This window comes from Cryptomeria japonica, chromosome 3 (genome assembly GCF_030272615.1).
Source record: "Cryptomeria japonica chromosome 3, Sugi_1.0, whole genome shotgun sequence".
NCBI classification, from domain to species: Eukaryota; Viridiplantae; Streptophyta; class Pinopsida; order Cupressales; family Cupressaceae; genus Cryptomeria; species Cryptomeria japonica.
Window position 1 is genome coordinate 197,220,816 of NC_081407.1, and position 72,089 is coordinate 197,292,904.

The following is a 72,089-nucleotide window of genomic DNA, read 5'->3' on the forward strand; positions in this document are numbered from 1 at the left end:
TGCGGCTCCATTGTTGTTCTTTCCTCTTCAATGGGTTTGTGGATCTCACCTACAAGTGCTCACACAATTGAAAGCAAAAAGCTCAAGAGTACTAGAAACGTAAGTTCGGTAGTTTGATAGAAATTCGGATTCAAGGATCAAGATTAAGGATCAAGGGATTTGATTGAAGAAAATCATCCAATTTATAGAGAAATTGGAGAAAAGGACAAATTAGCATGAAATAGATTCGAATAGAAATTCAAATCAAGAATAGCAAAGTTATGACATATTGCTATGCAAAGAGGCTTATGACAATTTTATGACAGATTTTATGACAAATTTCTATGTCAAGACAAGTTCTATGACAAATTTCTATGTCATTAGGAAGTTCTATGACAAATTTCTATGTCAAGAGTATGACGCATGAAGCACCAAAATAGGGAGAACTAGAGACAATTTAATTAGGTGGAATTGCAATTAGGAAATTAGAAAATAGGTGGAAATTAGGAATTAGGAAATAATGAAAATAGGAAATTAGAAATTTAGAAAATTAGAAAATTAGGTAAATTAATTAATAATTTGTCATTTATTAATTAATTCACAAAAAGAGGAATAATTAGCCAATTAAATGAATATTTAATTGTAATGAGAAGACTTAGGATAAATAAATAAATTATTTAACCTAAAGGAAGAAATGACAAATTAGGTTAAATGAATAAATCATAATACCTTAGAAGAAATGCAAGGATGACAATTAGGTCTTGACAAAGGATAGTTAATATCGATTCGATTATGATTTGATTTGATAAATGAACAGTGTTGATAAATGATTTGATTGAGATTGGTTGACAAAAATCAATGAAAAATTGACCAAATTGACATGATTGAAAAGGACAAGGATCAATGACGAATCGATCGCAATATGACAAGATTGACAAAAGGACAAAGATCGACCAAAATCATGATTGAAGATTGTTGTCGACAAAACCAAATTCGAAGGCGAGATGAATGAAGAATACAGAAGAATGACTCGATGCTCGCAAATGATAAAGATCAAGTGCGAATCATAGGAGAAATGTTAATGCGATGCAAAAACCTAAAATGAGGCAATGCGCAAATGTTAAAGTATGACTCCGCAAGCGTTGACCATTTTTAGGTGTCTACACTATGTTTATCCCTTGAATTACCCTTCTACAATGGTCCTTTTGAATTTGAAAGACCAAGTAAGACTCCCTTTGAACACTTTCCCTAAATCAATCTCTGAGTCGAGAGTAGCTCCAATCAGATTTGTGGATGGGGGGGGTTTCTCCATTAAGGGTTTTAATAATTCTAGCACTAATCACCTAGCCATGTCTCTGTGTCATCAATCCCCAATCAAGACCCTATGTTCCTCGCCCCAACCACTTCCCTCTGTTATCCCCCCAAGAGGTGACCCTTCTCTTGGGGTTAGTAACTTGGAAGAGGGGGAAATCTGTGAAGGGCTCCCCCAGAAAGAATAGCCCGGTATGACAAATATGTCACCATTGGGCTCTCTTACCCCACTTAGAGAGAATGAACTCCTCAAAAACTTCCCCTTTGCGGAATCTCATCACCCTATCACTATCAAAAGAAAAGGATAATTCTCCCCAAGATCTAGAAAAGGCTTCTCGGCATTATCAACAATTCTCCCTAGTCTCAAATCTTAAGACTCCTCTTGGGGAGGAGGCTTACCTTGCTTCGCCACAGGCTGACCCTGTTACAACTGTAGTTTCTGAGAGTGACCAAGTGTCTAAGGAAGTGGACATCATTGCCAATTATATAGGGGAAGAAGTAGCAAATGATCTCATGGATCAATTGGTTGATGAAATCTGTGATGATGAGGAATTGGAAAGACAAAGGGATTTCCTTGTTAATAATCTAGTAAATATTACTAGAGTTAACTTAGAAACAGATGAACTCTTCATAGCCTCAGAGAACTTGGAAAATCAGCAACCTAACACTCTTGGCATTCTCTGCTCTGTTAAAAGCAAAGACTCTCTGGATTGTGCTAAATTCAGTAAAAGAAGGGGCAGAAGATCCCTTGCTGAATTAAGACTGAAGGATGGAGAGGCTAGAGGTCAATCCAAAATATCTACTCTTTTTAATGTAGGGGAGGGGAAGTTCCTTCCTACAAAGCCATGAAAATCATAACGTGGAATGTTCGGGGATTGAATGCCCCTAACAAACAACGCATCTTAAAGCGTTGTATCTCTGATTCTAAACCTGACTTAATGAATTCAAGAAACAAAAATGAACGCATCTGAGATTTCTCTCTTTGAGCAAAAACTAGGGGTTAGACAACTAAATCATTCCCTGGCCACAGGTGCTTCAGGGAGCTTAGCTATCATTTGGGATTCTAGAACCCTTTAATTCACACCATTAGAGATTCAGCAGAATTGGATAGGAGGAGAGGTTGTAAGCTATAAAAATAACCTTAGATTCAAACTAATTAATGTTTATGGCCCCATCCAGAACAAGGATAAGGTGAAGGTGTGGATGGAACTTGAGACCTTTCTTAAAAGATTTCCGAATGACCTCAGTATCATTGGTGGAGATTTTAATGCCATCACTAAAGCTTTAGATAAGAGAGGAGGAAGTAGCAAGCTTCCCCCTTCAGCTGTAGATTTCAATCTCTGGATCAATAGGAATTCCCTGTTGGAAATTCAGATAGCAGTGAATGCCTTTACCTGGAACAATAGAAGACCTGGTTTTTGTAATATAGCAGAGAAACTTGATAGGTTCTTTATCTATGGTGGGCTCTCAAAGCTAAATTACTCCTTGAAGGCAGAGCCTCTCCCTTTATCTGGATCGGACCATTTCCCACTCCAATTAAACTTATTATCCGACAATGCCCCTAAAAAAATGCCCCTTCAGATTTGAGAATATGTGGTTTAGAGATGAAAACTTTCTAAACTTACTTGAGGAATGGTGGAGTAGCTCTATTTTCTTAGGTTCGAAGATGTTTATTGTAGCTAGTAAGTTAAAACTTATAAAAAGGAAGCTCTTAGGGTGGAATAGGACCAATTTTGGTAACATCTTTGACAAAAAAACCCTAATAGAGAATGATCTCAATATGGTTAACACTGAGGTACTTGAGAAGGGGATGGATGAGCATCTTTTCTTTAAGGAGAAGGCCCTACTCTCAGAGTATGAAAAGATACTATCCTACGAAGAGATTTTCTGGAAACAAAAATCCAAGGAGACTTGGTTGAATGATGGGGACCAGAATACCAAGTTCTTCCACAATAGCACCAAGCAAAGGAGAGGGGTCAACCGAATTTCTAAGATTATGAACAGCCAAGGTTCCATTTTGTCTGAACCAGATAAGGTTGCATCTGAAGCAGTTAAGTTCTATGAGAATATCTTAAACAATCTTGAAGGCTCTGACCTTAAGGGCCAACTCGATATCATTAGGAATATCCCGAAACTTATTACCAATGACCACAACCAAATCCTTTTAAAGAAATTCTCAGTGGAGGAGGTTAAATCTGCCCTCTTCAAGATGAATCCAGATAAAGCTCAAGGCCCAGATGGCTTCCCCATTAGCTTTTTTAAAAAATGTTGGGGTTTTATGGGAACATAAATCACTGAGGCCTTAGAGGGGGTAAGGAATTCGGGAAAGATTCTTAAAGAAGTCAACAATACCTTCCTTGCCCTCATCCCAAAAAAAGAAAACCCGGAGAGCTTCAATGACTTCAGACCAATTTCTCTCTACAACACTTTGTATAAACTTTTAACTAAAACCTTAGCAGCTAGACTCCAAAATCTCCTTCCCTTAATTATCAACGAGGAACAAACTGGCTTCGTAATGGATAGATCAATCTATGATGGGGTGATTATCGCCCAGGAAGCTATTCATTCGGTTCAGCTTAACAAATCACCAAGCATGCTAATCAAATTGGACATAAGTAAAGCTTATGATAAAGTTGATTGGTGCTTCCTCTGCAAATGATTGGAGGCCTTTGGCTTTTCCAAAACTTGGATCAACCTTATCTTCGAATGCATATCCACCCCTAGATTCTCGGTTCTAGTTAATGGCCCTCCCTGGAAGGCTTCTTTAGTAGCTCGAGAGGGCTTAGGCAGGGTGACCCTATGTCTCCCTTCCTTTTTATTATTATGGTTGAAGCCCTAGGAAGAGCTATTTCGGTGGCCAAAGAGAAGGGGAAGATCCAAGGTATTCCCATCACTAGTGGCCTCCCTCCCTTTACCCACCAGCAATTCGTTGACGACACAATGCTTTTTGGGCAAGGTGAGACGGGGGAGGCTCGTGCCTTTAAAAACATTCTCAATTCCTACATGATGGCCTCAGGTCAAGAGGTTAATCTAGCTAAATCTGTTGTCTTTTTGTTCAACATAGACCCCCTTTTAGAAAAGGAAATCTGTGAAGTCCTGGAAATTAGTATAGGATCCCTTCCTTGCAAATATCTAGGCATTCCCCTTGACAAAGGTAGGAGACCCTCTAATTTATGGGACAACTTAGTGGATAAGATCAAATCTAGAATCAACACTTGGAAAGGGAAATGGCTCTCCTCGGCTGGCAAGGCCACCCTGGTTAAATCGGTCTTATCAGCTATGCCCATTTTCCAGCTTTCCCTTCAATGACTGTCCTCTTCCAAACTTGCTGAGATCAATAAGCATCTTAGAACTTTCTTTTGGCAAGGAACTGATAGCAACCACAAAATCTCACTCATTTCCTGGGACAAGATATGTTCACCCAAAAAGGACGGTGGCATTGGCATCAAAAACCATCAAGACCAAGGTAGAGCATTGGGAGCAAAGCTGGTTTGGAGATTATTCAGATTTCCACACCTCAAATGGGCAAGATTACTTAACCTCAAGTACCTTAATGGAGATGATCCATCCCAAATCTTCAGGGAGCCCAACCCTCCCAGAGGTTCTTGCCTTTGGAATTTTATGCTTGATTGTAGGAAGATCATCTCGGATAGGTTAACCTAGAACCCGGGGTGTGGGGACAAAGCCCTCTTCTGGTCAGATTCTTGGGGAGGATATAAAGCCATTGAAAAAATCCATGACTTTGGGATTACCCGGCCCTTCTTGAAGTAAAAAGAGGTCCCCTATTAAATAGTTATCTCTCCCCTTCAAAGGAAGGGGTTGGATGGCAGTGGATTGAAAGGGACGATGAAGCCATCTCAGAGGAAGACAAGCATAAACTCTTGTCAATTCTCAATTCTAGGAACTTTGTCCTAAGTTATGATGAGGACAAGCTTGTTTGGGAAGGCTCCTTAAAAGGAGAATACAATTCCAAGGATGGATATTCTCACATATCCAAAGCAGTTTTAAGACCTAAGGTAGAACTTCCGTTGAATCTTTGCTATGATAGAAATTGTCTGCCCAAGGCAGGCATTTTTTCCTGGCTTGCAATCCAAAGCAAACTCCTCACTGCAGATAAATTTAAGTGTATGGGCTATGAGGGTCCTAGTAGATGTCCCCTTTGCAAAACAGAGGAGGAGGACACCAATCATATACTCCTTAACTGTCCTTTTGCTCATCAATGTTGGATTTGGTTCACCAATAAACTTGAATGGTCTGCAGCCTTCCCCAACACCATCTTAGGGATGCTCATGGCTTGGCCTCTCCTTAGGCGTGGGTGTCTCTTTGAAGGTTTAAGAATGAAAAACTAGATGTCCTAAGAATCATCAATAAGATAGAGTTAGCTGTCACCGAGCTTGTGAATAATAGACTCACCTCAGGTTCACTTAAAAATGCTTCTATATCTTATTGGGATGAAAGGATTAAAAAACAATGGAAGGGCTTGTCCTTTCCCCCCTTTGTAGGTGAAGGCCCTCCGGCCAGCCTCCGATCTAGAGCAACATGCAGATGGCAGCCCCCTAGTGAAGGGTCGCTGAAGTTAAACTTTGATGGAGCTACTCGGGGCAACCAAGGACAAGCGGGGATAGGATGCGTTGTTCATAATTGGGAAGGCAAGGAAGTAGCATCCCTTGCCTCTCCAGCTGACATCAATACAAACAACTGGGCAGAATTGTTGGCCCTGGTGGAAGGCTTGCTCTTATGCAGGAAACTTGAAGCTAAATGTTTAGATATTGAGGGAGATTTGGCTATAGTTGTCAATGCTCTAAGAAAAGGTAGCATGCCCAATTGGAAACTTAATACCTTGCTACCAAAGGCTATGGACCTATGCAAAGGTTTTGATAGGTTTACAGTTAATCACATCTATAGGGAAGGTAATAAAAGGGCAGATGAGCTTGCCAACATGGGGGCTGATGGCATCAAGCTCCTATCTTTGCCAACTTAAGACAAGATCTATCTTCATTCCCTCTCATCTCGCGTGTCTGGACCTTAGTCACCTCGGTTTAGCTTCATACTCAAACCATCCCTTGAACCTTGCAGTTCAGAGAATCATTAATCTTACAGACATATCTAGGCAAACCTAGAGAGTTTTCATTTCCATATTTAGATCTATGAAGAGATTCTGGGCGACCTCAAAACTTTCTCTAATATATATATGTGGATGTATGAATATATATAGTATATATATACATGTTTAGATATATGTGTATGTGGGTATATATACATAGATACAAATACATTCACACACTCATACATTAATACACACACACACACACACACACACACACACACACACACACACACACACACATATATATATATATGTATGTATGTATCTACAGACATTCACACATATATTTCTTCAGTTATATATATATATATATATATATATATATATATATATATATATATATATATATCCTTGAGAAAGATATATCTATATATATATATATATATCCTTGAGAAAGATATATCTATATATATATATATATATATATATATAAATACATTTTCATGTATAAGTTTTATATATATATTCATATTTATTAAGATATAAACTTATATATATATATATATATATAAACATATATTTCAAGCTTATTTATGACCAAGATAGGTTCGGATCCCAGCAAGTCTATCTTTAGATTTAGAGTCAGCCCTGATTGCTCAAATCCTCCAAACCACTTATCCAAGACCCTCAGAGCCACTGTTTAAATATTCAATTATTTAATTAATCCTCTAGGAATTTCTCCTTTAACCTTACTCAGATAGGCTCTAAATCATATGGATACTTTTGTGATGTAATTGGTATCATTTTCCCTTCTTTCTGGGCTATACCTAAATTTAGCTATTGTCGCGATGTCACGCCTAGATTAGCTTGAGGATTAGAAGAAGACTAAGTCACACATTAAATAAGTATAGGTTTATAAACATGATTTCATATCTCATCTAAGTATATGTGGCATGGATATAAAGCTAACATTATTAATGTAAGGATAGCCTTCCTCTAAGATTTAAGCCTTTCTAGGCATCTGTAGCTATATTTTCCATTATTCGAACCCCTTTAGCTGGAGAGCTTCAGTGGCCGTATGAATCATTATTGTTGGATATCACACATCAGCTTCCTTTCTTGATCAATGCCTTTTGACAGCTAATTGCAAAAGGTGAGTTTATGTCTCTGCATTGATGGGACAGTTGAGGTACCCTAGGCTTGATGGCTGCAAGGTTAATATTAATGATCTTGCGCCTTGAAATTCACACTCCATGTTTGATATTTACTATTTAGTAATTGCTCATGATTTAGCTTGAAGAGTGCGAGTCCTATTTTGGAATACTAAGTTTCTTTCTGCTAAGCAACAATGGGTATGACGCTTAGACTTATGGGGCTGAAACGTCAGATGGCCTTTGTTGGTGAGATTAAGGACGAGAGGCTAAGAGGTATTCTTGTTCAACAGAACCCTTTGATTTCTGGAGTGGTAATAAAATTTCTTGGGAGGGATTTCATTATGAACGAGGACCGAACAAGAGCCAACTCAAATATTGCCATAATGTTTCTAGCCTTGGCAATGTATTTTGAGAGGGACAGGGATACGGTGGCGAAATTATGTAAAAAGGTTTTCATTAAAGACATTCTTGGTGAATTGGAACGGGTTATGGTTAATATAGATGAAGAACTCACTGCTCCCAAGCCACGGGACTATGATGTCCTAATCAGGAAAAATAACCCGGTTCCTCACTTCCCTATTCTAGTTATTGAAGACCCTATGGCTTTCGAAGCTCTGCGTTCTATCAGAAGTAGGAATTTCCTATTTCTCTCGTGGATTCTCCAAGTAAAGAAACCCCCACGAGAGAAGTGGTTGCAGAATTATCTGGAGGTAGAAAATATCACGGTCGTCCCTGACCACATGCCTCTCCCTCACTCCCCTGTTGCCCCCTCAGCAGAAGCACCAGAGGGCTCTGGGCTTCGCCCTCCCCACATGCCGAGCAAGAAAGGATAAAGGCCCTAGAATGGCATTCTTCAAGGATGAGGTCTCGTTATCTGATATAATCCTTTTTGTTTTTAGAAGTTAAAGAATACTTAGAGACATTACGCTTAACAACCTTTCTATCCATCTTTTGAAAAGGAATGTTGTATAGATTATCTTTCAAACTTTTCCATTTAGACTTGAGATGGTTTTTTACTTGGCTGTTTTTTGATTTACGAAGACAAGGAGCAATTTAGCTAGGAGAAATATAAAGTAGGTGTTTATATAAAGGCAAAATATGGATTTCAATCTCTGTTTTTAATGAAAGAAATCTACTTTCCTGAGTCTTTCTTATGTTTCTAGGTTAAAAAGTGGGAAGTGTCAATCATGCTTTGAGGCTGCGTTTATAAGGGTTTTTGTGCTTTGATACGGGTACTGGTAGTCTTAGTTCCCAGGAGTCATCCTAAGGCCCTCATTAGCACAAATCTCTTTCTACAGATATATACACATACATATCTTCATACCTATTTATATATATAAACAGATATAGATAGATATTCATATTTATACCCATATATACACAAACATATTTTCATATATATATATATATATATATTTATATTTATAAACTCATATTTAAACTCACTCATAGTCATAAATCCATATATTGGCATATTCATATATATATATATATATATATATATACTCTCGATTATCTTTTAAGATTATTCTTAAACATCAACCTATATAGCTATATTTACATTTAGTGAGGTAATTTGCTGATTCTTGCCTTCTCTTAGTATGCAGCCTTCGCATTCTTACATTCTCATCTTCAGTCTTAATTGGGTATCATTTTGGATAATAGATCAGGGTCACTGTGGCAGGCGATAATTTCTCCTCTAAAATGTCTGAGTATACTGGTTTTTAAGTTGTTTACCATCTCTAGTAAAATAGGATCTTACCTATAGTTAACATTGAATGAAGCACTATAGTAGTAAGCATTGATTCTTTAAGAGAAATGTATACATAGTCATAATGTAGCATTTTGCTCTGCATATCCAGTAAATTGCATATTTTCTTCAGACATTAGCAAAGCACTTGATCGTATGTATTTTCTGGTATTTACCACTCTGATGATATTTATTTTAGAATGCATTTCTATGTGAGTATTCTAGCACCACTAGCCTGTCATATCTTAAGATTATGGTTTAAGGGTAGCTAATTTGGGGTTTGGATAGAAATTTATATCCTGTAGGGTATAGTCACACTTCGTCATCCTCTTAACTAGAAATAATGGGCATAGGGGAGGGAGATTGACTAAATCCCACTTACCTACTATTGTTATTGTAGCCTGGATCTCATCCTTCTCAAGGAGCACATCCAGGAGCATTAACAAGAGTGGTAAGTTGGAGATCCCCTATCTGATAAAGTCTTGGCTAATCACTTAGTTTCGAGTTTTTCTCTCTTATGCATATTCTATGAGGATAAGTTTCACAGAATAATCTACTAAAGAATCTCTCTAGATGGACGTTAAAATTTCATTTATGATAAAGGATTGATCGATACTAACATATCTGCCTAGTGTTTTAATTACTAACCATGCAGGCCAAACAAGTATTTTTGAGCTATTTAATGATAGTATTTACACTCAAAGAATATCTTCAGAGCCATGCAGGAGGAGTTGAAGGGACAAATGATTTTTGAAATTCAAAACCTGAAACTTGTATATGAGGGCTTGTAAAGGGGGGGTAAAATAGAAACACCCCTCCTAATCACCCTGGCCCAGGGTGATGTTGTATCAAAATTTGGAACTTATTGTATCAAGTTATTACTCGCTGGACCATGGTCCCGGGCAAGGCTGGAGGTTTTCTCGCCTCCACTCTTTCCTACCGGTGCCTGCACGAGTGGAGCAATGTAAATTTTAAATTATTAATAAAAAAATTTGGCCTCGACCTCTTACCGATTAAAAAAAAAATAAAAAAAAAATCATAAATATGAGCATTAAATTAATAAATCATATTTATTAATTTATCATATTTATCTTCTTCCAAAATAAAGATACTTAATAAATTTTATTTATTGATTCATCTTTATCTGCTTTTTGTGAGGAATAAATCTTATTTATTAATTATCTCTAATTATCCTCTCATGTGAGGATATTTCCTACTTTAAAAAAAATAAAATTATTCTTCTAATTTATCCTCTTATATGGAGATATTTAATAATTTTTAATTATTAAATCTTTTCATAAAATCCTTCTAATTTTTGAATTTGTAAACTAATACCTTTCCTTTATTTTCAAAAATAAATCTTTTTGGCAATATCTCATTAATTTTAATTTTAAATTAAACAATGAGGTATGCATCTTAAAAAATCTGCTTTTTTTTAAGGAGATAATTAATAGATCCTATTTATTAATTTTTTTCTAAGAGGATATTTTATTTATTTTTAATTCTTGTATTTACCTTTTCAAATCGGGATATTTAATAATTTTTAATTATTAAAATCTTCTTGATATTTTCAACTTGCTAATTTGGTATTTATGAGAAGATAATTAAAGATTTTATTATTTTTTCTCATAATATCTTCCCATTTGCTTTCTTCTATCTTCATCCTTCCCCGATTGGCACCTTTGATGTGCACTCAATCAAGTTCGTCCATCCAACCAAAAATATTTTCAATCTTTGCCATCCAATCAGTCTCAATTTTTTTATAAATTGAGCCCTTTTCTCATTGATTTTCAACAACCACACTTGGAGTATCCTCACGCTGTCAATTTCAATTTGCTTTTGATATTATCTTTCCATCAATTTATTTCAATACACTTGCTTTGTAGGTGAGAGCCACATATATTTGAAGGAGAAATAAGAACAATGGAAGGGAATGAAAGAAGCACTTGCATTGGTTTGCATTTCTTTTAAGTGTTTTGTTTCCATACTTCTATTGAATGTGTTAGGATTACATTTCATAGCATTTTAGCTTTTGTGGTTGGCTAATTTGTGTTATGATTTCCGTATTGCCTAATTCCTACATCACAGATACCTATTTGAATTAGCTTGGCTTCCTCTTCGATTAGAAGTTCTGAAAATGCATCAAAAGTGAGCTAAACATATGCAGTTCCCATAGAAACCCTATTGGTATGAAATCCAGAAACAAACACAAAATACTCAAGACCAAGCTTGGATAACACATTGAGAATCAAATGTAAATCCTCGTTAGTAATCTTGCAATCCTTTAGTTGTGTTCTTAGTTGCTTAATCTTGGAGATATAGTCTTGGATGTTGTTGAAAAATTTTGAATCAAAATTCATCAGATCATTATCAATCTAATAATCCCTAATCTTGTCATTTTTACCATACAATTTTTCAAGAGTCTCCCAAGCCTACTTAGGAGTCTTGCTTGATTCAAGATGAAATTATAAATCAAAAGTGACTAGTGAAAAAATGTAACCAAGACCTCTCTCACGATTGATTTCCCATCCTTGAAGATTATTAGCATCAGTAGGTATAGGAATAGATTCTTTTACATAGCTAGTGAAACCTTTGTCACTTAGATAATTCCATACTAATTTTTTCCTTGATTCATAATTAAATGGAGTTAGGAGTTCAATTTGAGTTTTCCCCATTGTACTAACACACAACAAAAGAAATCAAAACAACACAAGATCAGCCCCCCAAGTTCACTCAATCAATGATCCCCCCTAAACAAAATATAATGTTGGCACTTTATATACTAGTGCGTTTGCAATGCTGGAGTATTTTCCAGAGTTTTACAATGTCCCAAATTGGACCCAAATACTAAAAGTACAAATTAATCTCATAATGAGAACCTTAAAATTGCACCAATGTGTAGTGCTAAGAAAAATATCAACTTTCAAAAAAAGAAGCACCTCAATTTGAGGTTATATGTAAAATTTATAGTTGTTCGAAGTTACAAAATTGAGGATTGTGCTTTAGATTTGCTGAGAAAACTTAATTTCCAGAAAATCTAGATCACTTGAGTAATTTTTTTTTTCTCCACTGCGAAACCTACAAAATTCTACCCCAAATCCAAAAAACTCACTCACAAAATGGAGCCTAAATAACTGAGTTAGAAGCCTCCAAATTTTTGCTTCAAAAGTAAAAACTCCATTGGAGAGGGGAGTAAATTTTGGAATAAACAAGCTCCACCAAATTTAATTGTTGTAAGATAGTTGAAAAACTTTGTAAAAAAAAGGAATGCCACCAAGTTTTTCTGCTCGCTAGGTAATCTAAAAATCCTCCAAATTTAGTCAATCACCAACTAAAAAATTGGACTTCTCCAGGGTAAAAAAAACAAAATTAAGAGTTTAGCAATGGTAAAGTGGTAGGTTGTAGGTACGAAGGTCGAGGTTGATGATCCTACATGCATAGTGGCCAAGGTGAGTGAGCAGGTGAGGTCCAAGATTTTCAAGGTGTTAAATTTTGTTTTGAAAATTTGAATTTTTTATCAAAAAAATTGGGGTCATGTGGGGGGCAAAGCCACACACCACCTCGCTCCCAAAGTAAAGGGGCCTACACTCTCAATGGAGGCATAGGTACCTACACACCTCCTAGTACGCATGAACCAAGGCCTGCGTAGAGATACATGTACGAACCTGCATAGATCTTTTGGGAACAATTTTAATTTTTTTCTGTTTTTTTTTTCATTTTTCAAAATTTCAGTAATTTTTTTCACAAGTCTACTAAAAAGTAAACTTCTTACAATAAAATCTTTTATAAATAGATTATAATAAAAAATGCCCTTATTTTGTTTTTAAACAAAGATATATATATATTATTTGAAGGCTATTTTAATTTTATAATCGTCCCTGTAATGGTAAAAATTTAGGTTTTCCACCACAAGAAGTGAGAAGACCACAAATTTTTCTTAAGGACCACTACATTAAAGAGGGGTGAACCTAATAATTCTAACCTCAAATAAAAAATGATGGGGCTAAGAAATTCTAACAGATTCACTGGGATTGGAAATTGAATACCCTATTTTAAGTTGAATTGTGAAAATGCTGAAATTATAGTAAATGTGTTAGAATTGAAGTAAAAGTGTATAAACAATGAGCTACCGTCGTCAGATCAAGCCACAAACCTAGATCTGAGCAATGCAAGAATGTTTGGATATATTCCTAGAAGGAGCTCCTAAAATATTGAAACCGGAATGCCCATCGCTCTGGTCCTCCCCACTTTTCATCGTGCAAATGGGAACTTGTTCATCTTTGTAAATAAAGCCAATTCTGAAGATCCCAACTCTACACTCGTTCTTGCACACATTAGAGAAGGGAAATAGGTTGGGAATAGGGGTTTTCCTAAGTCAAACCTCATTTTAGGAATTAAATTTGAATGAAATTGTAGTGTCGTAAATTGTATACCCTTAATTAGGTGGTACAATTCCATGCTTAGGTTAGCACCCACCTTAGTGTGTTGCATCTTGCAATTTAATTTCCCTTTAAGCATTTACTTAAATCTAAAGTCCTCTTTCATCCATCTACACATCATAAAATTGGGCCCTTAATCCTAAGTGTGCCCCTTTTTATTTTATTCTTTCAATTAATTAATTCATCAAAAACCCTAATTATGTCCTATTTCGACCTTCAAGGCCTGATTTCACATATCTAAACACCTTGAATCAACGTATCCACCTGGGGTTGAGTTTATAATCATGATACATTGCGTCCCTAAAAATTTGGAAAAAAATTGATCGGATCATGGTGATTCACCATGGTCCCAACTTTTTCTTCCCGAATTTTGGGATCATGTTTTGGTGGTATTATAATGTTTAAATTTGACTTGGTGAGAAATTATATCATTTCTAGGTCGACCTATGATAAAAAACAATGTTAGGCTTTCATACATATAGCCTTTCCTTTCCTCATTTGAAGGATCCATCTACAAGCAATTGAGCGAGCCTCTTATGAAGTGAAAGTACAGGTTATGTGGAGTCTTCAATCAACAAATCAAAAATTCATCAAGTCTTCATCAACCATTTTCATCATCAATTGATGCTTTGGAGACATTGAAGAGTTAGAAGGAGATCACCGACTATTGATTGGCTTGTACCTCTCCCTTAGGGTTTGGTATGATTTCATGTTATTTTCATATCTCTATGTGAATTTCACAACACTTGTTCTCAGATTTACATCCATGCTTGAGATCCATTATTGCATTAGTGATTTGAATAATTTACATTCACTTAGGGTATTATGCTCATAACGTAGGATAGAACTCTAATTCTTGCATTTTAGCTCATTTACGATCTTGTAAGCACATAAGATTCTAGCACACACATTTCAATACATTATTGGCTATTTGTGGAGGTGGAAATCACCAAAACAAGGGGTTTGATTAAGGAAAAACCCTATATAGCTACCCATACACCATTTTCCAGCTTGCAGACACATTTGCAAGATTCTGACAAAGCAACGAACTTTCGGGAAGATAGAATTCACAGGTGCAGACCCAAAGCTAGAAATAGACCTCAGTTTATTGAGACCAAGGAACCCAACCCCCCGGTCCTTTGAGTTTACAGGTTTCTTTCGGCAATTTTGCACATCGAGATCTCAATTTGTAGTTTCCAAAAGTACAGTGCAGTTTAGTAACATGGACCAAGGCACTCAACGCATTGGTCTGACTCATTCTGACTCAATTTCTAATATTAGGTGCACATCTAAATTTCATTTTCAGTTTGGTAGTTTACACCTCAATTTCAGTTCTGTATTTAGCTGTTATTTCAGTTTATATCATCACTTTCATTCATCTCCCTAGCTTAGTTCATCATTATTTCACATTTAGCTCACTTCCCTTTCATAGCAGCAAAGGAATAGAAACCTTAAGAGTATTCCTTGAATCTCTTTCACAAGAGTTAGTCAAAGTGAATCACTTCCTTAGGCTCTTTCGTATTCCAATGTATGGAGGAAAGTGGGGTTAGGTCCTAAACTACCCGATCCCATTTTTCACCATCACAAAAATATTGCAAATATTGAAATAAATAATGGAAAGATACACCTTAGACCTGCAATTGCTGATAATGATGCTTTGCTTCTTGAATGTAATTACATATGTTGTAAGAAATGACATGAGCATGACAAAACCCTAATCACACACACATGCTTGCATATGAATGATTTAATTTTGCTCCACAATGGGTGAATGGAGAATATGCAGCCTTGAAGATCTTTGAAAATGCTTGATAATGAATGCACAAATGCTTGATTGCTAGCTTGAATGGATGGATGAAAATAGGTTGATCAAGTATCTTTATATAGGGGTATCTAGGTCAATTATAGATTAAGCTGAACTCCAACGGTCATGTTGAGACACCAATTTTATTTCCCACTGGAGAGATAGGGCCCAAAATATATTTCAAAATAGATCTTGACCAAGGGGGACCAGGGCGTTGAGCGCCCTAGTCCTCCTCAATTAGGGACCTCAATAAGCCTTAGGGAGAAGGATATCCCTCCAAGAAATAAGCTGATAGGTGCACATGACATCAGAAGTGGAGTTAAGACACTAAATAAACCTAGATAGGAGATGAGGGGGAGACATGCTAAAGTAGGGGTGACAACATGAGGTGTAAATTGGCCCAGTGAGAATTTACAATGCTACATTTAGCCCCCACTTTAACAGGAGTATGAGCCTATGCAAATACTCATGGTAAAGTAGATGAAAGAGACGAGCAATGAGGAGCACAATCACAAGGAGTATAAGACATCACTAAACAAAGCCCCCAATATTAGGATCTTAACTCACTCAAATGCATTCAAGGGCGCACAAGACAACAACAAAAAGGAAAACAAAGGCAAAAAGACAAAGAAAGACAAAAGACACAAAAGCTAAAGACCAAAAACAAGACCTCAAGTCAACTAGCCAAAGAGACCTCAAGATCAAAATGTCTCAACCACTAATATCATTCTTGAGAAATGCCATCTCAAGAACACAAGTGATCACATAAAAGAGCAAGAGCACACACCATCCATGAACTACAAATAAGAGAATCTATGAGCTCATGAGAAGAAAGAGAGAAACATGGATACACATTCTAGATGTGTTTTTCTAGGTGATCCATGAGAAGAAGAGAGAGGACATGGATATACACTCTAGATGTGTTTCTCTAGGTGATCCATGTTAGGGAGGACAGTAAGAATAGTCTAGTCATGTTTTTCTAGTTCTACTGATCCTCGTACGTGTGTGCAAGTGATGCATGGTTTCAAGTATATAGCACCTTGTATAAGAGTTTATTTTCTCTAGTTTTGAGCATGCTTCAACCTGTTTAAGACATGTAACAAAAATGCAAATTCCAAGGGGCGAGTCTAGTTTCAGAAACATCTTGTATAAGAGTTTGTTTTCTCTAGTTTCGAGAATGTGTAACCCCATTTAAGATAAATATATGCCTGGTTTTGAGGACATCCCATGTAAGAGTTTGTTTGCTTTGGTTTCGAGAATGTGCACCATGTCTAAGACATATACCAATGCTGTGTCTGGTTTCGGGCATGAAGCATCTCATGTAAGACTTTGTTTTGTCTAGTTTCAAGTTTGAACACCTCGTTTAATTCATGCAAAAATATGATACAATATGGTACAAAGAGGGTGATATGTATGCCCCCCCTTAAGATGTCAGCATAGCCCTATGTTGATGTCTTAAGAAAGCTAGAAACAAGGATACCCAACCTTCAACACCAAGGAGATACCCTTTAGGAAAAAATGTTCATAAACCCAAGCTAAAGAGCAAATAGTCTTATAAGAAGGGATAAGATAGTTTAAAAAGAGATATCTTGCAACAAGTGTAGAGACGATCCTTGGAGGAGAAGAGATCTTTGTTCAAAATACATATACCTCCAAGAGGAGTTTCTTGAACAAACATAGTATCTTCTACCAAAAGAAGAGAAGGAGAACAAGAATGCATGCCTTCCCCTTATTGCAAGGTGAAAGGGATTCTTGATGAAGGATGACAGACTTTTGACCCAATGTGAGGGGTAAGTTTATATATATATATACACACACACACATATTGCCAAGTGAAAAAGAGGTTGTAGCCAAGGACATACACCTCTTGCATAAGAGAGAATCATTGAGCAAACAACAAATTCACACAAGGAATGGCATTGAATCATAAACAAACACCACTCACCAAAGGAAAAGTGAATCCTTAGAAAGGGTAGGAGAGAGAAATCATTTCCCTCCAAGTGTAGGGACAATGAGAAGGATTACACAACTTCCCAAGATAGATTATTCATAAGAGACATACCGTTTCAAACAAAGAATAGGTCCTAACCAAGGAACACACATGTACTCGCATGGAGGATAATTTCATGCAAGAAAGGACATCAAGTTATAAAAAAATGTAACACAAAAGAAGAGGCAATCTTTAACAAGGAGAGAGAGAAGGAAAATGCCATCCTTTCCCTCCAAGCAAGAGGACAAGGAAAAATTATGATGAAGGATCACACATTCCCTAAGGAGAGATTGTTCATAAGAGAAGTATTCTTTCAAGCAAGGAATAAGTCCTAATCAAGGAACACACATGTAATCACATGAAGGATAATTCCATGCAAGAAAGGGCATCAAGTTATGAAAGATGCAATCCATAAAGGAAATAGTGAAACCTTAGAAAGAGGAAAGAGAGGTAATATTCTTGCCCCCCAAACATAGAGACAAGAATAAATAGACTATTATGTTGTTCACTAATTACTTTGGTTATAACTTAAGTAATGCATTAAAGTTATGAAAAGTCAGGTTTGAAACACAATTGAATAAAGGAGGGAAATTTGAATGCACAAATAAACAATGCAAAATTTTGTAAAAATGTTTTATTAACACATTAATTAAGCAATGTAATATGTGAATTTGAAAGATAAATGACTCTAAATCATAGCATAACATGTCATAAAGATTAGATCTGAAAATAGATTTGAAAAATTATGCCATCCACAAATCAAATTAACCAAAATAAATTTGGGTTTTCGTGAATTAAACCTTTAAATTTATTCAATTTTATTAAAATAAAGATCTATGATGCAAAATTGAAAACTAGAATAATCACAAATCAGATCTGAAATAATTAATCCAAATTAGATAATGCACAAGCTCAATTTTAGAATTAAAAACTAGGGTTTGCCTGAATTTAACCTCCAATTTTATGTAATTCAATTGGAAACTAAACTTGTGAATGTAAATTTGAATTTTAAATTTCATAAACACTTAGATATGAGAATATAAACTGGAATTAAGGGTGTAAGGAGTTGGGTTCACCAAAATGTAATGGTGAAAAATTAGGGTTTCTACCACAAGGAGGGAGAAGACCTCCAATTTTTTTATTAGGGACCACTACATTAAAGGGGGGTCAACCTAATAGATCTAGCCTCAAATAAAAAATGATAGGGTTGAGAAATTCTATTAGATTCACTGGGGTTGGAGATTGATTCCCTCTTTTAAATTGGATTGTGAAAATGATGAAGTTAGGGTAAATGTGTTGGAATTGAAGTAAAAATGCATAAACAAGGAGCTACGGTTGTCAGATCGAGCCATGAACCTAGATCTGAGCAATGTAAGAATGTTTGGATATGTTCCTAGAAGGAGCTCCTGAAATTTCGAGACCAGAATGCCCATCGCTCTAGTCCTCTACACTTTTCGCCGTGCAAAGGGGAACCTATTTTTCTCTGTAAATAATGCCAATTTTGAAGATCGTAGCTCCACACCTATTCTTGTGCACACTGGAGAAGGGTAATGGGTTGGGAATAGGGGTTTTCCTAAGTCAAACACCTGTTTAGGAATTAACCTTGAATGAAATATTCCAAATATTGAAATAAATAATGGAAAGATATACCTTAGATCCAGAATTGTCGATAATGATGCTTTGCTTCTTGAATGTACTCACATATCTTTTATGAAATGGCATGAACATGACAAAACCCTAATCACACACACATTATTGCATATGAATGATATAATTTAGCTCCACAATGGTTGAATGAAGAATATGCAGCCTTGAAGATCTCTGGAAATGCTTGATGATGAATGCATGTACGCTTGATTGATAGCTTGAATGGATGGATGAAATTAGGTTGATCAAATGTCTTTATAGAGGGGTATCTAGGTCAATTATCAATTAGGCCGACCTCTAATGGTCATGTTGAGCCACCAATTTCATTTCCCACCAGAGAGGTAGGGCCCAACTTATATTTCAAAATATTGCTTGACAAAGGGGGATCGGGGCATTAGTGCTCTGGTCCTAGGAGTAGGGTGCTATAACCCTAGGCCTCCTCAATCATGGACCTCAATAAGCCGTACGGAGAAGGATATCCCTCCAGGAAATAAGTTGGCAGGTGCACATGGCATAAGAAGTGGAGTTAAGGCATTGAACGAACCCAAATAGGAGATGAGGGGGAGACACACTAAAGTAGGGGTGCCAACATGAGGCGTAAATTAGGTTCGTGACAATTTACAATGCTACAATACCATACTATGCGGGTGGGGCCATACAATCCTACCTGTAAAAAAATTTGCCTCGAATTTGACTTTGACAAAAATACTAAGTATTTTATATCAAAACTCGTTTGTTTAGCCTTTTAGACTCGATGGTGATGTCCTTTATAGCTGTAAAGGCACCCAACAAAAGCTCAATGTTGAATTTATCCCAAATCTGAGAAGGGGCTTGAAGACTTGGGAGCTCTGCTTCCATGTGAGAGTCATTGATGGACTTGATCGCCCAAGATCACCTACAAAACCAAAATCAACCTTCTACACGAGAGCAATAGAGTGGATAAAATGTTGGAATACGGTGTAATAATAGAATATAATGATACTATCACACTCCAAATGATACAATACGGATCAACACTCCCTTGTACTACCTGAGTTAATATGAATTCATCTAAATTAACTCATAAGGGAGAGGTGAGTGCTGGTTATATAGAAAAATATGAACATATAATTCCAAGAGGAGTAATAACTCCCAAATAACCAAATTAGGTGAGAGTTGTGCTTACTTGGAAAATGCCAAAAATGTGGCATAACCTACTTAGCAGGAGACAAATCAAAGGATATGAGAGGTGGCATAAGAGGCCAAAAGAGTGTGTGAGGCTCAACCACCCATACTTAGCTGCTTGTTTAAGTCCATACAATACATTTTTCAATCTGCAAACCATGTCTGGATCTTCAAACAATTTGAATCCATTTGGTTGTTCAATGTATACTTCTTCTTCCATTTCTCCATTAAAAAATTCTGACTTAACATCCATCTGATATACTCTAAAGCTCTCGTAGGCAGAAAAAGCAAGAAACATTCTAATAGTTTCCATCCTAGCAAATGGGGCAAAAGTTTCTTCAAAATCAATACCTTCTACTTGAGAATAACCTTTACGTACCAATCTTGCTTTGTTCCTTGTGACTTGTCCTTGTTCATTCAGTTTGTTCTGGACCACCCAATTAGTTCATGTCACATTTCTATTCACCATTCTATGTACTAGCTCCCAAGTCTGATTCTTCTTTATCTGATTCAATTTTTCTTTCATTGCTTTTGCCCAATTTTCTTCTTTGCACAATTCTTGATATGATATAGGTTCAATAAGTGAAAGAAACCAACAATTAATTTGCTCATTTACCTCTATAAAACTTCTTATCTGGACTCCTTTGTTCTTGTCTCTGATTATCTAATCTTTTGAGTGATTCCTCTACACATATTTTGGTGTCTTGATTGCTTACTTCAGTTCTTCTTTATCTTCTTTTTCCGTTCCATTTAATTTTTCTTCATTGTTTCCTTCCAGAACTATCTTTTCTTCTACAACAATAGGAATAATCTCAAACTCGGTCTCTTGAATAAGGTTTAGGGGTAGTCTAATTCCATACCTCACATACTTTCACATTTGTACTCTCCACTATCTTGTTTAATCTCCCATTGTAACACCAGTATGCTTTTCTATTCATAATATATCCCAAGAATATTCCTTCATCTGCTCCGCTATCAAAATTTCTAAGGTCATTCTCATCTCTTCTATTATAGCACTTACTCCCAATGATTCTAAAACATTTCATAGTAGGTGGTCTTCCATACCACAACTCATAAGGTGTCTTAGTATGATTTATTCTTATCTGAACCCTGTTAAGAATGTAAACAATAGTATGCACATCTTATTTCTAGTACACATTAGCCAAGTTAGCATATTTCATCATATTTCTAGTCATATCAATAACAATTCTATTCTTCCTTTCTACCACACCCTTCTGCTGATGAGTTCTTGGAGCATAAAGATATCTTTTAATACCATGTTTCTCACAAAAAATTTGAATTCATTTTAAGTAAATTCTCTACCTCTATCAGATCTCAAGCACTTGATTCTAACAACAACTTGACATTCTACCACTGAATTGAAAACTTTAAATCTTTCAAAAGCTTTAGATTTTTCTCAAAAAAATGTAATTTATGTCATTCTAGAATAATTATCAATGGGTAACATAAAATACCTTTCACCATTAAGTCCACTCGTCCTTGTAGGGCCACATTTTTTTTATGAAGTATCTCCAATGGATATGACGTAGAATACTCCTTGTTCTTGAAACTTCTCTTTGTCTGCTTCCTTAACTGACATTCCCTGCACACTGTGTCAATATGCTTAATAATCTTTGGTAAATTTCTTACTGCTTTAAAGTCATTGATCTTTATCATGTTATCAAAGTTAACATGTCCCATCTCCTTATCCCATAACCAACATTCATTGATCTGACTCAGGTAACATCTGTTTTCACTTTTTTCTTTTATATAATAAACATTTCCACTTGTCCTAATTCCTTCTGCTACCAACTTTTTGGTTTTACCTTTTCTGATTACATCCAGTATTGGTGAACATAAATTCATAGCCTCTATTGCACATCTGACTAATACTCAACAAACTATGTCTCAAACCTTCTAAAAAATAAACATGATCAATTTTATTCTTACCATCAATCGAGATGTTCCCTAATTCCACAAATCGGTGCAACTTTCTCTCCTGCAAATTTCACCGATCCACCATCATACTTCTTTAAATTCATAAACTTGTCTTTGTCTCCAGTCATATGATTTGAGCATCCGGGATCAATGGTCCATGATCTTGGTTCAACTTTAGCATGCAATACATTTTTCTCTTCCAATCTTCCAAACCTATCCTATTCTTCTATTTTATAACCAAAAATAAAGATTCTTCATTCAAGTCCTCAACATCTTTTTCTTTAGATGAATGTGCCTCCATAGAGAAAAAAATCTTTTTCCCTTTATCTCTATCATTTGTTCTTTTTTGAAAATCATGTCTTCTATATCTACTTTTCTTTTCATCATCATCAAATTTTTTATATTCTTATTTATATATAAATATAGAAGCATAATGACCAATTCTTCCATAGTTAAAACATTTCAAGGGAAGCTTACCTTTGTACTTTCCAATTCTTCTCTTCAGTCTTCTTACAATGTTTGCTTCAATCTCAGCGAGATTATCACTTGCTTTCGGTTCATCTCCTGATATCCTTGAAATGTTAAATGTAGCTTCTCTTTGATAGGATTTTATATCTTCCATTTTTCCAATTTCATAGGCAAACAATGTTCTGATAAGCTAATCAATTGTGTAGTTATTCAGATCATGATATTCTTCAATAACACACTTCTCCAATTTGTAGGGTTTGGTATATGTAAACAAGATCTTTCTGATGACATCACTTTCTTCTAGCATTCCAACAACTCAGATAGCTTACAGGGTATCATTTACTCTATGTATGTAGCTCTCAATATTTTCATCATCAACCATTATGAAACCTTTAAACTTTTGCTTTAGGTTCAAAACTCTTGCTTGTTAGGTCTTCAGATCACCTTCATATACACAACACAACTTGTTCCAAATTCACTTTGCTTCTTTCATTCCTTTAACTTTGCCAAATACTTCATCACTAAGATAGATGATAAGTATTGTTCTAGCTTTTTCATTTGTCTCTTGAGTCTTAATTTCATTCGGAGTTGATGGTCCATTCGAAAGGTGTTGATAACCTATCTGAATAATCTCCCAAATTCTATTCTATAATGCTTCCAAGTAAGATTTTATTCTTTCCTTCCACTAAGTAAAGTTTGTTCCATCAAACATCAATGCTTTAACATGAAGGTCTTGCACCATCTCTAGGTCTACCTCAAGTAGTTAAGCTTTCGAAAGAGGAACCTTGCTCTGATCACAGGGGGCTTCATTGACTAGGCAATATTATATTGCGTTCATTCATATTGGGGGGTTTCATATCTCACAAAATGAGCTCAATATATTGTCTATTTGGTGAAAATAGGGGGGTTTTTAATTCGGGCCATGAAAAAATGCAATATTTGGTGAAAATAGGAAGGTTTTTAATTTGGGTTGTGTATTGGGAGGGGGTGACAAAAAGGGATTTTAGGGCAATATTTTTGAAAATAGGGGGATTCTTTAGTATGCCATGAACACAAATGATATAAACCAGGTTCACTAAGTGAATCCCCCGTGGATCTGATACAAATTGTTGAACACTCGACAGGATTGAGGGGGGGGGAGGTGAATCAGTCCAAAACTTCAAAATAGATTATTAATAAACACCATTAACTTACTTAGGAATAACACATTAATCATTAGCACATATACCATTAACCATCAACACATGAAGACCATATTTATGTGGAAAACCCAAACAGGGAAAAACCACATTGAGAATCTAACTCACAATATGAATAACAATGTTTACAACATTTTAGGCTTATTTCCAAGGAGCACCAACACCTGAAGGACTTGTAGAACTAAGGCGCACAATCTTAGGGAAGATACAAAGAGGACTTGTTCAATTGAATATCACTTCTTTAGCTCAAGATACAAACTACTACCAAAGAACTCATAGTCAGTTAGCAATGAATTAAATAGCTGGATTGAAATTGAGAAGGATTATCTTGAACATGAAATTATCCTTGAACAAATGGATCAAGTGACCAAAATCATGGTAAACGTCTCTAATAATATTCATTGTCACAACACACTATCTTGTAGAATATATCACCTTCAAAGCTCTTCTCAAACTAACTTTCACATCACCACAAACTCAAATCTGTTTGCAAATCAGTCACATACACTTCTCACACAATTCACTTTCACCTACACTACAATTCATCCATCCACACATCTTAAATATGAGATACAACATTGAAATCCTAATTAATGGTTGGCCGAAATAATATAAGCAATATTACACAAAGTAAGGCACCTAGACCTAAAATACTTAGATCGGTCCACTCTTGGAGAAAGAGGGAACCAAACCATATTGCAAAACATCATTCCATGGTTGATTCAATAATCCGCACATGCTAACACATACTTCAAAGGCGTTGCCAAATGTAACATGTAGACATTATCAACAAGTCGGCCACATAGCCACTTCCAATACAAAATACTCAATGTATGTCTGCACACGCCATGGTGAGACCCAAATCAACATCCCAAAACATCTTCCAACACATATCCAAACCAAAATAATATGATCCACTAAACCGCAACATAATTAGCAACATGTCCGTGTTGCAAGGTGTGCACCCTTGGTCTCCTTGTGTTGTGCAGTGCAGCGCTAGAGTTTGTGACATGGCTTAACCGCCTTCTGTGGATTCTATAAGTCTAGTAGTTGTATTAGGCATTAATAGGTCGATCTTTTGGTGCAACAACAACCACACTTGTAACAAGTGGTATCAGAGCTTGGTCACAGGTTCAAACCCCTCACTTGTACTAGGGGGGATTGTTGAAAGGTCTGCACCCTTGGTCTCCTTGTGCAGTGAAGTGCAGTGCTCAGGTTTGTGACATGGATTAACCACCTCCTATGGATTCTATAAGTCTGGTGGTTGTATCGAGCATTAATAGGTCGATATTTTGGTGCAATGGAAACCACACTTGTAACAGTCTGAATGGAACTAAAAGCTTTCTAAACCATCCTGAATACAGGATGACACAACCAATTCATCAAGAACATTAATTGCAACAACCAATAGCATATCCAGACCAACATCCATCTGGATAACTAAGTTTGAAATCAATGACAGCCATACAAGCTCAGATAACAACAATCTCCAACACAAGTTTGGTAGGAAATCAAACCAAAAGTGTATAAATAATTTTCTATAATGGAGCTACATAAAATTCCAACGCTTTTTATATCAAAATGAAGGGTTTAATTAGAGTTTAGAATGCTCAATGAACAAACCCAAAACTAGAGTTTCTTGGCATGATTGAGGGTTGAAATTTAATAAAAACTAAATATAAATTCTCTAAAACTTATCTATTACTGAAGGTAACTTTATCTAATCTTCATGCAAGAGGCGGAATATTAGTTTGGGGCTTTTAATCTTCAAAAAACATGCCCTATTTTAGCATGACTGACTAGGAGTGTGAGGCTACTCTCTTCTGATGTGATTTCCAACCACAAGTCATAGGTTTTATTGCTTATTCTTTGGGCATGGATGATTGAAGTCAGCTCATTTTTGTTGTGGCATGACGATCAAAGAAAAATTGACCTTTTTCATGCTCTTATTGTCATGAGGAACTTAAGTTCAATTGTTGTTTGCCAAAAACATGTTTTTAGACATCAAGTTGTGTTCACTGCTTGTTGGAATTGAAGTTTTCAATCTTCTATTCCTTTATTGGTTTATAATAGTTACAAAATACTTAGGAGAGATGAGAAACATGTTTCTTATAGGTGAGTGACTGCCTTAAGAAATACTTGATTAAAAGAATTCACCACTCCATTCAACTCCTCTATGTGAGGTGTCTTGGTAAATTTCAGTTTGAGTGCCAATTTCTTGCCACATATTTTTTAATTTTCTTTTCTTCTCCTTGAACTAAGGGATCTTTGCTCTCATGATCTAAATTTATTTTTCATTTCCTTATTTGATCAATTGTCTTTGTATTATAGTACTTATGAAGTTTACCTTTGAACTCCTGCACTATATCCTCAACATCAATTATCGTGATCCATTCATTTAGGACTATACAAGGGAGATACTCTATAAATTCTTCTGCTCTAATGTGCAATGCATTTACATCATTAATTTGTTCAATGATCTTCCCCTTAGCCTTCTAATATTTTATTCTTACTATCTTAATGGTCCTTATCCACTCTTAGACATCTTCTTGGTAAAGTCATCAAGAACTCCTTTCCTCAGTAGTGCATCTTTTCATTTTTGTAGTTGACATTATGATTCAAAGGATAGAGAGATAATCGTCCCACATAAGGGTGGTATCATCAATAATTAAACCTTTCCCACCTTCCCAAATCATTAAATTCTATGCAAAATTGTCAACTGATCCTTTATAGCATGGTACAAACTCATGACTTTATTAATTGCTTCTTCACCCTGCTACTTAATATCTCATTGTCATTCTAATGCAGGTGGAATAAATGAATCATTTCTTTGAAAAGTTGCACCTTGTGACAATGTAATCTCCAAGCTTGTCAAAGGATCACAAGAATCTATTGGTCCTAAGAAGTGACCAATATATTTATTCAACTCCCTAGTTTGCGCTCTTAATTATTCCTTGGAATCTTCCTCCTTATCAACTCTCGTAAAAATTGCATCCACAAATTTCTAGAGAGAATGCCTCTTGCCTAATTTAGTTTGCACTCCAAGGTCTATTTCTTGCACTTGACAGTCTTGCGCTTCCATTTCACTCTTGGGTTTATCCAACCCACTAGAGGAACTACAACTTGATCCCTTTGATGATCAATGACATACATTGTTGTAACCATGGATATTTTTCTGGCTCTCTTCTTCGCCTTCAGAGTTTTGAAGGCTTTCTCTAAGATACTGAAGTCTTCTTCACTCACTTCTTTGTATTTTCACTACCTTTTTTTGATGGTTTGTGTTAACCATATAAGAGTAGTGCTAGAAGTTATTTCAGAGAAGATTTATGTTCTCAATACATTTTCATCCTTATGTTGTTGGTGTTGTCCCATACTTGTCTAAGGTTGGTGTTTGGCCAATTTATTACTCTCCTCATCTATTGCTTGTTTATTTCCATCATATTTTTCTTCTTAATGATGTTATTATTCAATATTTTGTTCTTCAACATGTGGTGTAGGTTTATCTCCTTCATATTCTTGATCCTTTTCCTATTCTTGTTCTTTAGGAAACTCCTCACGATTTCCCTCATGCTGATCACTATAAAATTCACCTCCTTTACATCCAAGACCAGAATCCTCATCATGATGTTCTTCAATAATTTCCTCTTCTTGGTGTTCCTTAGGAGTATGAGGTTGTTGGTCTTCCTCTTCATTATCTTCATCAATACCTCCTGCACCAAGCATGGAATGCAAATCTTCTTCACTTTCCTTATTGAGTGCATCTATGTCAATTGCTGCATTATCCCTTTATTTTACTCACCACCTTTTGTTCCTACCTCCTCTTCTACATTCACTTAGGGAAAATCTTCTCCTTATGTATTTCCTAAGGGAGATTCTATTCTACTTTAGGCTCTTCTTCTACATTGGTCTCTAGAACCTCATTCTTCTTAGCTTCCTCTTCTATATCATCTTCTATGTTAATTGTATATAGAGATTTTTGTTCTGTAGTCCCCTTTTCTGGTACATCACATGAAAAAGTTTGAATGGGAATCCCTTCTTGGTCTATTGAGGATTGTCAAGGAGGAGTTGTTGATTCCCTTTGAGTAGAACAAATAGGAGCATCATGTTTTTTGTGAATTGGGGGTTTTCGCCCTTACCCTCTTTCTTTTATGCAATTGTGCTTCTTCTTCGACTTCTTCTTCTGAAGATTCAATTTTTTAGGAACTCTCTTAGGCCCTTTTCTAACCTTTTGTAGATCCTTGGAATGTCTCTAGGTACCTCTTTAGTTCTCTCTTTGGCCTTGGAAGACATAGTCCTTTGATGGATTAACGAGGGTGTTGTGGTAGTAACAAGATGGATAGATTTCTCTTTTCTAAGCTTCTCCTTGCTAGTAGAAGGGGCATTTTGAGCTTCTTCTCTAGCTTTTCTTTGCTTATCCACTTTTAACCACTCTCACACGACCAGTTGGATAAGTGGGAGGAGGTGGTCTAGTTGAAGAGGGAGTCTTCTTACTCTTTGAATTACTTTCTTGTTCCTACTATGTTTGCCCTTCTACTTGGGGGACTAGGAGCATTTGATAAGGCTTATTAACCCACTCTTGTGTCCATTTTTCAATACATATCTAGCTCTATGCTACATATCTTCAATTTCAACCATGTTTATATCAACATTATGTATGCATATATCAAAAATATTGTTTGAATTATACAACAAATGCAATTTATTTTCATTTTCCTTAGCTCTAGCTTCATCTAAAATCCACATCCCACCAACTTGGTTAGCTTAGTCGAGGTCTATTTTGCAATTTTTTTAACTTAAAATGGGACATTCTTAATCATCGATACAATTTTCTCAATGGTCTTCAATGTCAAGAACATTCTTAAAATGGGACCCAATCATTTGACTAAAGGTACCAATGGGGTCAAACCTATCTCTATCCATGTTCAAGGGCTTCAAGGAAATCATTAACAATTCAAGTTCTACAACCTTTGTTGTTTTCATTTCCAAGCAAGTGCATGCCTCTACTTTGATAGGCAATTGGAAGCAGGGCTTATGTTTGTTTACCACTAACCCATGGGCATCATCCACTTGTTTTCATAATTATAAGACAATCAATCTATCATAGGGGTACCTTGGTAGCTTATTTAGAGCCACTATGCATTGTGCCACCCTTATGTATGTGAAGGTTTTAAATTGAGTTGCTACATTCCTCTTATGATATAGTTACCATTTTCCTTTCCTGCATAATAACTTTGAGGTGAATGTATGCTTAGTTATGTGATTGCATCAATTAGATGTTTAAATGAGTTTTCATTGGAATGAATGAATATTTGACTCAAATGATCAATAATGTAATTAATGTTTTGATATTTTTATATTTTATATGGTTTTAAGATATGGCCTAACTATAGTATGTTTCTAAGGTGGACATGTAGCGTATGCCATTCCACCCTTAGGAAAGAGAAGGAGAGCATCATTGGAGAGAGGGTCGTAGACATGAGGATAAAAAAGTTTGCCACTTAAGCTTGGTATGTATAGGTGAAGTTGTCCTAAAGTTAGGTAAGGTTGTTTTGTTTTTTGACACCTTGTAAAGTCTTGGATATCTAAGTCGGTTATAGTACTCAAACTAGATTTTTGAGTTAGTTGAACCTTATCACGTCTAGGTCTCTGTCTCCCTTTTGATCGAGATAGTTAGATATAATTTTTGAAGATAATTTTAACACTTGAAAATTATACAGAATGCTATTTTAATAATATGTACATAAATATATATGTAAATAGTTGCATGTGTGTGTATGTGCGCATGTGCACACATATGCAATGAACACATAAGTACATGCAGAGATTTATTGTATAATAATTTAGCTATATTAAGATTCAATGATCTGAAATCATATATTGGGGCTATGAAAGCCCAAGCCATCATCGACTATAGCACAGATACTCATTAATATTTCTTTGATACCTTTGTAATGCTCGAGCCATATCAATTTAAATGAAAACTATTATAAGACATTAATTACTTGAACTCGGCCAAGTCATTGGCCTACCGATTCTATGTAGATTAATATGGAAATTTTATAATAAGTCAATGCCTCCTCCATCAAATAAACATTTTAAAGCATGAGAAGAGGATTATTGCAATCAGTTCTTAGCTTTCATATATGTAAATTTATTTGGAATTGGCATGTTTAGACTCTTGTTAAGATGCATTGTAGCATGCGGCAACTAATCCTTGGACGCTAAAGAGATAATGGATAAATTTTGAAATCCATGGTTTAAAAGAAGCTCTCTTTGTGAGCTCAAAATGATAGTTACTCATTTCATAGTTTCACTCTCGAAGAAAGGCAATAAGTCTTGACTTTTACAGTGCATAATAGATAGATCAAATAGAGATGGAATACCGTTCTTGTTTCAGCGAAGTGTTGAACTGTAGTTTGCAAGCTCAGAATTGAATCATTGTCTCTTCAATAGCAGCTACTATCATCAGGCATGGTCTTTCTTGCTTGCATTTTGCTATTGCTTTCATCAAAGTAAATATTTTACAAATTTCAATGCATGAAATAAAGTCTAGTTCTCGTAAGAGATACATCATAATTGAACGAATCTTTACTATCTTGACTCTGTTGAAAACTAACCCTATCTGGTTAAAAGTAATATGCAGAGGAAGTAATTGTCTTTTTATTATACCGTGACTGTACATATTGGTTTTGTATTCTTAGTCATAGAATTAAATCTTTATCACCAGTATACGTTATTTTGAAAGAACTCTCATTTTGTTATTCCAAGTGCTTAGTTGGGATAGATCTATCATATCCATTATAGGACTCTTATCAATAGCTGAATATTAAGGGAGGGTGACGTTTAATTCCTCACTAGTATATTCAAACCAAAACAAAAAGAAGATTTATGCTGTCACGAGTCCTTCTAAGGACGGTGTGGAGAATATTATACTAAGGCAGACTTTTGAATCTCACATTATTAAGGGGATACTTAGGGTTCATGGCATATGTTTGCACCCACTCTTTCTTTTCCTAACCCTAATGCATTGTTCCAGGGTGGAAACACATTAGAAAATACATTTTTCATGTATTCTCTGATGACAACTTAAGGATTGAAGGTCAATAAAACAAATGGCAGAAAAGTTAGTACTGGACCCATCTCTATTTAAGAATACAATGTTAGAGGCCTCTATAACTTATTGTAAACAAGGTCACGATGGTGGTATTTGAGAAGATATTTAAAAAAAAGGCTTGAGAGAGAAATAATTACTTCAAGTGAAATTGTTCTCAATGACTAAAGATATCTGAATAGTGTGAAGAAGGTGAAGGTGTCATGGTTAGTGGAAAATATGTGTAGTTTGATTATCATTCTATATATACAACATATTACTTAATGTTACATTGGGTAACAAAGACATTAATCGGAAGAAAAAATCTTTTTGCAAGGTTTAATCTATAAGCTCAATACTCTATGGAAAAGTCTTGTGAATTTATATGAATGAATAAGAAAAAGCTAGTTTAAATATACAAAAGGAATTATTGAGCTATATATCAATGTCCAAAGTATTTGATCTTAATTCTATGAGAAAATTATGTTGTTGGTTAAACCTTGGTTTCCAACAATCTTTAATACTAAGACAAAGTTTTTTTTATAATGTTGGTATGGGTAAGACTTCCATATTTACCTCTGTAATTATGGATGGATTCTTGTTTCCAAGCAATAGAGAATATATTAGGTGGATTTTTTTCTCTTGATTTAGAGACAGATAGGTCAATTTATTTCACTTTTGCAAGAACATAAGAGGAACTTGATATCTCAAAAGGGTTACATAATGAGATATGGTTTGGAGTTAAAGAGAGATTTATCACCCTTGAAAAGAGGGTTCTTGTAACAAAATTCATAATATTCTTCATGGATGATACTTTGTTACAAGAACCCTCTTTTCAAGGGTGGTAAATCTCTCTTATTCATAGAGAGCAATCTAGCCCACAAGTTGCATTGGTATTGAAGGATTTAGGTGGTTTGGTAGTTTCTAATGTTTGGTTTGGGACTCTTGTTTTAGTTTTGGTGTGACCAATTGTGTTGCTTTTCATAGGTGTTGTTCTAGAAGTATCGTTTCGAAGAGTGTTGTTTTGCATCATTGTAGAGTTCCCTATGTGCTCAACATGTTTGATAAATTTAGTAGATTATTGGTTTTAATGTTGTAGAACTTTATTTTTATTCATATTAATGTCTCATACTTGATTTCTTATTGTCTATATCAGAAATTAAAAAAAAAATATTGTGGTGTTTCCAACTCATTTTGACTTGTTCTTCTTCAAACCAATGTGTAATTTTCTGATTTAGTTTCTGTAATTTGTAGTGAACATTTTTAATGAAATAAATCCAAAATGTTCAATATTCCATTGAAAATTAATAATTAACAATTTGGGAAGCTTCTGATAAAATTTGAGAGTTAAATGATATAAACTAGTCACTTAGTCAATGTGATTTTTCTAGACAGTTTATGGAATGAAATTGTGAATTTGTTGCTATTTAAAATGTTATTTAATTTGAGACATTACATATGAAGAATCATATGCCATATGACGTATATCATCATCATGAGATATATCATCCATAGCAATAGAAGGTACATGTGTACATCATGTGTATTCTTTATAATATATGTATTATAAGGCAAATCATAAATCAATGCAAAGTGCTCAAAGGTAGAATACAATTAGAATCAAGAATTATCATTTCTCTTCATAAAGAAGTATGCAACATGTGGTAATCATGAAAGAGTGAAGTGCCCTCTGTATCTAATAAAGATGGGAAAGTGATAATCAAATCATTAAATATATAAATAAGTTTATGTGATGATACAATGCTTCCATTGACAAAGTTGTCCCATTTGCATGATAGAATGTTATAGTGAAACAATAATTAAGCGATCACATGTCACCAATTTTATAAACATGTCATGATCAATAAGAGAGTGGTGAATGTATTCGATGATGTGATTACAAGGTTCTATAGGATGTAGGGTTCACGAAGTAATCATAAAGACTTAAAACCATAACAAGAGCAAATAAATTATATCAAAATGAGGTATGACGTGTTGTAGATTAGAATACCAATCATCTATCAAATATGCAAAATGTGTAAATTAGAAAGGTAGGCAAAATGAGACACAAGAGTACAAAAGGATTATCAAATCTATAAGCCCTAACATTGGTTGAGATTTCATAGAAAAAGATAGGTTGTGTAAGATCAATTGAGTTTGCCAAAATTGTAAAGAAATATAAAGTTTCCTTAGGTTTAATTAAGGCTAATCCAATAAAATGCTTACACACACGAGGGCTTCACTTAGTGAACCTGGGTTATAGCACGTGTTCATGGCATACTAAAGAATCCCCCTATTTTCAAAAAATATTGCCCTAAATTTCTTTTTTTCCACCCCCTCCCAATACACAGCTTGAATTAAAAACCCCCTTATTTGCACAAAATATTGCATTTTTTCATAGCCCGAATTAAAAACCCCCCTATTTTCACCGATGGGCAATATATTGCACCCTCATTTTTGGGATATTAAACCCCCTAATATGAACGCACGTTCAATATGATATTTGCCTATTTAGTGAAGCCCCCGTGCTTACACATAAGCACTATTAGCCTAGACAAATTAATTGTGAGCTAGCCCACTAGGACTAATAAATTAGATGATTTGTAGCATTTAGTGAATGCTAAATATAAATAGAAACAATTGTACTTAACTCCAAAACTAATGAATGCATTGAATTTGCGCTAGGTTTGAATTTGATATATCTCAAGATCAAAAAAATCAAATGGCACTCTAGTATTTGCCTTGAAATAAAAAATAGATTTGTTGACATCGTGCAAGGATGAGTCCCATGATCTAATACTTGTCCATAACTAAGGACATATCCTAAATCATATTCCTATTCTTCATTTCGTCTAATTCCCCTTAGTTTTTTTGTCTTTTGGTATTTGAGGGCTAGTGGCATTTAAGAATACCTTAGTATGATTGTTAGTATGTCACATGGGGATGTCTTCTCTAAATTAAACTTGCAAAAAATGCGTACACATGCTTAGGAGATGATCAATATGAATGTATTTAAATAAAAAGACATGGCAAAACAATACACAAAATTGAAATTGTTCTCTAGGTAGGAATTGGCCAAGTTTTTAATTTAATAAAGATAAATCCATGATCATAAACTTGTCTTACAATACAAAAGGAGAGATGAAATAAAATTACATATGTATAAAAATACGAACATGCACAAAAATTAATACCAAGTACAAACTGTAGTCACATAAATCTAGTATGCTTTTTAGATTAGTTTTTGGTTGACCAACACTAACAATCTAACGTTTTTGTGTCTTTTTGTGTTGTTAATCATTCACTAACCTTGTGCCATTTAGGAGGGCATCACAAACATATAATTTCCACAATCTATGATATTAGTATGCATTATTTCTAAATTTGATTGTCTAAATATTTTACCTGAACATTTTAAATCAAACTTCATGTTTCATCATCAAATTTTTAACATTCATATGTTTATTAACATAAAAAGTAAATTTAAAACTCTTCCTATTTCATATGTTTTGTGTCATTCAAATATTGACTTTTAAACCTTTCTCACTACCTACTTTTGTTTTCCAGCCATATAGTTATTTTCATATTGCATTAGATCTGCACATTTCTTTCCAATTGAACATTATTTTATCATAAACCTGGCATTTGTCAAGATTTTTTTATATATTTAGTTTTACTTGTCAACAACCTCACCTAAATCGTTCTGGTGCATTAATTCTACCTGTACTGGAATGCTCTTGTGAATTAAATTTCTTGTATGGTGCAGAGATATTAGTTGGTAAGGTAAAATACAATCATATAGTAACAACGAAAACTACAGTTGACCCCCAAAAAACAGAGATGATTGAATAAGATTTGAATAAATAAACTCAATATCAGGAACAAAGAAGCAAAGCAAACATGGTGGCTAAAGTCAGATCACCGACAAAAGACATACGATAAGAATGTACAGAGAGAGCAAGTAATTAACTCACCTGGCAATGATTTGCCAATATTTGCCAACATTTACAGAGTTGCTGATACATATTCAGACAATCAAATCAAAACCCTAAGACAAATTTCAAGCTGCACTCCTGTATCTAAACACGGAAGCTGATGCAACAAAGTAAGCCAGTAACCCTTATGGCCGATGATTAAAGAGATCATAACCCGTAGGAGACGGAGACCAAAAAGCGTTCATGTTCATGGAAGGTCTAATGGAAGAAGGGGTAAATAAAAGTTCCGATTGCTTCTGGAAAACATGCCTAGGCGAGAAGAAATGGTCAGAGAAATCTGACTGAATCTGTGGTGTAAACAAAGGCGAACCTTGGAAAAGACTGGGAGACAAGAAGCGAGGAGAAGGAATGAAGAAATTTGGCGACAAAGGAGAGAACAAACCGCCGGGAATATTTGGAGACGTCGGTGAAATGTTACGGGTAAATTTCTCCGATTCTTTCACTGGCACAGAAAATGGCGGAGGATTACTACTGGAAACCCTAAAATTGTCAGCTTGAGGGTTATAAGAGGCCTCAAAGACCTGGCTTGCGGAAGCCTCCGCCGCCGCCATTGGAGGCGGTTGGATATTTAAATCAGGCGGCGGCAGCGGCGGAGGATGAGAATTTAAATCAGGGTTGCTGGCGGAGCGACCTGTGAGCCGCTGGACGAGCGTCATGAATTCTCCGGCTTGTGTGTGTATTATTTTCGGAGAGTGCGCGTAAATAATAACCGGCGGTCTGTACTGAATCGGCAGCGGCGGCTTCCGCACCTGATGCGATTCTCTGGAAACCTTCAGAGGCGCCGGCCGAGGACCCTGCAATTCCTTTCTTGCTGCCTTTTCCTGCGCAGAATTCATTATTCTTCTGGAGCGATTCTCGTCAGAAAAACCCTTCCTCCAGCACAAAAGCTTCAATTTTTGTTAATGGCGGCAACGAAGATTTTGAGCAATTTTGAGCAGAGGCAAAGGATCCAGAGAATATGCCTCTGAATTAAATTACGTGAAGCAACTAGACTCAAAGAGCATTAATAAATGGATAGCTGAGAAGTGAACGTCAGGCGGCGATGGGAACGAGTAAACGAAAAAATAATTATAAATGGGTCAACAGGAGCAGTTGGCTCTATATAATAAAATAATATCAGACATATTAAAACTGCAATGGATATGATTAAAAAAATAGCACAATAAAAATTAGAATAAATGGAATCAAATGAAAACAGCTGGCATTATAAAAAGTAGAGATATAATTGAATAAGGGAGTTTGGATAGATGGTGAATATGTCTTCCACTAGTTGAAAAAAATAGAATTATCTATTAGTTTGTTGGAATTATATATATATATATTATATGATGTGATATTGTAAAGGTGAAAAGTGTAATAAACCAATATAGTTATTTTATTAATAATATTTTTAAAAATTAATTAATATTTTTTTAATTGAAAAAGATAAAATCAATTTCATAATCTAGTACAAAATAAGAGTATAAGAGTAGAGAAGATTAAATCTCTATTAAAAAAAAACAAGAAAACAACAAATAGACTAGTAGATATATTTTTTTGTGTAGGAGTTGATAGTAATTTGTATTTCATCAATTTTGAATATATATTTTTCATTATATTAATCTATTTTTTCATTTTTGGTGTTTCTTAGATTAGATTAATCATGCATGTTCCATTGGCTAAAGCATCATGTTGCAAGCAAGAGATCATAGGTCTAGTCTCCCCCACCAGTCACATAAAAAAGTTTACCTAATACATGTAGTTTAAGGTGGAGTTACCAATTTTTTGTACTAAAAAAACATATATTTAAATACATCTATTTATTAAAAACCAAGAAATATCAATTTAGAGGTATTATATTTACTTTAAAGCAATAGTACAAGACTCCATGAATTTCATTGCAAATGTTTTACCATTCTCATAAATCAAGTGATGAGAAAATAACCAATTAAATATTGTTATTAATTATGACCCAAATTTAAGTTAAGGAATCTTTATATACACTACTATGAAACCTGAGACTCTTTGATGCCACCATAGAATGTCTCACTATTATTCATAACTAAAATTTTAATCTTTAAATTCATAAAATAAAATTTTATTATCCTTCTAAATTGATCCCTTTTCAACTAGTCATTTCTTACAAACTTAAGCATGGAATGCTATAGTAATATATAGTAATATATAAAAGAAAAAAAAATAATTCATTTGAATTGTCTAAAGATCATTTGAATTGTCTAAAGATCATTTGGGACCTATGTAAGAAGAGAACTCAATTACAAATTATATCATCATTGCAATAACATAGCATCAAAATCTACAATGATAAGGACATATTAAGTAGTTGCATGACTACTTTCAAAGTGTCTTTGAACTTATCAATAATATCAAGAATTGAACCAATATTTTGACTAAAAAAAGAGGTTGGGAGTTAGGTATATGTGACACCAAGCACAAAAAATCTACCAATGTTTATTATCACCACCATATTTAGATATCCAAGGCAAACAATTTTTTTAATAAAATATGTCATATATTCAAATTTGAAATAACTCAATGAGCCTTTGGCTTGTTGGTGAAGTTGAAAGGTTCATGATGAGGCCATCAAGGATCAAGTCTTGTTGAGGTTGAAATATGAAAAAAAAAATTGAAATAAATTTTGAACCTCCAAGAAAATCAAGATCACATAACATCATCTATAATATAATATTCTACATCATGTTCTAGAATAAAAAAGACACTTGACTATGGTGACAAAAACAAAAACTATTAAAACTATAATATACAAAACTAATAAAAAACTAATGGCAATCAACAAATATTTGAAAAAAAGAACTAAAACTATAAAATTGTAGTTAAATAAATAAAATAATTCAAATAAATAAATACGCATTATAACATCCCATAAAAGTAAAATATAAATATAAATTTTATTTAGAAGCAAGTGAAGTAAACTTTATCTAGAATGATATCTCTTACTACATGGATTTTTTGATAAATTTTTTAATTCTTAAATAAAAATAAAGAAATTTATGTTTATATATGTCTTAAATAAAATAGTTCTAAAATAAAATAAATTTATTTAGCTTATTTGTTTTTGTTTTTATTTTTTAACATTTTTAATAAATATTAAGATTCATTATAAGATATATAAAATAAGTATAGCTATGTAATTAATTTATTTTGTTTTCATCAAAGTTTTGAAAAATATTCAAAAAAAGTCAACTAAAAAGTATTTGAGAAATCCTAAAGATACCTATCTAATTTATATCATAAATTTAATATATCCAACTTTTTTTTAGAAAAAATGCTCCTATTCATATATAACTATTTTAACCTTTTTTAAGAAATGTTCATGTATAATATTTTTAGTTATACAATTCAAAATATATTTTATATGTCATGATCATTATATATTAACATTAAAGTCAATTTTTGAAATTCTACCTTAAGCTCAATACTTTTTCACCAATTAAACTAAATTCCTTAAGTATAATATTCACTCTAAGATATTGCACCATAATATATACTAGTATAAACATCTTTAAAAACTTAAAAGATAAGAATCTTGAATTGCTTTATTTTACTTTACTTAAAAAATTTATTTAAAAATTCTTTTATTCACTTCAAAGTTATTTTATTGTATTTAACTTTTGTTGATATATTTTAAAATAATTCTTAAATCCTTAAACATTTAAAATTATGTATTTAATTATTTAAAGATATATAACATAATTTTATTTCACTAATAAATCCTTTATAACTTGTGAAAACATTTGAATGTTTATAAATTACTTATTAACTATTATTTTTTATTTTCTAAATTATTTAAAATTAAGTTAAAATTGTTTTTAATAAAAATATTTCTTTAAAATGGTTGAGATTATTGCATCTTTAAGGGAATAGTTATGTTGAAATGTGTTAAATAATAAAAATAAACTTTATTGTTTTAAAAAATGTTAAATTATTATTTTATTTTGAATTCTTTACTCAAGAAATTAAAAATTAAAGATACTTATAATATTACAATATTTTTTAAATATTTAATATTAAGACAATTATATATTTGATATTTTTATTTAAATTATATGATCAAAACAAGAAAGTTTAGTAGCTTCACCATCACTTATTAAATATATGAAAATATTTTTCATTTTGCATGTAGGCTCTAAGTCTATAAATGTTAAATTGACTACATGTCAAGTGTAATTACAATTGGTGTACAATCTAATTGAGTTGTCCAATGGTAATAAATAAGAATTGTAACATGTTAAAAAAAATATTGTTTGTTAGATTGAGTGTTTAATTTTTATGATGTATGTTTATATGTATATATATTCTTAAAGATTGTACTATGTTATTAAATAAATATGTAAATTTATTTTGTTTTGAATATTATAATTTAATAATTTTAAAATATCAGTAATAGGTTTTAGGTTTTGATCTATTTATTGAAACTCAGTTTTTAAGTCTTGCTCAAATCAAGTGGGGCTACAATTAGGGAGCCACCTCTCCCTAAAAATAATACACCTAAGTGCAAAGACCCATTAACAAGTCACAAAATTACATCTTCATTTTTGCTTCACCTTGGTACGTGATCCAAACAACACATTGCAAGGTTCAGGTTGTGTTTTGACTTTTTATCCCTCTTCCCCTTCACCACTTTCTAGTCATCCTCCATCTTTGTTGCACCCTATAGCTCCTTAGTATGATCACCAAAGGAGATCCTCGCCCCCCCATCTGAACTTTGTAAACTAGATACCTTCTCCCCACTATCCACATTATGTAAACTGACTTGTCTAGCCTTTTTTTCCACAATAGAGCTACAAACAACCTTAAAACTATCTTTGTTCTTTGTCACTATACCCCCATCACTATTGAAATCGAAGGATTCTCAATTTTCTTTTCTTAGAAGCTTTGCCTTCACCCTTTCTGTTCAAATCCTTTTGGGTGTTATAATATTCTTTCTCCACTAAATAATGATGGGGTGAGACCTCCCTCCACCAAGATGATTGTTTGATCTATTTTTTGCTTGACACAATTGGTTGGCATATGCCCTATTTGAAAGAATATTTGACACCTAAAAGGGATTCTCTCATAATCTACCAATTGCACCCAACTTCCCTCGACAAATTTCAAAGTTAGATTGTAGGAGGGGCTTTCATCATATCCATCTCTACTAGAATGAGTGCATGGGTAGTATTCAAAAATCCTAAGGAACCCTCATCCATCCTAAAAAATCTACCCACAGTATTCCTCCTCACACCCACCCCAAGGGCCTATTTGGCAGTCAAGTGCCCTCGATAATGAAGCGGGGAGATCCTAACCCTACAGAGGTTGAAAAATCAAGGGTGTATTGGTTGACTCACTTGAGAGCACTTCGATTCATTTAAATATTGGGTGTATTGCTAACTTGGGCAACTATGCCCCCGGTTCATCAGGGGTATTACCTATAGCTTCAAATCAACATTTAAACCAATATTGAAGCGAGAGATTCAGAAGTCTTACCCAAATTGGAATCTTATCAAATGATTTCATGGCAAGATTAAGAATTAGGTACCATGGTTTCAACAATAATGTATGCTTCTCCTTCTAGCTCCATAGGTATTCACATAGGCTTCTTTTCCTATCCTGCACATTATCAAACACCACCACCAAAAATCCAAAGGCACAGGATAGATTTGCACACCCCCCACAAAAATGGGGATCCAAAACTATGTTATACATTTGTGATGTTGACCAAGACTTGGCAAAAACCTTGAAATCATCCAATCAAACCCAGGTCTGCAAAAAAATTCTCATTTTCAAAAAAATCAGTATTTATCTCAACCCCTAAGCAAACTGTTGGGCTATTAGCATCTTGCTCACCCCCAAAAATGCCCAATGCAATGTTAATAAAATCCCCATTCCGTGTGACTCCAACACTTTGCCCCCTCCTCTGTACCTTTTCCACCTACTTCATTTGTTAGCCATTCTAATGCTTCCTTCCCTAGGAAGGTTTGGCCATCTACCCACCATTGAAAGGTAGAGGAGCGCCCCTAACAACACCTAACTTCACAAGTCTATCATCACTTGCAAGAAAACCTCACCACTAAAGAAGTGAAAGAAAAATGTTTAGACTTGCATGTGGCATTGTGGGTAGGTGCATAAACTCCCCATTTTTGAAGATGCACAAAAACCCTAGATTCCAAAGCACACAACACACTGGCAACATGATTTCCTTCACTATAATTATATATATAGATAATAATTTATTAAAATTTAGTTGTGTAATTTTTAAATTAAACTTATTGATTTATATTTGTTTATAAATGATATACTTAGCTTTCATCATATCTAGGTGATATTCATATGGATAAATCATAGATTTTTCAAGAGGGCAAACATATTTAGACAGTGCACATAGCTTGTTGAATTCAATAATAAAATTTATTTGGTTGCTAAATATAACTCTCCTATATGAAATATTTAAGAAGCCTCCATGAAATCTGAATTGAAAGTGTAGTCACATAAATCTGTCCACTTAATTAAATGAATACTTAGTATTTATTTGATTATTTAACCATCAATTAATAATTAATTAAATTAATATATTTAATTAATTCATCTTAACCCTCTTCTCCTATTAATTAAATAAATTATTCAATTTATTTGATTTAATTCACTTAACCAAATTCAGACTATTAATTAAATAAATAAATCATATTTATTTAATTAAAATATTCTCTCACATTTAAATAAATTAATATTTATTTAAATCCCCCAAAATCCCACCTCTCACATTTAAATAAATAAATCATTTATTTAAATCACCTTTATCCTCCACCCACTTGTATTTTCCTACAAAAGCAAGTTGCACAACTATTTTAAATAAATTATTTATTTAAAATCCTATTTATCCTCACCCACTTGAAACCTTTAATGGTTTCCCTTAAAGTATTCAAACTTGATGGCTTTAAAGTCTTCAAACTTGATGGCTTCCTTCTATAATCTTCTTAAGACTTTAATGGTTTTCCTTAAAGTCTTCAAGCCTTTAATGGTTTCCCTCAAAGTCTTCAAGCATTTTAATGCTTTATCTTCATTTTTCTCATTTAAATAAATTAATATTTATTTAAATATTTATCCAAATTCAACTTACACCATTTAATTGAAATAAATGATTTTATTTTAATTGAAAATACCAAAATTTCTCCCACTTGCATTTTCCTACAAAATCCACTTGTATGCCTAAACCCCTTCTAGATTCTTCTAAACCCTTCCTAATTAGCCTAATCCATCCCCTAAATATTGTCACATTCCTAAGCAAATTGGAGTCACTTCTCAAAGACTCCAAAGTCTTTGAAAAGCAATTAATGCTTTGTGTGTTCAACAAATTAACCCTCAAAGTCTTGGATAACCTTTGAAAGCTTTCAACCTTCAACCACTTAATCCCCAAAGTCTCCAATAACCATTAATGGTTAATTCAACCCTCCCACATGGTTAAAACATTTGTTTTGACTCAACCTCTACCCAACCCAAAGGTCTCATCAGGCCATTAATGCTTTGACCATGATTATCTCTTAAACATTTGCACAAAGGTTTATCCTTGCATTAACTCCTAATCTAGTGGGTAATCCTAATTTAGACTTGACCCTTACCTTCTAGATAACCATGAGGTCTTCTCAGGCCTTTAATGCCTCCAACCTCTTCTCTCAACCCAATCCTATGTTGACACTTGTCACCATTTTATTGGTGCCAATTGTGCACATGGATCCCCAACTTTCAAACTTGGCCCTTGATTAAACCATTCAATCTTAACCCTTCATTTCCCCATTTCTTCTATAAATAGAACCCTTCTCCTCAAGCAAAAAGAAGCATTTTAGAGTATTGTTGTTATACTGGCATTAGCATAGAGCTTTTTCATAGCATCACTATCTACTCTTGCATAGTATTTGCTTATCATATTCAACCATCTTGAATCTCCATATGGCATCCATGGCTAGTGCTAAAAGCTGAAAGCTACACTCATTTGGGACTTGGAGAGGAGAGGAACAAGGGAGGAGCAACTATGAGCATCTTGATTAGCTATTTCATTCTATGTTTATATGCTTTCTATTTCATGCTTAATATCTCTCTTGATATGCCTGTTTAGGATAATCTTTTGTTGCTAACAGTAACGTTTGTTTCTTGTGCTCTTGTGTGTGTTGCCATCAAACAGATTTTCTAATCCTTTTTCCAGAGCATTAGAAAGTTATAGATTTAACATTGGTTGTTGCTAAAATAATGATAATTATCATTATCCTAAAAATTTTGAGCTTTTAAACTTAAATTTTTGAGGTCATACATTACTACAAAATCCACAAAATTATATATTTACAAAAATTCTTTAAAATTCTCAACAATAGTCACTGAACCATTTTAGAAAACCCTTTAGAATTGCAGCCTAATAATATTTTATATAAAAGCCTTAAAAAAGTGTGTTTAAACATAAACAAATAAAAAACAATGAATGTTTCACTAAATCCCTCGTAAAGAAAGAATATTTATTTTACTTATTTTTATTGTCAATCTGCAGATGTTATAAAATGGTGCCGCTATTTAAAATACTGCCTGCGCTGGTACACTCTTGACTTATAGTTCTTGTCATTTATCGTTGCGGACATACAAGTTAAGTTAGAATAAAATCAAATAACACCAAAAACTACACTTTACCCCAAGAAAAACAGAAGATTTGAGAACTGTTAGAATAAATAAATTCCACAATCACCAACAAAGCACCAAATCAAACATGGCGGCTAAAGTGACGTCACTCAAATGTACAGAGAGAGCTAGTAAATAACTCAACTGGTCATGCTTTGCCAATCTTTACAGAGTTGATGATATATATATTCATAAAATCAGATTAAAGTCCTAAGACAACTAAGCTGAACTCCAGTATCTACTAACATGAAAGCTGAGATGACAAATTAGGTCATATTCCCTGACGGCCGATCATTCAAGAGATCATAACCTGTAGGAGATGCAGACCAGGAAGAATTCATGTTCATGTTCATGTACGATCTAAGAGAAGGAGAAGGGTTAAATAATAATTCAGATTGCTTTTGGAAAATTTGGCCGGGCGAGAAGAAACGATCCGAATAATCTAACTGAAGCTGCGGTGCAAATAAAGGCAAATCTTGAAACAAATTAGGCGATAAAAGAGGCGGAGAAGGCAGAGAGAAGTTTGGCGAAAAGGGAGGAAACGAACTGCTCGGAATACTTCCAGGAGAAGCCGGAGAAATGTCGCGAGTAAATAATTTCTCCGATTCTTGCTCTGGCGAAGAAATCAACGAAAGATTGCTGTTAGAAACCCTAAAACTGTCAGCTTTAGGGCTGCAAGAGGCCTCAAAGACCACGCCAGCAGAGCTCACCGCCGCCGGAGGCGGCGGCTTATGTGAATTAGGGTTACTAGCGTTGCGACCTGTAAGTCGCTGGACAAGCGTCATGAATTCTCCAGCATCTGTGTGAATGATCTTCGGAGAGTGCGCGTAAATAATAACCGGCGGCTTGTATTGAACTGGCAGCGGCGGCTTCCGAACCTGATGCGATTCTCTGGAAACCTTGAGAGGTGTTGGTCTCGGACCCTGCAATTCCTTTCTTGCCGTCTTTTCCTGCGGAGAATTCATAATGATTTCGAAGCGATTCTTCCACCGGTAAGCTTCTTACAGCCAAAGCTTCAATTATTCTTTACACACTGCTACTGAATTTTATATCAATGGCATGAAAAGCATCTAGATTCTACACTTCTGTAAATTAATTTATGTGAAGAATTCAAACTGGAAGAACACTAATTATTGGAAATCAGAAAGTAAACGTCAACCGGCGGTAGAATCGATTAAACGAAAAATCAACAGAGAAGTTGCCATCAGGGCAGCTTAATTAATTAAAATCGATCTTTTCTTGGCCCCCGCCGCTACACTTCAACCTAATCCTTTTTCTTTGGCACGCTCCGATGACTTTGAAATTAAGCACCGAAATGGGTGAGCAATCTCGCCACGTGGACATGGCCCACCACGTCATTAATATAATTTAACAAAATGGCGGGCACTCTCGCCACGTTGACATGGCCCATCACGTCAATAATAAAATTTAACGTGGTCCTTAAGAGCAAGAGCCATGCATTTCAACGCTTCCTCCAATTCATTATTTATTTAGTTCCTTCTAGAGCCTTCTAGATATTTTGAGATGTAGCATTTTCTTTTTAACTATTTCTTTTGGGTCAACTTAGGCGTCCAAATTGAATATCTATTTTAACAAACACCAAATTTAATGAGTTGAAGTGACTTTGGTAACCAGGTGTTTTGTTGGGGCAAGATTTGGAGAATCAGACAAGTATAGTGGATTATCAAGACAATAAAATCTTAAACTTTATTGAAGGATCTGCTTGTGGACAACAAGTAGAAGGAGACTAGGGGAAAGAAAGATCTATACCTACTTCCCCCTTCTTAGCAACGACATCTAAGGAAGAGTAGATTTGAAAGGGACATAAATTAATGTGTAGTTTGAAAAAATTGCTTCCGTGAATATCATATTCCATCGTCCATGTTAAGTCTATGATAACATTACCACCACCATACATAACGTGCAAATACAAGAACTCACCTTCATACATAACGTGCAAATACAAGAACTTCTATTAGTTTTTTCGCCGTAGGCGACTCCTATTTGAAATGGATGGGTTAACTTCTCAAATCTATGCTCCATATTTACTCGAGGCCTTGCAAGACGATTGCAACGTCGAGCACCGTTGCTTGTTTTGTCTTACTTTATACGGTTTTTTCTGCTCGTGTTTATGCCTTGCGTTACGGTGCATTTTCTCGTTTACCGCGCATGTTTCTCTGTTTCTCTCAAAAGATAATGTAAGCGTTACGGTGATATTGTGATCATATGAAAATTTTCATAATATTATTATTTAAGTTTTTAAAAAATATATAGATAAATAATAGTAATTTTTTATAAATATAATTATTTTCTAAAAAAATATTAATTAGCATAATTATTCATATATATATAAATGAAGTTAAATAAATAATTTTGAATTGACATTTTATTTTTTTAACAAGTATAATTTTACTTTTAATGTTTTCACTTTAGCTTTTTACTTGTAGCTTTTATAAATTCAAATTTATTTGAAAAAAAATCAATATAGTTTATTTTTATTTTTATTATTATTTTTAATGTACAATTTTTTAAATTTAATTTAATTAACATTTTAACTAACAAAATCATATGATAGCTATAGGATAACAAAAAATATAAGTATAGGATAACCAAAAAAAGTAATTAAATTGCTAATGTAATATATATTTGTTGTATAGTATAAATATTATATATTATGGTAAATTATTAAATAAGTATCATTTTACTTTTAATGTTTTAACTTTAGTTTTTAACTTGTATCTTTTATATATTAAAATTTATCTGAAAAGAATTCAATATAGTTTATTTTTATTTTTAATATTTTTTTTGAAGTACAATTTTTTAAATTAAATTAAATTAACATTTTAAGTAACAAAATCATATGATAGCTATAGGATAACAAAAAAAATAAAAAATCAGTTGCATTCTCTTGTCCACATACTCCTTTACAAACATAATTATATGCTATACCATATGCAATTTAAATTTATTTTTAAAATAAAAAAAATATTATTAAATTTTATATTAAGTCATAAGAAATATAATATAATGTAATATATATTTTCTATATAGTATAAATATTATATAAAATTATATAATTAAGGATCTCTATACAAGAAATTGTCGATGCCATTAAAGCCCTCAAGGATAATAAGGCCCCAGGCCCCGATGGTCTCCCTGCGGAGTTTTACAAAGCCAATCTTGATTGGGTCACGCATGACCTCTATGACATATACAATGAAGCTCTTGACAATGGCAGTCTGGGGGAATTCATAAATAAAGGTATTGTTAAACTCATCCCTAAAGATGGAGACAAAGCGCTCATTAAGAACTGGAGGCCAATCACCCTCCTCAATGTCTCCTATAAAATCCTTGCCAAAGCCTTAGCTACTCGCCTTGAAAAAATTCTTCCAAAATTCATTTGCTCTACCCAAACTGGATTCATTAAAGGCAGGTACATATTGGAAAACCTTGTCACTAGCTGGGAATCCATGGAATGGGCCAGAACCTCTAACCAAGACGCTGCCATGTTCCTTGTGGACTTTGAGAAAGCCTATGACAAAGTCGAGTGGGATTTCATCCTTATGATGCTTCGAGATTTTGGCTTCCCTAACGAGTTCTATGACTATGTCCAAATTCTCCTCAAAGATGCTTCCACCATGATTGAAGTGAATGGAACCCTATCCCAGCCTATTCCTCTCTCTAGATCCATAAGGCAGGGCTGCCCTCTTGCCCCTGCTCTGTTTGTTATTGCCTCAGATGCCCTCTTCTATCTCCTTAGTGATGATACTCTATCTCCTAGAGTCCATGGCATCGCGCTGTCGGATAACTCTGAATTGCTAAATATCCAATTTGCTGGTGATACCTCTCTTTTCCTGGAGCTCTCCAGGCAAAACATAGATTCCCTCAACCTAAAAATTGACACCTTCAGTAAAGCCTCTGGAGCCAAGATCTCCAGCTCCAAATTTATTTTACTTGGCTGGAAGGATGAACCTCCAGACTGGCTACAACAAGACGGGTACTCATGGGGGGGACCCAACATGATTGTCAAATATCTCGGTATCCCCTTCTCTATCTCCCCCTCTTTTCGGGACATGTGGACATGGGTTAAGGGGAAAATTGATAAGAAGCTCAACAAGTGGGACAATAGGATTCTTTCCCTAGCAGGTAGGGTTCAAGTATGTCAAAAAATCCTATCCTCATACAGTATCTACTACTCTTCGGTTTGGATGTTCAACAATTATCAAATTTATGAAATTCAAAAGGCTATCAGGTGCTTTCTCTGGTATGATGGTAAGGGCAAAAGAAAGGCCCATGCGGTAAAATGGACTTGTGCCACTTAGATAAAAAACTTGGAGGTTTGGGCCTTAAGGATCTTAAGCTACAAGGAATCTACCTTGCCGCCAAATGGATATTTCATGCACTAGATGGGCAAGAACCTTGGAAGATTCTTATCAGAAACAACATTCAAAATGGATTCCCAAAGGCTGCCAAATCGTGGAACGCCCTGCCACTCAGTGATCTACTTGCTGGAAGTTTCTCGGTGTCTGTCCAAGGCACTTGGGTCTTTAAGTCCATCTGGAAATCCTGGGAGCATGTGCGTAGACTTATCTGTAACTCTAGCATTGACTGTGACAATACTATACATGGTGAAAGGTCGATTTGGTGGAACCTCCACCACAACTCTAAGCCACTGGCCTTAACCCAAGGTTGTTCTGCTAGATTCTGGCATAATAAGGGGATCAAGTATCTTATGGATATCCTAGAAAATGACAACCTCATCACCTGGGAGGAACTTAGTACTAAATTTAATCTCCCCGCTTCACATAAGCGGACCTACAATATGATTAGGAATGCCTGTAACACCCTCATTCTCCCTAAGAACACTCATGTTGATGCCCATAGATACCTCTCATTCCTTTGGAAGGATGGTTCCCCCCTCCCTAAAATTAAATCCAAAGCTATCTACAACCTGCTTAACCAAGACACCTCTGTGATCGACCATGTCAACACCCTATGGAATGTCCACCTCAACCCTACCGCTTGGTATAAAACCTTTGAGAACCTTTGGAAATCTCCCACCCCCCTAAGATCAAGTGTTTCAGATGGAAGCTCTTACTGGATAGATTGCCTATTAGGATAATCTAGTTGCATATGATCTTTGTTCTGTATGCAATAAACCTGAATCCACTTAGCACATCTTCCTTGACTGCCCTTTTGCTAGGGAGATCTGGTTAATGTTTGGAATATCCATTACTGAGCATGTCTTTACTTATGATATAGTTATTGGTGTCGTCCATAATCTTAAAAAGGATGCTAACTTAATTTGACAAATTTTGTCCTCTTTTATCCTTTGGTTTATTTGGAAACTCAGAAATGAGGAGAAGTTCCAAGGTAATGCTAGAGAACTTACTAGTTTTTTTTAAAAACTGACACATTATAAAATTGTTGTACAGATTTGTTTCCTAATGAATGTTGAATGAAACAAACTCTTATGGTTCCTCAAAGAAGGCTAAGCCACCATGTATATATACGAGATGCAAGATGGGTATGAATGGGCAAGGATCACATAAAATCAAACTGCCTTCGAGAGTGCAGTTAAGAAACCAATTAAAGAACTCCAAGATACCAGAGCTCCGCCCTTCAACAGGGTTGACATGTGCATACAAATCATGGAAAGGAAGAAGGTGGTCTGGATGGAAGGACCACATGGCTGGAAGACCAGGATGAAATCCTACTCTAGTTCCTTATGGCAGCAAGTACAACTTTATTTTGGAGCTTTCTTTTAGTGCATTGTATATGACACTCGTCTAGTTCTTTTTGGTTTCACTGTTGAGGCCCTGCCTCCCCTGAACTCATCTGTATAAACATCTTTTTTCGTCTCTCGATTTATAATATAAATTTTTTTTTATATAATTAACAAGTAATATATTTTTATATAATACATACCAAACTAACATATAAAGTATTTTAATATAAATATTATATAAATATCAATTATAGAATAGTATTAATATTTTATAATAAAATTAATAAATATAAAGTTAATTAATTTTAATATAATCACATTATAGTTGTATTTTACATTAAGTTAAAAAGAAATATAATATAATATATATTTAATGTATACTATAAATATCATATATTATATTAAATTGTGAAATATAATATAAAGTCATAAATTAATAATTATTATATTTTGACATAATACATATTAAATTAACATATAAAGTATTTCAATATAAACATTATATAATATATCAATTTTAGAACATTATTAATATCTTATAATAAAAGTTATTAAATCTAAATATAAAATTGTTATAATTGATTTCAATAAAACCCAATTAAATTAACATATAAATATAATATGTATACAATTTAAATTAATATGTGTAGTCACACAAATCTGTCCAGCTTAATTAAATAAATATTCGCTATTTATTTGATTAAAAATCCACTAGCCAACAGTTAATTAAATTAATATTTAATTAATTCATCTCCAAACATTCTCCTATTAATTAAATAAATTATTCAATTTATTCTAATTAATTCATTAAACCAAATTCACAATCAATTAAATGAATAAAATCTATTTATTTAATTAAATCCCCTTTTCCTCTTTTAAATAAATTAAATAAAACATTTATTTAAATCATTATCCCCCCCCCCACTTGAATTTTCCTACAAATGCAACTTGCACACATTTATTGAAATAAATGAATTTTTATTTTAATAAAATCCTATTTTCCCTCTCCCACCAAATCCAATTGCATTCCTAAATCCCCTTCTAGATTCTTCTAACCCCTTCTTAATTAGCGTAATCCATCCTCTAATTATTGTCACATTCCTAAGCAAAATGGAGTCACTTCTCAAAGACTTCAAAAGTCTTTGAAAAGCATTTAATGCTTTGTGTGTTCAACAAATTAACCCCTAAAGTCTTCCAAGACCACTAATGGCTCTTACATGACCATTTATGGCTCTTGCATAACCATTTATGGTTATTTCAAACTTGTTTCCCCAAACATTTATTGTTTTGACCATACTTATCCCCTTTTACATTTGCACAAGAGTTTATCCATTGGATAAAAGCTTTATTCTTTGAATAAAGAGTTTATTCATTCAACTAACCTTGACTTTAACTCCCAAGGTCATATCAAGCATTTAATGCTTATTCCCTCTCCCCTCAACCTATCTCACATTGACACTTGTCATCTTGGGATTGGGTTGAAAGCCCTCACATGGATTTGAAATCATTCAATCCTGACCCTTGTTGAGATTACTCAATCTCAACCATTCATTGCTCCATTTTTCTTATAAATATAGCCCATTTCTTCATAATCCAGATCCTGAAAACTTGTATGCATTTAACCTATAGGCATTTTAGAGAGCATTTAGCATAGCAAACTAATATCTTGTTATTTTGGGTTAAAATCAATCATTTTAATATCATCTAGTATTTTAGCTTTTCATTTTACATTTAGAGCAAAATACTCAAATCTCAATCCTCCATATGCATCCATAGTGCAAAAAGCTGCTGAGAGCTACACTATTTTGGAACTTGGAGAGGCGAGGAACAAGGGAGAAGGAGCTAAGAGCATGCTAAGAGGCATTTGGAGATGCCTTATTATCTTTGTTTCATTTGTTAGATATATTAGCATGATTTTAGTATCTCTTTTGATATGCCTGTTTAGATTATTTTTTGATTGACTAACACTAACGATTTCTTGTGTCTTGTGTTGTTTATCATTTGCTAACCTTATCCATTTAGCAGCACATCAATATGTATAAAAATAATAGCTTTATCTTCTTTCTATCTTCTTTTCCATCTTTCTTCACTATCTCTATTTCCTTACCTCTTCTTGCATCTCTCTCTCTCTCTCTCTCTCTCTCTCACACACACACACACACACACACACACACACACACACACACACACACACACACACACACACGCACACTCACTCACTCACTCCATATTTATCCGTCAATATCTATTTTGATCCTCTTGTCTCTCCTCCCTCTCTCCATCCCTCTCTATTACCTATATATGTCACCTTCTTTATATCTCACTCTTGTTATCTTTTCATCTCTTCATATCCCTCTCCATCTATATCTCATTAACTCAATCTCTCTCTCTCTCTCTCTCTCTCTCTCTCTCTCTCTCTCTCTCTCTCTCTCTCTCTCTCTCTCTCTCTCTCTCTCTCTCTCTCTCTCATCTACCTATCTCTCTACCTCTCCTCGTCTCTCCCTTAATTTCTCCATATTGCTTACCTTTCTCTCCATATCTACAAGTTTCTCTACCTTTCTCTCCCTTTCTCTCCCTTTCTCTCCCCATATATCTATATTGCTCCCTCTTTCTCTATCCCTCCCTCTATCTCCCCCTATTTCTTTATCTCTCTCTTTCTCTCTCCCTCTCATCATCTCTACTTTTCTATCTCTATTGCTCTCTATATCTCATCCTCTCATCATTTTGACCTATTTCCATTTCTCTCTATCTCTCCCTCTCATCATCTCTATTTGTCTATCTCTATCTCTCTATTTGTATAGCATCGCCATCTCCCTTTTCCACTTCCTCTATATCTCTTCCTCTCTATCTCTCTATCTCTCTATCTCCTCTCTCTTCTCCTCTCTCTTCCTCTCTCTCTCTCTCTCTCTCTCTCTCTCTCTCTCTCTCTCTCTCTCTCTCTCTCTCTCTCTCTCTCTCTCCTTAACCCTCTCTCACTCTTCCTCTCTCTCTTTCTCCCTCTTTATATCCATATCTACCCTCTAATTCTGACCTAGTGGATAGTGATTATCTTTCTTCTTCCAAGATTTTGATTCACTCACGTGTATGGATCCTTGTAAATTGATGCATAGTTCAAGTGAAACTATCACTTCTCCATTAAGATATGTGTTGCACAAAAAAATCATTTTCCAAATGACCTACCAATTGACCTCATGTATTGCACAAATGTATAGAAAAATTAGAATATATAATTTCCTAATTGACCTTCCACATCTCTTCGATGTATCCATTGCACACCAAGGTGCAATTGCTAGTTTAAAATTCTTTCAATTGATATATGTTATGAGTGCAAAACCAATAACAAGAGTTGTTGTGTGGGTCAACCAACCCTTCCAATTCATTATTTGTAAATTTGAGAAGAGTATATAGAGTACTACTTGTTTAAGGTTGAAAAGAGTATATATGGTACTAATTGTTTTTAGCTTTGTATTTGGTTTAGTAATTATTTATAATAAGGATGACCTCAATCACTTTGACTTTTAGAGTGTGATTAGTTTCTAAGATATTTTATATTTTATATTTTTACATTTTTTCTTTATTTGATTTCTATATATTATGTTTTTGTTACTCGATACTAGCACATTGTACTATTATTTAGTTGTATAATGTCTTCATGTTTCATGCATTCAAACTTGCCTTTTCTTGTCTGATTTTTGTCATTTCATGAAATACAAACCTCATTTTGCCTCCAATAACCAAATTGGGCCAAAGACTACTTATGAAGGGATTGGACTAAAATGGTAAGCACCTAGCATTAATGTCACTCACCTAACACCTCTACACACACACACACACACTTTTTCCAATCAGTTAGAGCATACTCCATTATTGCCCCTAACAATTACCTTTATAACCAACTACACCTACACTTAGGGGAACATTCTCCAAACTATTCACACAACTTTTCTTGGGTAAAGCTTGGGGAACTAACTAAGCAAGCCCCTAAATGTTCCATAAGTATCAATTTTTGGCACTTTTAGCTCGCTGTATGGTCTACGTACTCCTTGAGAGTTTGCATTTTAAGTCTCATTTAACTACCTATTGGTAGCTTTTATTCTTTGTAGTTTTGCTTTGTTCAATACTAAGAAAAAAACATATTATCAAAAATCACAAAATATTTGTCAATAGATATAGTCAACATGGATGTGCTAATATATGACATCAACCCATCACTATGAAAATCAACATATGGAATGGAATAGGGTTGCATGAGATTAAGTCACTTAAAAAACTTTAAGAATACCTAAAATATTGATCTTAATATAGTATTATAACTTCCTTCCACCTCCTCCTAGATCACACATTAATAAAAAAAAATGCCTTGCATCCTTCTTTCTCTTCTATACAATTTGCATCTTTTTACATGAGTATGATTTCAACTCTTTGTTTCTTTGTCTAAAATAAAAATCTAAAATATATTTGTTGCTTTATTGTATATTCTAAATCAAATTTTAAGTTGAGCATATTTTAGTGATCAAAACTAATCTCTTTCATTAGATGCCTTATTTTTATATAGTTTTGGTGAAATCAATGTTATTTTTCATAACTTATTGCATAGTTCCACAAACTAAACACACACAAAAATCACCAGACAAACCTAAATTTACCCATCTAGTTACATAAAAAATGTTAAAAAAAACACCAACAACAAACCCCCAACTTCTCCCATAACACAATCTTTGACAATATTATTTCTTTTACATTGCATTATTGTGTTTCATACCTTCTCCCACTCTTTTTAACTCTTAGGTCACCATTTCTTACTTTCTTCTTATCATAAACCAATTATTATCTCCTTTCCCAATCCCTCACCTTAACTTTTATTCTAACATGGATTTGACTATAACTCCTCTAGAATATGAGATTACCTCTCCTTACACTAATGTTAATAATAATTTCAATCATGACATTTGCTCATTTTAAAGACAATGAGCAACAAAATCATACATAAATCCCTTCTAAACATGAAATGATTCATAATGAAGAATGAGTTACATAAAATGGAAGCAACCTATTCTTTTGTTGATGCATTATACTCTTTCTTGGTCACTAATTCTTATGGTATGGAAATCCTTAAGGACATTGAAAAAATTATAAATGAGGTACATCTCTCACAAATCAAACTTTTTTGTCTACTTTCTATATTCTTCCTATTGTACCACTCCATCACTCCCCTTCTTTCCTCTCCAAACAATAATTATTTCTCCCTCTTCTTGGTGCTTCTATACCAATTTACTTGCACACTTCTTTATCTTTTGCCCCCATGATATTCCACACTAATTTCCAAATCCTCATGCAATCCTTTATAATATTAATCTTCTCCCTCCATTCACCCATTTTGTTTCCCATACTTTCTCATTTCCTAATGTTCCCCATAAAAAAATCACCCAACCCACATAAATCTATCTACACCATTCTCAAATTACACTTATACTCTTATAAAAATCTCTTTATTCAACCTTTATCCCTCCCTTTCTCTCCTCTTCCTAGATTGTCACCCATAATTTAGATCAAGTTACCCTTGATCAAACTCCAACACATCATCCACCACTTGGGTGATATGCAAACTAAACTCTTGATACCCTTCCCTCCTTTTGGACCAATTTTGTTTCCCATGCGTTCTTATTTCTTATTGTTCCCCATAAAAAAATTCATGCATCCTACTTGAACCTATCTACACCATTCTCAAATTGCACTTATACTCTTATAAAAACCTCTTTATGCAACTATTATCCTTCTCTTCCTCTTCTCCTCCTAGATTGTCATTCACAATAGATCAAGTTACCCTTGATCAAAATCCAACACATCATCCGCCACTTGGGTGATATGAAAATTAAATTCTTGATACCCCTCCCTCCTTTCATTCATTTCGTTTCTCCTAATTTCTCATCTCCTAATATTCTCAAAATTTCACACATCCTACCTAAACCTATCTACACCATTCTCATATTACACTTATACTCTTATAAAAACCTCTTTATCCAACTATTATCCTTCGCTTCCTCTTCTCTTCCTAGATTGTCACCCACAATAGATCAAATTATCCTTGATCAAACTTCACCACAACATCCATCACTTGGGTTATATGCAATCTAAATTGTCGATACCATTCCCTCCTCTCACAGACACATTCCTATTGACTTACATTATAACCCTTTCTTGCATGTCATTCATATCCATCCTTTCCCTATTGTAGTTCTTTCATATTGGAATCGTATATTATTCCTTTTATTCAATTGATTATTACATGCTTAAATAAGATCACATACCTCATAAAATATATATGCAAGAGGTGCCCCTTTTACCAAGGGACGCCACTCTTATTAATAACTATAATTATATTAATATAATATAATGTTAAATGTAATATCAATATATTATTATATTATCAATAACTATAAGTATAATTAGATTCTCATAATTATAATATAATTATATCATCTCATAATAATAATAATAATAATTATTATTATTATATAATAATTATATAATATATTATCCTAGAATAGTAATATAATAATTATATTATCAATCACAATATAATCACAACCTTTGTGTTATGAAGGTCTGTGGATTCCGACCACAGCTACAATAAAATCAACACTCCCTCTTAGCTAGGAAGGAATTCTACTTGACATCTTCTGGTTCATCCTCCCGACACTATCTTCAAGACTCCCTCTTAGCTAGGGAGGAATTCTACATATGAGTCACATAGTGACATCCACCATGGATACACCCAGAGGATGGATTCATCATGGCTACACCCATGAGTGAAGTACAAATGAGCATATCACCATGGCTACACCCATGAATGGTAAAAGAATAGATATCACCTCATCATGATATCAACCATTATGGCATATCCATAGATATCACTTCCCGTGACATCCACCATTATGGTTTATCCATAGATATCACCTCACATGATATCAACCATTATGACATATCCTTATATATCACTTCGGACCATGACATCCACCATTATGGTTTATACATAGATATCTCCTCACATAATATCCACCATTATGGCTTATCCATAGATATCACCTCACGTGATATCCACCATTATGACTTATCCATGGATATCACCTCATGAGATATCAACTATTATTGTGAGATCATCACCTCACAATGATGGTAAGATGTACAAGTGTTCATCATTGTGAGATCGTCACCTCACAATTATATTCACCATGGCTCATCTAGAGGGTAAACACACAAGTACAAGAAAAGTACCATGGACTCTCTCACGTGGTGTTGTCATGGCATCACACACATGACATCCACCATGAACCATATCAACAGGTGGATATAAGGGCTTACATATGATGAACCATTGCTAGTTGAACTCTTCAGCCTGCTGTAATTTGTAGATCTTCTTTGTAATTTTGATTATTAAGATGGTCTTTCGGAAATAGACAAAAGTTGCAGAAGAGGGTTTCTTTAATTTGCAACACATATTGAAATAATACATGAAATTAATCAACTAAAACAATAAACTGGGGAATTTAGAAGCATACCCATAGGTCCTTAGCCAATTTATTGAATTAAAAGAATTCAATCAACAACTTACAAAGTTCTGATTTTTATTCTGAAACAATTCAGATCCGCTCTTATTTAATACTAAGACACCCAAACAGTGGAAGATGGCATGAATAAATGAGCAATCTATGTGTTTGGGAAAAGAAGCCTCCAAACAACATAAGAATTAACAACAAAATAGTAAATAGGAAATCTACAACAAATCTGCCTTGTAAGAAGCCAAATTTGCCCCAATTCAATTCAATTTGACTTTTGAATGAAGCCAACCAAGCTGCAACAATTCGATTGATCTTTCACAATCTCAAAGCTACTGAATTTTGAAGAATGCACTCTCTCCAAAATAGGTCCAAACCCTAGCCGCCATAACCAAGTTCTCAGAAGAAATGTCAAATGCTCAATATCAATGAATGAGGTTTAATTTCCATCGTGGCTGCCAAAACACCCCAAAAGTATGATTTTTGGCAATTAGGGATTTAAAAATCATAACTTGCTTTTAGAGTTCCCAACTTAACCCTAAAAGCAATGCCTAGCTTAGGAGATATTATTTTTTCACTTAAATAAATTTAAGTGATGCACTTTGTGATTTTATATTAATATTTCATTAAAATATTAATTCCCTGTTGAACCACTTAAAAATTCATATCTCTCTCATTATTGATCAGAAACTAAATTTGTGAGAAGTTGGGGGCACAGTTCGCCACGCCAATGAAAATAGGACCATGTCTATTTTTAGCAATTTTTCTCTAAAAATTAGGAATTTCTCATATAATGTCAGAAACTAATGAAACAAAGACTAGAACTAAACTCAACACTAAACTAGAACAAATCGACATACCACTCCTCAAGATACTGCATTACTGACCCCCTTATCCATACCCTACTAGCCTACAAGGGTCCAAAAATAAGCTAACTCCTCAAACCAATGTCCTTGATGATGAGCCTCATCATCATCAGTGATCTTCAGGGACATTGGTTTGAGGATGAGCTCATCATCAGTGATCTTTAGGGACATTGGTTTGAGGATGAGCTCATCATCAGTGATCTTCTATGATGGCCTCCTGTTGAACTCATGATTGCCGACACAATTAGAACCATTGTACTAGCCGCCAGAATTCCAAGCCCTTTGCATCCCAAATACCGCAGTGATGAAATCTCCTATGGTCTTGGTATTTGCGTATTCGACCATGATTGTTGCAGACAAGGGATAATCTCCACCGACGTCGAAGCCAAGCCAGAACCTTGTATGTTCCCGACTCAACAACTTTCTCCAATCAGCGCTAGGACCAAAATCGCCAGTATTATATGTGCACCACAATGGCAGTAGTGGATTGATGAAATATTATAATGCCTGCATTTAGAGTCGCTAGGCATTAGAGACCATATCTTAGACCAAACCAACCTCGTATGAAAACACTCAGACACTACTCAATTCAAGGATGAATGTTTCCTCAATCACAACTGCGTTGCCTCAGATATAGCTTGATTCACATTAGCAAGTTCCAGTCTGAAGAATCCCCCTCGATGAAGGTATGCTCAACCAAAAGATTGTTGAAATCTATTTGATTTCTCCAGAATGCTTCTGCAGATCGCATGAATATATTTTTGAAGGCTCCTGTTCCGATCTTTATGTTCTCAATGGCCATATATAACTCTATCTCGGGCAGAACTAATATTTGATGCAATAGACACATATTTTCTTCCTTCTGTCAAAACTTATAATAGTGCTAAAGGATAAATCGACCTTGGACACAACCATCAATTCGCTAGCCTTAGTATTTTTCTGTCAAACTTTAGCAAGCCACGATTTTAAGTAATGTTTGGTTTTAAATCTACAAAGCCTTTATAAAATCAAATTATTTATTTATTTATTGTTCTTATTGATCAATCCAGATAGCTGCTCGGGGAGCATGATTGATTGGAGATTGTACCGGTCAACATGATCGACTTGAAGGTACATGAAATGAACCTGCTCTGATATCATGTTGTAGTTCTTTCATATTGCAATCATATATTATTCCCTTTATTCAATTGATTATTACACGCTTAAATGAGATCACATATCTCATTAAATATATATGCAAGAGGTCCCCCTGTCATCAACGGACACCACTCTTATTAATTAATATAATATAATGTTAAATATTTAATATCAATATATTATTATATTATCAATAATTATAAATATAATTATATCCTCACAATTATCATATAATTATACCATCTCATAATAATAATAATAATAATATAATATTATATAATATTTTATTTCACAATAATAATATAATAATTATATTATCAATCACAATATAGTCACAACCTTTGTGTTATGAAGGCCTGTGGATTCCAACCACAGTTACAATAAAATCAACACTCCCTCTTAGCTAGGAAGGAATCCTACTTGACATCTTCCGGTTCATCCTCCCGACACTATCTTCAACATTCCCTAACACTCATAACCCCTCATTTTGAAATGTATATAAGAAAATGAGATCCACCCAATATTGTTCATTTAATGTTTTGTTCCACATTAATTCCTATAACTCTAGAGAGTGCATAGTTAGTGTAGACACATATTATTAAGTTTTTTAATTATTCATAGTAGTCGTTTATTATTCCTAAATTAATTAAATGACATTTAATTAATTCTCCCCATCCATCCATCCATATATATATATATATATATATATATATATATATATATATATATATATATATAATTTCTTCTAAAGTTTAATATTTCAATAAATCAAACTCAGCCTTAGGCAATATTTCAATCTCCCTCATAATCCCATTAGTTAAATTAATTCACAATTAATAAAACTAATATGGTGATTCCTACAAACCCACCTTTTAATCCTTTTCATCACTTGAGCTAATTAACCAAAGCTTAATCCCTATTAACATTTATTATATTTTTAAATGTTACACACCTACCCAAGTCCACATGTGAATCCCCTCATAAATGACTTACATGTACAAGTCACTTCCTCTCTACCTCACCTTTGACCCATGGATGCTCACATGTGTGAGAATTCTCTTCCTCATGGAGCCACCCTACACTTTTCCCTTTTCATCCACATGTTATTACGCCCCTTCCTATAGCCCTTACACTTTGTTAACAGTGTTTCCACTTGTTAGCCTCAAGGTCTTTCCATGATTTTCTCACACATGTGTGAGCACATCTTACCCTCTTCCCCATGACAAGTGCTCTTTCCAAGAGGTTGTGAGAACACTTTTCCCTCTTCCCAAAGCCTACCCTTTGTGACACTTGTCACAAGGCCATAGTTCAATCCATCTCATCTCCCCACCTTCAATCTCAACCCTTCATTAACTTCCAATCTCAACTGTCCATTTCCAATTCAAAATCCTATAAATTAGAGTTCCATCCCTTCACAAATTATCCACTTCCATTGCATTCTTATGTTACCGATTTGATTGCATAAGCCATTTATTTCATCAATACACATCCCCCTTACCATGTCAAAATATCCATCCATCCATCCATCTTTTGTTATGCAAATGTGAGAGCAATCCACATTCATTATTCTCAACCATGATGATACCATCTCCAAAACTTCATTCGTCAATCTTGCAGCAATGAGATTGTGAAGAGGAGGACAAGGAAGAGAAAATGGCATTAAGAGCATCATAAGAGAAGTAGTGTTCATTTGTTTACTCATTTTCCTTATCTACTCACATGCTAATCTTTCTTGATCTGTCATTAAATGGTTAACTTCATATGCTTATGGTTGGGATTTATTTATGAATTTATATGTTTATTACTAACGATCACCACTTTATTGTTGTCAATTAACAATCTAGATAAATCCAAGCACATTGATTAATTTAGATTAAAATAAAAAAGACACATCATTAGGTTACTAGAAATAATAGGTTAACTAATACGAGTGGACCACTCTTCTACACTATTATCTATGTAAGACAAAGGAGGATATTCTTGGAGATCTTAAAGAGATAATCAAATAAAAAATAAGAGCACATAGGATACAAAACTTAGCTACACCTTTTGAGTAAGGATATCCCAATTATTGGTCATTAAACACCTATACACTGGCTTACTAGTCATACAAACTTAAAATTTTATTTTATGTAGCAAATCAGATTATACATGGAACTAAATATGTGAAAAAAAATGTATACCTACGATTAATCCCCTTAGCTTTTCTTACTTCATTTGCAAATTGGAAATACAACATGCTTGAATTTTAGAAAATATTTCAAACATGAATCCCCACAATATCTACCATAACTTTATAACACCGAGTTAAGAAAGTTGGAAAAAATCTACCCTACACAAATTCTATAAAGAGGATAGATGTTAGTGGATATTTAAAAAAAAAACATGATTATTTAGCCATTTATGACCATTTCCCATTTCATTAGGAAACACAATAAATAAATCTATAGAGAGAATAATTCATGTGAATCTAAAAAGGAAAAATATAAATAAAAGCAAGATACCATAAATCTAGACATAATTTCCTTAGCATACATTTCCAAAGATACAATAACCTTCACACAACTATATCTAATTTAATTACTGATAGGTGCTCTGAGAGATCCCATATGTTATTCTAAAAAGACTCTTTAAATCTTTAAAGATTTTGGAGAAAATTTACAATTATATGATAGTAAATTAATCAAGGACAACAAATTAGCAAATGAAATTCCAAATACATGCTCTATCTCTTGAAACACACAATCAATCAATCACAGAAACGTCCATATCATGGATTTTCATTGGACAATAACTTCTTTAGATTCCATCTCAATCTATGACAAGCATCACTTAATCTCCTTAGAACACACTATAGGTAGCCATATACAAAAATGATCAAACTATCATTTTACCTAAGAGAAACATGTATACATAACCAAACAATCACCTTAGAATGTATATGTTAATGACACTTGTTGCAATCTCTAACATTGCATTGCAAGATATTTCTTATTAATATTATTGCAACATCCTCTTTCATCAAGTAAATTCATGCAACACTCAATCAAATCAAATTTACTTATTTAATATATTGTAATTTATGAATGTCTACAATATACCTCACATCCTAAGGACTCACAACATGTCCTCAATTTCAATCAATAGTATGAGCCTTTTTTCGTTTCTTTTAATTCTCAAGCTACTTCCTATAATAAAAGAGGTATATACCGAAAGATTACATTTGCTTCTATAAAATCCCACCGTGTTGTTTTAAAGTAACAAGCAAGGAGCTATAAAATTGTAGAGGGTATGTTTTAATGGAACAATGAATTCCATAAGAAAAAAAAACAAAAAAAAATTAAATTGAAAAAAACCCAAAAATGCCTTTGAGGTGCCCTTAAATTCCCCACCCTTTCCTAAGATGTCATTAATCTATTCATGAATCCTTGATGGTATAAACCATAAAATCACCAACTTCATTCTAAAACCAACTTCAAATTAGAAGCAACTTAAGTTAATTTTTTTCCAAAAATGTCTCTTATTCTTCCTATGAAAGCTCTTAAAAATTCTAAAACAATCTGCTAAAATATTTTAAGAAGCCCCGTCATATGAACCCTAGCCTGAACAACAATAACCTAAACAGCCATAACGAACCTTGCTCTCACTAGGATGTTGAAAATATGCCTGAGCGAGAAGAAAAAATCAGAGTAATTTGACAGAGGCGAATCTTGGAAGATAGGAAGCGCGGAGAGGGCAGCAAGAAGTTGGACAACAAAGGAGTTAACAAAATGCTCGAAATATTTGGAGATTGCGGTACATTGTAAGGCGTAAATTTCTTCAGAGAATAGCTAAAGATTGCCGCTGGAAACCCTAAAATTGACAGCGTGACGCCTGCGAAAAGCCTTGAAGACCATGCCTGTACAAGCCGTCGGCGGCACTGGTGATAACGCCTGCGTATATAAATTAGGGTTTCTGGCGGTGCGACATGTGAGCTGCTGGACGAGTGTCAGGAATTCTAAGTAAATAATAACAGGCGGCCTGTATTGAGTCGGCAGCAGCATCTGATGCGACTCTGTCGAAACCTTGAGCGGCGCCAGCCTCGGACGACGCAATTCTTTTCTTCCATCATTTCCTTGAAGAATTTATAACTCTTTTGAAGCGATACTTTCCAGAAAAAATTAGTCCAGGTAAAGCTTCAATTTTCCTTTACATTTGGCTCCTGTATTTTAGATGCATGGCGTCAACAGCAGTTATGAGCGAAATGGAAAAAGAATTCTACGCCATTCATTTAGCTAAAACTTCAATTTTCCTTTACACTTTGCTCCTGTATCTTAAATGCATGACGTCAACAGCAGTTATGAGCAAAGTGTAAAACAATTCTACGCCACTGTAAATTAAATTACATTAAACAACTATTCCGAAAGAACATTCACTAGTAAAGTAAAATTAGGAAAGAAAACTTCAAACGGCGACAGAATCTAGAAGACGCAATATTATACAGCGAGTCAAAAAGAACAATCACTATTCGCCCTGCATAGTAAATTAAAATCAAGCTTTTCGTGGGGGCCGCTCTTACGATTTTTCAACCGAATCCTTTTCTTTTGTCTTTGTTAAAGGTGACACAGTCCCACGAGTTTGAAATGGGTGGGCCATCTGGCCACGTCAGATTGGACGTGGACATTTCCTGGCCTCTTGTGAATATTTCAAGGCTCCCTCTAATTACCTAACCATGTGAATATTTCAAGGCTCCCTCTAATTACCTAACCATTTGGAAATGGCAAAGGCCTTGTAGAAGTTTTTAAATGAAAACTTCTTTTATACCTTTTGTTTGTCTATTGGCCCAATTGCATAATAATGAGGTATATGATACGTAAGGGTGAGGTAGCTCCCAAGTGGCTTTTGATGTACTGGGAATGGGAAGATTCATAGAAACAAACAAGAATGGTGGTGTATCACTTGTCACCCATGTGGCATAAAAAGGAAAATATTATTTCTAGGAGAAAGATGTGATACTTTCCCACAAGCTACAAAATTGGGAAACCAAGGTAGATTAGATGTGATAAAGTCACCATACAATATTGGGAAACCAAAAGTAGATTAGATAGTGTGGTATGGGAAAATAGTTCATGTGGTTATCATTTTTGTAACTTTTTTTTTAATCATATAAAATATATTACTGAATGGTTGATAGATACTAATATTTATAATGTTATTAGTTATGTAATATATTTTTATATTATTTAAGAGTCATTTTATTTAGTATTTGATCAACAAGATTATAAATATTTATGTAATAGTAATGTTAGATGGTATTATCAATTTTCAAGATAGATTGTTTGATGTTTAAAGACATGTCTTAAGTTATTAACATTAAAAAAAAGTTTGGCTCAATTTCTCTACGAAGTATTGGATGAATGAATTCCTTATATAGTTCAAAATGAATGAATGAAAAAAGTGAATTCAAAATGACATTCAATGCTTTCTTGTTCTTGATTATTCAAGATACTTATTGAATAATGTACAAACAATTTAAATAAACTTGTTAGCTAACTTAAGGTTCATTTGTCTCTACCAAAATAAACTTGTTAGTTAATATTTATTGTCTAATAACACATGGTCACTCTCTATTTTCTCTTGAATTAACCACCACATCTATTCCTTAAGACTATGAACCATGATATTACCCATATAGTCCTTATTAAACCTATGCACTCAAATAAAATCTTATGATCACATGTATATAAAAACAAGGACCCCAAACAACCCCACCACACCTACTATCTAGGACCATGCAACTTTCTCCATAAGTTCGTATAGTATGTTCCTACACTAGTCATCCACACATTCTCTTTCTAGACAATGAGGCTAAAATATTAGGCCATATATGCATTGGAAGTGACTACTTCACTAATATCTCCATTAAATACATTAAAGGGTTTACAAACTTGATGGTTCGCATCAATAATATCACAATAAATAGCTAAAGGTTAAATCACATGGCCAAAGATGCAAACTGCAACCCTTCATTATTTCATTGTATTGCAATGAGAAATAAACATGTAGCATTATCCTATAGTGTACACTCCAATTCAAATCCCACCACCCAAATAAGGTGGGCTTGCCACATATGCAACATACCCATATGTCCACCCCCATGGTCTAAGGACTACAAACTTATGTATATCCTTAGAGAAGGAGAAAGAGTAATGGGGTAGTCCTATGCAATTTCTTATCTAGGTTTGTTGTTCAAATTTTAGCAAGATAATTTAAAATATTTTTTTATTATAATGAAATTGCTATAGTTTATTGGTTAAAAATAAGTTATGAAAACTAAGAGGTATAAAATTATGCAACTGCTATATATATTATAAAAGAATTCTAGATTACACACATTTCTTTCCTTTTTTCACATTTCCATCCACATTACAAAATGATTTCCACTAAAATTCTTATATAATTTAGGTTTACCCTCATATTCTTTCTTCTATTCACACTAAGTTACTACCATGTATAATGTGAACTTCAAAGTATTTACAACTTATGTATTACTTAGTTCACAAAACAAAGCATTTAAAATATTTTTCTTAACATCATACTGTTTATATACTCTTTATTCTAAGATGGTCACTCTACATTTGAAAAAATAAAAATAATTGCTCATTGAATTCTATTATAACTTATTAAATTTTAAATATAAATTTGTGTATTTTCAATGAAGTTTTAAGCTTAATTAGCATTATTTCTAATGCTTCTTCCAAGCTAATTTTTTTTTTAAAAATTGTACAAGATCATATATAGAATATATAAGTTGTATGGCATGGCTTCCAACAATTAAGCAGAAATGAAACAAAGATGATTGCACAACTAAAAACATCATGGATAGATGTTGAAAAAGAATGTGTAGCATATTTTAGTACATATGAACATACCAAAACTTAAAATTACAAAAAATATTAAAAATAAAACCTTCTTTAAAAGGACATGGAATTGAAAAGATCTTATTTATATAGGTAGATGAAAGTATGATGGTTAATATATGATTTTCAATTTTTTTTTGTATTGAAATAATGCAAGTTACAAAGTATTTGCATTTAAAACTATAAGAAAGAACTAGCAACTATGAAACTAGAGAATACACCAACAAAGATTACAACCACGTTTTCAGTAAAAATTGCAAGGAAAACTATGAAACTAGAATATGGACATAGTAGTGATACACCTACAAAAAGTTATAGAATGCTTTAATAATTTGAACAAAACATATCAAGAATGATTACAACCACCAAATCGGTGTTACAACAATTAATCTTGAAAGAAAGATCTTACTCCCCGTGCCATGAAAACAAACCTTTTACTCAACAATTTCTTAACTTGTAATTTGATTTGTTGAATTTGGAAGTCAGTCTTTAAGTTCGTCTCAACATTGGCCTATAGTTGAGAAAAAAGTGAAGTTAAACAATAAAAAATGTCAGAGTAAAGCCCTAGAAATGCAACTTGAGAAAACAGTACAAAATAGACCAACAAAGATTACAACCACTGTTGCAATAAGAATTGCAAGAAAAACTATGAAACTAGAATATGGACATAGGAGTGATACATCTACAAGAAGATATAGAATGCTTGAGTAAGTTGAATAAAACATACCAAAAATGATTACAACCATAGATTGGCATTACAAAAGTCAAGCTTGAAAGAAAGATGTTATTCCATGTGTCATGATAAACTTCCTTTTCCTCAATAATTGCGTAACTTGTAATTTGATTTATTGAATTTGGAAATCAATCTTTAAATTCCTCTCAACCTCAGCCTGTAATTGAGAAAAAGTGAAGTTAAACAATAAAAAATGTCAAAGTAAAGCTCTAGAAATACAACTTCTTGGTGATCGTTAAGATTATTGAAGACAACTTCACACTTGTTCAATGTTTTTCCATATATGAAACAAAATAACATACCTAACTCTATCAGCAATAATATTAGCATGTAACCTAAGCCCGTGAAGAACTTCTTTCCAATATAATTTGTATTCAAAAATAGCTAATAGATATTATAGATCATTAAAAACAATAAACTTCATTCCACTGCTTTTTAATAAATGATTTGTTTTTAGTAAATTCATGTAATTTAAAAAAATTACAATTTAAAACCACTTAAAATAGATACATTTTAAAAAAAATCATAAAACCACTATCTCCACAAAAATATTTTCAAAAGTTTGAACATGGTAAGGAAGGGGATCCATAGAATTGCAAGAGCTACTCTTTTTGTAGAGCAACGAAGTCCTTGAGAAGAAAAAACAAATGTTAGGACAACAAATTTCTTGAAAAAAAAAAAAGATGATTAAAATTAGAATTTTGTGAAAAAAAATAAGAACCCTACTTTTTAGATTTTGTGAGGTTCCTTTGGAATGCCTTGTGTCTTTAAATTTTCCATCCTTTTACTAAAATATCATTCATTTAAAGATTTCTAAATTATTCTAATATTTTTAAATTTAACTGTAATTAAAAATTTAAATATTTTATTACTAAAAAATCATAAAATCGCCAACTTCATCTTAGGACATATAATTTTAAAAAACAATTGACTCTTCTTATGAAAGCTCTCAAAAATTCTAAAACAATCCCCGCTAAAATATTTCAAGTAGCCCCCTCATATGAACCCTAGCCTGAACAACAATAAGCTAAACAGCCATAACAGACCTTGCTCTCACTAGATGTTGAGATTGCTTGTTGAAAATATGCCTGAGCGAGAAGAAAAGATCACAGTAATTTGACAGAGGCGGATCTTGGAAGATAGGAAGCGCGGAGAGGGTAGCACGAAATTGGACCACAAAGGAGAAAGCAAACTGCTCGGAATATTTGGAGATTGCGGCACATTGTAAGGTGTAAATTTCTTCGGAGAATGGCTAAAGATTGCTGCTGGAAACCCTAAAATTGATAGCGTGAGGACTGCGAAAAGCCTCGAAGACCATGCCTTTACAAGCCGTCGGCGGCAGCGGTGACAGCGCCTACATATATAAATTAGGGTTTCTGGCAGTGCGACATGTGAGCCGCTGGGCGAGTGTCAGGGATTCTCCGTAAATAATAAAAGGTAGCCTGTATAGAGTCGGCAGCAGCACCTGATGCGACTCTGTCGAAACTTTGACCGGCGCCGACCTCGGACGATGCAATTCTTTTCTTCCATCATTTCCTTGAAGAATTCATAATTCTTTTGAAGCGATACTTTCCAGAAAAAAATTCGTCCAGGTAAAGCTTCAATTTGCCTTTACATTTTGCTCGTGTATTTTAAATGCATGGCGTCAACAGCAGTTATGAGCAAAGTGGAAAAGAATTCTACGCCATTCGTTTAGCTAAAGCTTCATTCCTTTACACTTTGCTCCTGTATTTTAAATGCATGGTGTCAACAGCAGTTATGAGCAAAGTGGAAAATAATTCTATGCCACTGTTAATTAAATTACGTTAAGCAACTATTACGAAAGAGCATTCACTAGTAAAGTAAAACCAGGAAAGAAAACTTCAAACGGCGACAGAATCGAGAAGACGCAATATTATACAGAGAGTCAAAAAGAACAATCGCTATCCGCCCTGCATAGTAAATTAAAATCAAGCTTTTCGTGGGGGCCGCTCTTACGCGTTTTCAACCGAATCCTTTTCTCTTGTCTTTGTTAAAGGTGACACTGTCCCACGAGTTTGAAATGAAGCCCTGAAATGGGTGGGCCATCTGGCCACGTCAGATTTGACGTGGACATGGCCTGGCTTCTTGTGAATATTTCAAGGCTTCCTCTAATTACTTAATCTAGAAGTTTGGAAATGGGAAAGGCCTTCTAGATGTTTGGAAATGAAACGTTTTATTAAACAATTGTTTTTTCTAGTGGCCTAATTGAATAACGATGAGGTAGATGATACGTAAGGGTGAGGTAGCTCCCAAGTAGCTTTAGCTTTTGATATTTTGACTAGCATAAGAATGGTTGTGTATCACTTGTCACCGAATGGTTGTGTATCACTTGTCACCCATGTGTGACATAAAAAGGAAAATATTATTTCTAGGAGAAAGATGTGATACTTTACCACAAGCCACCATACAAAATTGGGAAACCAAGGGTAGATTTAGATTTAGATTGGGTGGTTTTTCATTTTTGTTGTCATAGGCTATCTCTGTGATTCAGTCCAACTTCAATTTGGGGTGCCTTGAGGCGAGACTAGTCCCTAAGATGGACCAAGCAGTTCGCTTGTCAAACCTGTTGGATGAGTACAAGGCTTTAGAGTCAAATTTGGAACCAATAGGAAGCAAACACACGGCCCAAGCCAACTACGCTACCTCATCGTCAGGCTAATTTAGATTGGATGGTTTGAAAAAATTGTCTGTGGATATTATTTTTGTGACTTTCTTTTATTAAGAATGTTGTTGAATGTTTGATAGATATTAATATTTATAAAGTTAATAGTTAAGTAATATACGTTTCTATTATTTAAGAATTGTTTTATCTAGTGTTTGATCAACAAGACTATACATATTTATGTAATAGTAATTTTAGATGGTGTTACTAATTTTCACCAATTTTAAGATGTGATAATGTAAAAGAGTCTAAATAATTTTATAAGAAAGAAGGGACTTTAAAGGTGTAATAATTTTAAAGATTTTATTTTCATACAATTTCAATTTTATAAATGAAAATTAAAAAAAAAAAAAAATTTGAAATTTGTAATTTGATGTCACATATATCTCAGATTCAAATTCTTTTGAACTCAAAACTACATTTTTTATGAAAATAAATTGAAAAATAATATTAACTGTGGAAAGTAGATTGTTGGAAGTTTGAAGACATGTCTTAAGTTATTAAAATTAAATTTAACTTCGGCTGAATTTCTCCACAAAACTAATTGCTTAATCAATGTTTTGGATGAAAGAATTTCCTTAATCAATGTGTTTATATACATCTACCCTGTACTCTATCTATCTACCCTCCCTCCCCTATTATATACGTGATACGACGGATGATTAATACGACTCGTATCACGTATATAATTATAATGAATGATGTGGTGCTATGCAACTATAGTTCCCCCCCACTCCATAGAATTTTAGGGCTTGACTGTTTGCTCTAGCAAGCTAATTAATGACAAGATTCTAGAACTATTTTAGATTGGATGAATGAATTTCTTATATTTAGTTCCAACGAGGAAATCAATTTGCCTTCATCCATGAAGAAAATGAGTTCAAAATGACATTTAATGCTTGTTTGCTCTTAATTATTTAAGATACATATTGAATAATGTACAAACAATTGAAATAAACTTGTTAGTTAACTTAAAGTTCATTTATTTGTATCGAAAATTCATTACAAATTTAATACACCATAAACTCAAAATAACGCTGAGAGTTTTTTAATATGTTAATATATGACATAATATTGAAACTCCAAATAAAAATACCTTTTCATGACATGAAGTATGTTAAAGACACGAGAGAAAAATTTCTTAAAAAAAGATAAAAATACTACACAATAAGCATATAGTTTTCTCATGAGTATTATTTTAAAACAAATGAAAATACAATTTATTCACAAGTCACTCTTGAGAAACATCATTCAAATCAAAGGAACTTAAAGTTTAAAAACTCCAATTTATCAATTAGGGTATCATGAACCTTCTTTTATGTGTTAAAAAATAAAATTAGACAACTATGCCTAAAGCTAAATGCTAAAATAATCATATTTGAATAATTAGGCAAAATAAGTTATAAAGACATACGACTTTCTATAATAGTTTTGGATTTTAGTTACTCTGTGATATTTGATTCTATAGGCTAGTATTCCAAGATAGTTTAGATTTTGTAATGACTTTGAATAATACACATCCATTCACTTACTAAATAAAAAAAGAGAAATTTAGAAAGATCATAAATCCTCATCCAACAAATTTAAATAGATCAAGTTTCAAGGATAAGACAAAATAATCCCAAAAAACTCCCAAAAATGAGTAGATTGATCCTAAAGGTTACCACCTAACCGGGGAAGCTTATGAAAGCCTTGGAGAGAAATGAGAAATTTAGGGAAATCATCAATGATTATGTAGACATGAGAAGTAAAGGTAAGCCAAACACTTTGGGGAGGATGTTAAAAAAGAAATTATAGAAAATCATGATTTCTTTGAAGGACTCAGGCTAGTCTTTAGATTTAGCTGTTTATAGCCCTGACTCTCAAATTTTCAATGAATTCATTTGTGAGAATCCTGAAATATTTGCATTCCCTCACAATGAAGATGTGACAATATGAATATGTGTGTATATATATTAGAAGGAGAAAATAAGTGAACATGTAATATTTTTCATTATGCAGTCACTCTATAAAATTGCAATTATCTCTGCCACTCCCAAATAACTAAAAAATCTTCATAAAATTTTAACTCCATCTCAGTTTTATTTCAAAAAATAATATAAACATAAACCGTTTATTTCATTATAATTGAATTGTTCTAGTACTTCACAAAGAGACTCTGTTTTTCATCAATTGATTAACTACATTCCCTTAAAACAATCAATAACTAGTGCACTGATGTTGTTTCTTAAACATTAAAGCCTATTAACACCTCATATGTTCCCACAACACTGCAATGATTTTTGTTTGTTTAAAACAATTATTTATTAGATATAGTTCAGTTATAATAAATTATTAATGTTTAAATCCATTTTTGAGATTTTGAATTTAATATATAATTGTAATTTAAAAATGTGGTTTTGAATTTGATGTTTTATTTTTAATTTTATATATTTGACAACTTTGTAGAGTATCAAAATGGCTACTTGCATCTCTCTTATCCTTTTTGACCCATTTCTAAATAATTTTCTAGATTCTATCAAGCTATCATTGAATCTCTCTTATAAATTGAACTCTCTTGGCACTCTCCATTGTTAACAAATATTTGAGCTCTTACTAACATTGAAGTTCATCTTAAAGTTCCAAGATCTTTGTAGCCTTTTAAACGAAAATATTGGTTGTGAGTTGATTTCAAGTGTGAGGTGAGGAATGTTTCAACTATTTGAAATTGTTTTTTTCAATATGAGACAACTTTCTAGGTGAATTTGTTTTTCGTAAAGAAATGCACAAATATAATGTAGGCTGACAATACTTTTGGTATAAATATTTGTGTATATTTATATTTTAGTGTTTTGAGATTTGGTTTTCATTAACA

The 72,089-nt window shown here is 33.8% G+C and overlaps 2 protein-coding genes across 2 annotated transcripts; both read right to left on the minus strand.

The window, feature by feature from the left end:
• Positions 1-34,821: 34,821 nt before the first annotated feature.
• Positions 34,822-36,029, minus strand: LOC131061596 (protein MKS1). Its single transcript, XM_057995366.2, has one exon. It carries the CDS (start codon positions 35,809-35,811, stop codon positions 35,101-35,103), a length of 711 nt encoding a protein of 236 aa, XP_057851349.2. The 5' UTR covers positions 35,812-36,029; the 3' UTR covers positions 34,822-35,100.
• A 7,517-nt stretch (positions 36,030-43,546) lies between these two features.
• LOC131061608 (protein MKS1) lies at positions 43,547-44,865 on the minus strand. Its single transcript, XM_057995381.2, has one exon. The coding sequence runs from the start codon at positions 44,596-44,598 to the stop codon at positions 43,900-43,902; it is 699 nt and encodes a 232-aa protein (XP_057851364.2). The 5' UTR covers positions 44,599-44,865; the 3' UTR covers positions 43,547-43,899.
• Positions 44,866-72,089: the final 27,224 nt, after the last annotated feature.

Coding starts and splice junctions, on each gene's coding strand:
- LOC131061596 (XM_057995366.2), bottom strand. CDS start 35,811: ATGAATTCTGCGCAGGAAAAGGCAGCAAGAAAGGAATTGCAGGGTCCT.
- LOC131061608 (XM_057995381.2), bottom strand. CDS start 44,598: ATGAATTCTCCGCAGGAAAAGACGGCAAGAAAGGAATTGCAGGGTCCG.